Source organism: Sphaeramia orbicularis, chromosome 21 (genome assembly GCF_902148855.1).
Source record: "Sphaeramia orbicularis chromosome 21, fSphaOr1.1, whole genome shotgun sequence".
NCBI lineage: Eukaryota > Metazoa > Chordata > Actinopteri > Kurtiformes > Apogonidae > Sphaeramia > Sphaeramia orbicularis.
Window position 1 is genome coordinate 31,196,968 of NC_043977.1, and position 72,089 is coordinate 31,269,056.

A 72,089-nucleotide genomic window follows, 5' to 3' on the forward strand; every position below is an offset into this window, starting at 1 on the left:
CACTGCACAAAGCATCCTGCATTCAGCAACACCAAAGAACCATCCAAAAACCCACATTTATCTCTTTCAGAACATTAGTGGAGGGTACCAGACCCATCTCCAGGTCTGACTATACAGGATTAGAATAACAGTAACAGATAGACTGATGGTGTGGCGTGCAGAGAAACAAGTTCTGAGACGGTTTGTTTGTCTCTTCACAGATTTAATCACCTGCCTGGACAAAGGAGCTGATTTCCCCGAGGCAGAGTACAGGTAAATAACATTCACTTTGTGCTGGCATTTGTGTAGTGAGGCTACAGTTTTAAAGTCATGTTGTGTCTCTCTTATCTTAGTAAATACTGCCCAGCAGGCTGTTTGGCATCTACTGAGGAGGTTTCTGGAACTATACCTAATGGATACAGAGAAGTGAGTACCAATAGTAAACATCCAGGTGATGTTTTTTTGTTTTCTTGCATGTTACTGTAATTGTCCTCTGAGTTATGCTTCCCAGTAGTCAATTGTGATTGGTTTTGAATTCCACTGTAACTGCACAGACCATTGACATTTACTTGATCATATTTTCATAGCCTTGCACTGTTATGTTTTTCCTTTTTTTTTTTGTCCCTGTCCATTAATGTCTGCACGTCTTTCATTTCGTTTTGTAAGGGCCCCTTTCTCTGTCTTGTGTAAACTCGGGCCCCTGCTCTGTGGTATGCAAGCCCCGGACTGATGACCTCACAACGCCCCCGCTGTGCGTTAGGTCATGTGTGCCGAGTCTCTGGCTGATGACCTCATGCTCGGGACTCAGTGTTGTGGAAGTGAGGGAGGGGTGGCTGATGGGAGGACAGGGAGGGGCGGAGGGGTGTGCTTCGGGGAGTGATCCGCCCCACAGGAACAGAGGAGGGGCAAGGTCAGGGGGTGAGAGGGAGGTGAGATAATAATTTGGCTGAAAATAATAGCCCCTTAATCCAGTCCAGCTGCAAGATGGTGCTGAGCAGAGCTGTGAGTTAACTGTGTGTTTTGGAGACACAAAAAGCTAGAGCGTGAGTCAGTGTGAGGGAGAAGCTGGAGAAAACTGTGGTGATTTGCTGAGTCGTTTGTGTACGTGTGCATATGATGGATTCATCCAAGGGGGGTCAGTGCACTGTAATACATAATTGTAATATGTGATTGGTCTTGCAGATGTCCACAATCTATCATTTTGTTGAATCAAAGACCATTTAATAGCGTGGGTCCACTCTACATTAACAATCAAACAGAGCTGTATGGGTTAATATACAGTTGTGCTTACTAGGCAAGTAGCTTAATGAGTATGTTTCTTCCCTAATGTGATGTACTGGAGCTGCAACTTGAGAAGGAGCATGAACAGCAGCAGTATGAAGGACAAACACATGGTTATTTAGTTTTATTTCATAGGGATAAAATATAGACACTATTACAGTTAAAAAAGTATGTGTTCAATGCAATGTATATGGGACTTGTAGCCATTGTAGCCAATTTGCTGGTTAGACAAAGACTGAAAGTATTACAGAACATTAAAATCAACAAAGACTACACAAATCGAAACAGGCATTTGAGAAGGCAGCAAAGTTTGTCAAAGGTAGTAGACGGAGCACAGAGGTGACTGAAGCAGTCCCTTTTTTATTTGTGCAGAACTCCTAATACTGATGTGGACTGTAGATCATCATACTTGTGATTAAAGACAAGTGTGATGTGATATTTTGGCCAAATCGCCCACTCCTACTTCAGGCTGTGGCTCACAGGGAACGAGTCCCACCCTTGCTCTCCTTTAAAACTCCTGCCTCGCAACTTTGAATCATTGACTGGTTCATGTTTCTACATCTCATATATTGTGTGTGTGTGTGTGTCTGTGTGTGCACATTCTCATGTGTGTGTTAGTGTGGTTTCCACTGTTAGAGGCAGGGTGCGGTGGTTTGGAGCAGTAAGGAGTGTTTGTGTTAGTGGTTTGGGATGATGATTTTTAGGATGTGGTGTGTGTTTTTAGGAAGTTTAAGAGTCACAGGGCAAGTGTTAAATGCTGTGCATGTGTATAATAGTGTGTGTGAGTGTATGCATACGTGTACTCATGCTTGTCACTTTGTGGGTCACCAGAGTTTTCCCACAATTGTGTCAGCTGTGAATTCCAGTGTGGGCCTTTTCCAGTAATAAAATTCCACCTCACTCAACCAGCTGTTCAGGGGAAGGAGCTTCTGGCCAGAGTGGAATCAGGTCTTAGTCGTTTCTCAGTGATGTGGCAGCAGGTTTGGATTGGAATGCAGCTGGTAGTGAATCATTATCGGTACCTCTCATTATTCTCTCTACAGAGAAGTGACTTCACACTGACTCATCTGCTTTTATCAGCCACAGTCTGAAGGTTAAGAGCTTGTTCTGTGATCACACTGAACACTGAAACTGCACAAACTTGTTGAGTGGGTACATGCAGTACAATTAAGCATGTAACATTATACATTATTAATACATAAAATATGCAGCATTCAAGTACATTGGTATTGCTGGAATCCTCTTCAGAATCACACCGTTATGTGTCATGTTCACTGTAATCCATGTTTATTTACGTCGCCTTAACGCTTATTTGCTTTCTGTGGAAGAATGTAAAGACCCATTCAAATGATGGAAAATATTGCCATAAAGAGTGTGGTTTGCAGTACAACTACGTACAGCCTTTTCCTTTGTGCAATCTCTTTTTTACAATTTGCAATTATTATAGAGTATGTGGACCTCAACAAGGTGCAAGGCATTTTGTAAATACTGTTCATATATTGCTCTTTTACACACATTTTTCTGGACTTTTTATCTTTACACTTTTTATATTTCTTAGACTACTAAAGGATTATCTTATACACCACATGATATAGACTCAGTGGCCACTTTTTATTAGGTACACCTGTTCAACTATATTTTAACCCAAATATCTAATAAATCAGTCACATAGCAGCAACTCAAAAGCATTAAGGTGTATAGACATGGTCGAGAGAATTTGCCGAAGTCCAAACTGAGCATCAGTGTGGGGAGTAGATGTTTAACAGAGCCTGGTTTCTGGTGCCAGACAGGCTGATGTATTTCAGAAACAGCTGATCTGTGGTGATTTTTAGTATCTCTAGGGGTTCTAAAGAATACTCTGAAAAAGCAAAAATATTCAGTGAGTGGCAGCTGTCAAAATGGACAGAACTGCCTTGTTGATGCCAGAGGTCAGATAAGAATAACCAGACTGGTTTGAGCTGATAGAAAGGCAACAATAACTGGAATCACCACTGGCAGCAATGTAGTGGAGGTGTGCAGAATAGCATCTCTGAACACACAACATTTGAAAATTTTATCTGATTACAACAGTGACATTTACACTCACTGGCCACTATATTAGGTCCACCTGATACAAGAAAGGTGTACCTAATAAAGTGGCCAGTGAGGGTACATTGCTCTATTGCACAGCCCTATTTTTCAGCAGTTCCACTTCGCTGCACTTTTTAGCTTTTGCATATTTTTTGCAGTAATATTCTACAGCAGAAAAGGAATGAAATTATCCCTCTGTATTTTAACGATGGGAAAGTTAGCTAGTTCAAGTTTTATCGACTAATTACTCTTTCCCGTAAAGTCCATGCTTCTGTTATTTTTCAACTCCTGTGACCTGCCCTATCAGTCAGGGTGGGAGGTGGTTGACTGTGTATAAAACCCTAACTCTGTCATGTTTTTGTTTATTTTTCTTGTGCTCGGCAGTCGTCTCCCCTGTGCATGGCAGCCATCCATGCAGGCGTGGCGTCCAACGCTGTAGGAGGGAGGATCAGTGTGGTCACCAGCAAGGGCATCCACCGTTATGAGGGCACACTGGCAAATAATGTCACTTCTACTGGGTAAGAACCTCCAGCACAACAGGACACAAACATCCCTGTTCTTCTGCATTATTGGATTGAATGTCATTTACCTCAGATCACTGTAGTTTCTGTATTAAATCTGAATATAGGGTTGGGTATTCATTTACAGCAAGAGATCTGAATGGTTTTTGCGAAGTCTTATCCTTTACTTATTTCATATTCTCTTCTCAGAGGAATTGGATCAAATAGCCTCTTCACTTTTAGGACCAATGGTGAGTTGTGATGGACACATAGAAATGTAAACTTTTTCTGGCCGTTTTTTAGGCTACATAAGTGCACATACTGTTATGTGGTCTCGGTTGCTGCTAACTCTGACCTGAAATCTGTACAGGTTGCTATGGAACGCTAGGTCTGGAGTCTGGTGGCGTTGCAGATACTCAGCTCTCTGCATCGTCTGTGTGGGAGTGGAACAGTATCTGGGGAACATCAGGAGCACGGCTCAAGAAGGTGGGACTACCCTGGGCACCTTCACGCAATGACCAGCAACAGTTTCTGCAGGTCGACCTCAAGAGGGAGAAGAGAATCACAGGTACGCAACAACACTCGCATGTAGGACGAGGCAATTTTTTATTAAAGAATTTTTTTTTTGTGTGTGTGTATGTTCTTAGCTAGACATTGCATGGTTTTGTTGTTTTACTTACTTTTACACCTGTATATTTTGTATATTATCAGCAGAATTGCTTTGAATGGTCTACCTGTATATTTCTTAAATGTTTAGAGTAATCTAAACCCACAAATTAACTCATCTTATTTTTTTGACATTGTTCAATAAGACATCAAGTTGTGCTCATTTTCTTTATTCTGATTTAGCATAATGTAAGTTTGTAAATCACTAAATCTGGGAATACTGTTTTTGCTTTGACATGTTATGTTCTTTTATGTTTTTTAATGCCATTTTCATCTTCTCATTTTGTGTCGCTTTTAAATAATTTAAAACCATCTGGTTTCTTCAACTTCCACTCAGCACCAAAAAAATCTGCCTTTAACCGGGAAAGAAATAATGAGAAAATAAGAAGAGCTACAAATAAGAGCTAGAATAAGGCTTTCAGACAAAATGTGATTTATTTATTCAGGGACAGTGCACATCACTGATTTACTACAACACTGATGGTGTCTGCCAAATGCTAATTTCAACTGTCCCTTGGCCAGATGTTGAATTAACTAGTAAACAAAACAAACAATAATAAAACAAAAAGCACTTAAAGTTGGCTCATAGTAAGTAACACAGGCAGCATGCAAAGCAAGACAATGTAAAAAAAAAAAAAAAATTATATATAATATATATGAAAAAGACAGTATTATCCAAACAAAGAAATAATGCAAGCATCTACAAAAAATGTGATGCAACAAATTCGTATAACAGTTTTATAAAGTTTAAAAGAATCAGATAAGCACCATGCAAAGTAAGACCATGCAGACAACTGATAAGATACTACAAAGTGGTTAAAAGAGAGCATAGAAATGACGGAGGGCAACACAACTCTATGATAGAAAACACATGAAACACAGGGATAACAAAGTTTGATGACATGTCTGGTTGCTTTTTACCCAACTTTTGCGATTATGTGCAGCGACTGATAAATCGGTGTATTCCAGAATTGGGAAGCTCTAATTATGAAGGACGTTTGGCCAAAGGATGTTTTCCTCAAGGGGCAACAATATGTTAAGCAGCCCCAAATGTTGTTCTGAAATGTAAAAGTGGCATATGAGCAGGAGAATGTTTCTGTACTAGACACACATTCTGGTGTCAGCAAATGCCTCCATAAGTAGACAGTGTGTTACAGTGATGGTAGGTGTGATTTATTTTCCAAAACCCTTTAAAACTTGTTGATTGCACAGGCTTTGTTATCTAACCAGTGATGAGAGACCAAGTTGTTAACCATATTTGTGGACCTTTAGTGAATTTACACTCAATCTGATCCACTGTCTTCATTTTGTTTCCGTTGTCCATTAATCCAGCCATAATCACCACTGGTTCTACCTTGAGAGAACACCAGTACTACGTTTCAGCATACAGAGTCCAGTACAGTAATGATGGCCAGCTTTGGTACAGCTACAGGGAAGCAAATACTACACAAGACAAGGTAATCCAAGCAACAAATCAATGAACCCTGCTTGCTTATGTGTTACGTCATTGGCTTTCATGTTTTTTTTTTTTTTTTTTTCTGTCAAATTAGTGCAAATGGACAAAAATGTCATTTTAGAGGACAGCACGGAGACATACTTGGAGCGTTTCCATAGCAACTGGTATTGACTAAAGGATGTTTATGGCAGGAAATGAGAGCATTCAGTGGTTTGAGTTAAGTGCTGTGGTAGACAATTCAGGACACTTGGGCATTAATAATGAATGGATATGGATTTAGTGGCTCAGCTGTCTGTTACTGTCTACAAACTGCTCTGCACTGTCATTCATACAGGCTCATATTATGTTGAGGAAAGCACTGATTCAGTTGCCAAGTTAGGGAGTAATCATCTTATGGATTATAGTTCTCTTGGTCACAGGATAAAACAAGACATTTCAGCTTTTTTGTTTTAATTCACTATGACTGGGTTCAAGTTCAGGTGTAGTTTGGCATCAGAAGTTCAGAATGCATATCATTAATAATTATCAACTTCACTGTCATTTTCTTTGGTTTCTATTGCTAGCGTGCTCACCTCTAACAGGCTAAACTCACAATTTACAGCAGTGAACTTTAAATTGGCTTCCATTGTTGAGTATCCACACTTTCCTCTAACCAGAGAGAGAGTTGAGCACATAAAACAGGCCACTGGCCACTTACGGAAGATGCTTTAACTATTGTAGCATATTGACCGGGCTGACTCAGCACTATTGAAACAGATTGGACACTCAGGGAGCTTCTCAAACAGCAGATAAATGTTTCCCTCCCCTGGTGAATGTCATCAAGAATCCGATTGCAGTCAAAAAGGCCAAAATCAAAAGATAATGTAAAGTTATTTTACTCAATTTGGCAGCCCTTTATAGATTACTTTAATACTAAGTAAATAGGGGCACACCCCCCCCTTTTTGTGTTTGTGTGTATCTATATATACATGTGGGTGCAGGTGTAGTGTTCTTGTTCTGACATCACATATATTGTATATGACTTTTTTATATTGCCATCATTGTTCTAATTTCAATAAAGAGTTTTTAAAACAAATTCCAAAATGTGCTGATACTAATGCCAGGACGATAGATTGGTGTGTCCTTAAACAATATATCTCCAGAACTGAGTATAAAACTGTTATGCTGCACATAGTTTCATCATTCCACCTTGCACAAATGCAGGAAATACAGTAAAATAAAGAAAACAATGTGCAGCTTCAATGGTCAGAGCTCATCTTTGTTTTCAGCCAGAGTTTGGTTTAATTTGTAGGTCAGTGTTGACAGGGCAGTGTTTTTATGGAGTGTATACAGTGTGCTTTTACCGCTGCCATTCACCATGCTTCTGGTTTTTGCCGTGGATATATCTGATCTATCCGTTCTTGTTTTATGGTAGATTTTCCAAGGCAACATCAACTATGACCATGAGGTGAGGAACAACTTCATTCCTCCTATCGAGGCCAGATTTCTGAGGATAAATCCTGCAGCATGGCACCAGAGAATTGCGCTGAAGTTGGAGCTGCTTGGCTGCCAGATTCCCTCAGGTAACCAGAGTCTATAAAGTTTATAAAAAAAAAATTGTCAGCAACAAAAACGGTTCAAGTCTGACAGTTTGATGAGAATTAATATTGAGTGTTTTCTCAGCGAGGAGGCAGGATCCAAGGGCAGGACCGAGGATGTTGCCCCCCTTTCGTCCTACCCCTCCCGCTGGGGGCACAAAGCGCCCGCCTCAGCTCGACCAAACCACACACACACCAGACATCAGAAATACCACAATGCCCCCACACACTGGCAAAGGTTTGTCACATTGTTCCAAAAATGCTTGCTTTGTTTGTCCTTGAAATGTTTCTGAACAGTGTGTGTTGCTTTCTCTTTGCATTTTAGATGTGGCCCTGGCTGCAGTCCTGGTCCCTGTGTTGGTCATGGTTCTGACGGCTCTCATTGTGATTGTAGTTTGTGCTTGGCAATGGAGGAACAGGTACATTTTCCTGTAGTTACATCACTTAATAAAATCACTCAAATTGTGATAAATACCATCAGTCCTTATATTTCCTTCACTTTCCACAGAAAAAAGAGCACTGAAGGAACATACGATCTTCCTCACTGGGATCGCACAGGTACGCATCACTCTACATGAAGGCTTATGGCATCTGTGTGTTGTCGGTTCTGTTAGTAGTGATCGTATATTTCATTGTGCATTTGCTACAGACTGGTGGAAAAGTATGAAGCAGCTGCTGCCATCCAAGATGGTGGAGACTGAGGATTCAGTTCGGTACAGCAGCAGCGAGGTGGGCCGGATAACAGGGAGAGGTGCTGTACCCAGACTACATGCTGAACCTGCAGGTACTGTTCACAACTGCTGCTTTACACAGTGACAGATACTAGGAGTAGCTGTTATCATGCAGTCATGGCAATATATTTGACTAGTATAGTAGATGTTGCAGATCAGCAAATAGCATTTTTCTTTTGGTTTTGTTTGAGTTACAGGTTTACAAACTCAAATGTTAAATCAGGGTTTCTGAAATTCCATAGAAAAAGCGTAAAAATCAATTATCTAAATTTAAGCCTCTGTATGTATGATTATGACTGGCCTTAAAAACTGATTGGATTATGAGGTTGTCATTAACTTCGGTCTAATTTTTTTCTATTTCTGTGGAAAATTCGTATTGATCACGCGGTAACAAAACTACAAATTGTAAGAAACATGGACCACTTATGAAAACTGCAGAATTTTTTGCAGTGCATCATGGTTTTGTGTGAGAGCTAAAGCGATCTTTCTTCATTACAACAATAACCTCTAGGGGTAATGAAAATTGTACACAAGTCATTAAAGGTATCCATGATGATCTTAAAGTTGTAAAGTTAATAGGAAAAATATACTTCATTCAAAACCTCCATCTGTTTTAATATATATGTATTTATTCGAATATAAAAGTTCCGTAATCTTAAAACTTCTTTGTCACTCTCTTCCAATCTAAGAAATGCAGAACTCAGAACTGGTAAAACATGTTAGTACAGTCCACAAGAAATTTGCTATTTTATATTTTGGATGAATAACACTGTTATGTTAAGTTTCCACTGCCAGTATATTGTTTTTAATTGTTTAGCTTTAATTAAAGGGGGTTTTAGTGACTTATTCAGTATTAATTTTGTGTTCTTTTCAGAATATGCCCAGCCGTTGGTCAGCGGTGTAACAACACTGGGTCCACGTTCAACCTTTAAACCAGATGAGGGACCGGATCCAGGATATACAGATCCAGACCTGTATGACGCCCCCATCTCACCAGACTTGTACCACGCCTATGCAGAACCTCTACCAGCTTCAGGAGCTGAATACGCCACGCCTATTGTGGTTGACATGGGTTGCCACCCATCAGGGGGCTCCTCTATGAGTCAGTCCTTCAAAGGTGCTGGTCCCGCCTCCATGCTCACAAAGACAGACACCGGCCAGTCAGGGAGGTCGGCATACGATACACCGAAAAATGCCACTGGACAGGTCACGCCTACAGAGGATCTGACCTATCAGGTACCTCAGAGAAGCACTCAGAAGCCGACAGCACAGAGCTGAAGAGCAGCGAGTCTGGATGCACATAGCCTTAATCTGCCCCTCACTGCCAACACAACCCGATGGACAAAGACGAAGGGTTGGAAAAAGAGGATGAGCAGGTGCGAGCCCTGAGCCGGGGCTCGAGTCTTGAATGAACTACCTTAGCTTTAGATTCATCTGGAGATGTCTGTATTGTGTAATTGTATATGTGCATGGCCACAGTCTGCTTGTGTAGTGCCATTACAGTCCTATCACTGAAACCACAAAGATGAATGTGCTTGTGCCAGCTTGGAGAATAGGAGATGGGAGAGAGGATGAAAAGGAGAGAGCTGACTACTAGTCCTTAAAGACATTGTCCCTGTTCTGTGATTCTTAGTTTTTACATTCTGTGAAACTGTGATTTCCAATATTCTGTTACATACTGAACCAGGTTCACCTGAATGGTCTACGATTTCCATTCAGAACAGATGGCATGTTGTGTAAGTAGCCCACATCCACAGTCCAACTCCCTAGTTTTCCATGGTACGTTCTGTCTTACTTTTGTTTTGAAAGCATGACTTGAAATTGTGTATAGTTCTAGTAAATAATTCCATTACTGCAAACCTTTTAAAAAATTCCACATAATTTACAGATATTTATTTTTATTTCACATCCTGCTGATAAGAAGAATCTTAAAACACCCTCCATCGCCCGCAGTGACTACAGATCAAAGAATTGCACTGTTGTAAATGGGAGCACTGTTGTGTCACAGTGAAAACCTGTTGGTGACTGAGATGTTTGTGTGTTAACTTGAAGAGGCTGATGGGGAGGGTCAGTCCCATGAGCTCCCTGTGTGAGGAAATAACCTTTTTTTTTTTTTTTAAATAATGTCAAAGACCAAATGCTGCCTTTTCTTTGTTTATGCAATGTTGATTCCCAAGATTCAACTTTGACATTTAGTGCCAACAGTACAACCAAATACAAATAAAGATCAAATCAGTCTTAATGTGAGGAAAAAAACCTGATTTTAACTGTTTAGGTGTTTGTCCCGTAACAAGGTACAAAGAAAGGGATAAAGCTGTTTCAGCCAATAGATTCATACTAATGCCTTGTGGTGTCTTGAATTTCCAGTGTTTGTCCTGAACATTTTTGATTTTGAGAGTTGTGGTGATTTTCTGTAGATGAAAAGGTGCTTGATCTGTTCAGATGTATATGGGTGTGACCTGTTCCTTCTTTGTATCTTTGTGCATTAACATCTGTATGTGTGGTGAGCTGTTTGAATCCAAACAGCTCACCATTCAGTCTTGTCTGTTTTGTGGACTTGTTACTGGGAGACTTTAATTGTCTGTAGTGCCAGTGGTTGTTAAATACTGGCAGTTCACAGTAGATTGCATTCCTCTCCTGTCCATCTGTGGTACTGTGTAGACCAAACACTCAGCAGCCGAACGCAGACTGAAGAGAAACACGGAACAAGCTGCTCGATACCTTCACACAGCTGTGCCACAAATCATGCTTGGATTCTGCTCAGTAACCAAAGCAGTCTAGATAGGTGACTTAGTGCTCCCTGGTTACCACGGGGTTGTGCTTGTGATGCTTTCACTGACTGTATATAGAGAAAAAATAATAAAGAGTTTTTAAAAGAATGTTTTATTACAATCCTTAAGCTGTCGCAAAAATGACAAATACACCATGTACATGACATTTACACTGAAAATACAGTAGTAGCACAGTGGTATTGCAAAGAAACGCATCTCAGTCATTGTTTTTGTAAGAAAACATCATCCAACTGCACCATTTTCTTAGTTTTAGTTCTTACCAGGGCTGCACGATATTGGAAAAAACTGACTGCAATTTTTTTTTTTTTTAACCCTGCAATATAAAAAAATACTCAAGAGGACATAATAGCTGTGCACAGACGTAAATGGTCAAACAAATTAGTTGTGTTTCCTCTCGTGGCAACAGGTGCAAGGCACTGTCAACACAGAACACGTGTTTCAGTATCAGCCTTGTAGCCAAAATAATTTCAGATAACTTAAATTAGCAATTCTTTGTGACAAAATTAGTAAGAGTGAGTGTTTTACCTTGCTGACATGTTTCACTAATATTGCCGCAAAGAAGAATTGCTAATTTAATAGAAGAAAACAACAAAAATGAACATAATTAATTCCAGATAACTGACATTGCTTTTCTTTTTGGTACCAAGTCTTCGTTTTTGGTGATTTTCTCTTGTTCGTTGCTCATTTTTCAATGTTGTTACCAGTGACTCACTCCATGTGCAGGGGCGTGGTCTGTTTCGACAAACTGATTAAGAACAGTTGTGATTGGTGGATGACTGCGTGCAGTGTGTGTCAGGTACCCTTGAAAATGGATGAGAACACCACGAGTTCATTTGCCCCCTACATCACAGGACCTGCAATGTGACTATTGTGCACACGTACATCACAATGATAATGCTCAAACAAAATATTGTGCAGCTCTAGTTCTTTTGGTAGCGTGTTTTTCCAAAACTGGTCAGATTACAGCTACAAGAATTACAGACACATTAACAGTCTTGTTTTCAAAGTTACAGCTGTGGGAAAAAGTTTTCAGACACCTAAAAATTGGACACAATCTCAAATATTATGACATATTTGTTGTGTTTCTAAATGTGTGGCTGCATGAGATACAAACAAATGCAAAGTTGTTTTTTTTTTGTATAAAAAACCAAAACAAAAAAGCCATTGTTGACAATTTCAAGGTGCATTATTCTGCTTAAGCATCTAGTTGTGACCTCAACAGAACACGTGTAGATGGGAGCATGTGGGTTTGGAGAGTGGAACAATATATTACAAATGCATGATTATTTATTTTTTAACGCCTGTGGCCATATGGCAATTAACTTGTGTACTGCCCAATTGGACCTGTTTTTTTTTTTTTTTACTTGTGTTGGGAAGGGGAGTGGCTCCATTGTGTGTTGCCCTGTTTTATGTAATTTTATTGGGGTGGCATATGGGGGTGCTGTTTATGAGTATGTGTTTCTGTGTATGTGCTTATGTGTTTCTGACCCCTGCTGCACACCGAATTTCCTTTTCTAAGGATAAATAAAGTTGAAAGTTAAGTTAAGTAAAGCATGGGGTGTCCAAAAACATTTTCCCACCACTACCCTGTCACTTTTAAGCAGTCATTGAAAATGAGTGAAATACATCCTAAACACCAGGATCACTGGGTTCATGTTACTATAATAATTGAATGCATGTGTAAAATGACAAACACCAGAATGTAAAGTAAAGCTGTGACATACTTTACACATACTTTATTTAGATCAGGGGTGTCAAACTCATTTTCTTTCAGGGGTCACATACAGACCAATTTGATCTGAAGTGGGCTGAACCAGTAAAATAATAGTATAATAAACTATAAATAATGATGACTCCATATTTTTCTACTTTATTTTAGTGTGGAAAAAATAACTGAATTCTGGAAATATTTACATATTCAAACTAACCTGGGAAAACTGAAAAAGGGCAATTTTAACAATATTATGCCTCAACTACTTATTTATACATGTGCATTATGGATCAGATCTACAAAGGTAAAAAAAAAACAACAAAAAACATTTAATAATGGGCATTATTTTGGTAAAATTGCATTAATTTTCTTTAGACATTTCAGGTTTTTCATATGTGTTCAGGTGATACACATTTGTTAAAGCACAGTTCGCAAATGTAAATATTTTCATACTTAAATGTTATTTTTTGCACTAAAACAAAGAGAAAAATTTGGAGTTGTCATTACAAATAGCCATAATCTAATGTTATTTTTTCACATTAAACTAAGAAGATAATTTGGACCCATTATTTCTTGGTTATTATGATATTATTTTACTTGAACTAAAATGAGTTCAACATCCTTGACTGTTCATATCTTCAGTGTCATTTCTGTACTTTGCAAATTCATCTCGTGGACTAGACTGGACCCTTTGGTGAGCTGGTTTTGCCCCGCGGTCCACATGTTTGCCACTCCTGATTTAGATGATTTCAAGAGCAATTTTCCGCATGGAAAACTGTAAAACAGTGCCTACTATAATGGTATTGTACAAAATTTAAAACAACTATATTTAAATAATGCTCCTTTAATATCAGCAGTACTTGTGATTTTCTTCAGCCCAGTGTTTCGCTGCTCATTATTTTTTCATTCTCACCTCATTGTTGAGCATCTCTTCATTCATTCTTCCATGTTTTTTCCATTCTTCCCAAACTTCCACCAAACCACAGTGAGTACGATCGCTACAAGTAGGATGAGGCTGCTGGTTACTAGGTACGCTATAGGCAGGAAATGGTTCTGCCCTCCAAACCAGGTCAGCGTGGTCAGCACTACTTCCTTTCTGCCCCTGAAATACTGCACAGGGAAGTCTGGAGAAGCACAGGTCAAGGCTGAAAATAGGGGTTGACAGAGAATGGTCTTTAAATAGTGCCGGTTCTTGTGGTGATGTTTAGTCGATAAGACAAAGAAAACAATCACACACAATAGGACACAAGTGTTGTCTACTTAACGGCGCGCTTCCATGGAAAAAACATTAGTGACAGTGGAAGGATACTGTAGGAGATCTCGATGCTGTAATTCCCCGCCGGCAGCCCCGTAGTGAAGGGCTCCTTGGCTCGGTTCAGGACACCGTACAGCTTCTTGAAGTTGGGGAAGGCCGCCTCCCTCATCCAAATGATTAAATCATCGTTAATGAAGCCGTTGTTGGTGGGGTCGAGGGGGTCCAGCTCATACACAGGCTTCTGCCAATACAGGGGCTTCGCTGTTCCTGTGGAATGATCACACGTCAGAAAGGATGAGGGATTTCTGCTGGAAAGAAACTGGAAAGGTGAAATACTGACCGATCCAGGATTATTATGGGTAAAGAACTGAATTTTGTTACGGGAAATAAACTACGATGAACAATGTAATATGAGCCAAAGAATTAAACAGCCTTATTTTGGTTCATTGTAAAAATCAAATCAAATCGAATGGTTTTGGACAAAACAGAACCTTTAATGAACGATGGGTTTATAAATCATGTATTCTGTCACTGGGTGCTTCTATGAAACTGGGTTCATTTTGCTACCCGACACTTTGCCAGTTTTTTTAGTCCCAATAATAAAAGAGAAATGTAGACATATTTCCCCCCAGGATGTACCTAATGATGACCTCAGATAAATGCAAAAAAAACATATACCGTAATTTCCGGTCTATAAGCCGCTACTTTTTTCCACACACTGTGAACTCTAAAATGATGTGGCTAATTTATGTTTTCTGGGCTAACGATCGATCCGGCTGACGAAGAAGGAAATAGAGCTGCTGCACGTAAGCTTGGCAAAAATGAAGCGATGGTGAGACGTTGGAGACGGGGTGAGTGCGGCTTATAGTTAGGTGCGGCTTATAGTCCGGAAAGTATGGTACTCTTGCTCTGAGCCATCCCAAAATTAACGAATTTTTAATAAAATATTGGGGCCAAAAATAGGACCAAAAATGGGACATGAAAAGCTACCTAGGTATCAGTGCATTTGATCTGGAAAACACGGCTGTAAATGGTCTTATATACTGCTATAAATAAAGACACTGTGTTAAATTTGACAATCCTAGTGGTTTTTCATGAATCAGCAGTCTCATTCCAGGTTTTGTATGTAACCCATCGTGTCCACTCACGTTACATGCAGAACCTGCCCATTTAAACATGCATAAATCGTGAGTGATTTTGCAACAACGGTCATTTTTGTCAAACTCTCTCCCTTGTTTAATTAGTTTGATTCCCAAAATGTACCTGTGAGAGACTAAAGAAATATTCAAAAAATAGTAGCGTGTGATTTTCATGTCCTTTTTACTATTACATACGGATTTTTGTATAAAAATATTAGAAAAATGTATTTTATCTGAAAAATAGTTTCTCTTTTATCTCAATAAATATTTATTTTTAAAATAGACCCAAAGTGCTTCCAAACTTGCTTCATAACATTAGTCTACATCTGGTTTAAATTTTTAGCCCCTCTGTCCTTTTTTTACGGACCAGGTTCATAGGAGTACCCACTTCACAGCTTCTAAAAGTCCAAATGTTTCTTGTAATGTATGTTGGAACGACACTGAAACTTAAACTTACTCCTACACTGGAAAACAAAAACCAAATCAAAATAAAAAAAAATGAAACACAAAAATTAAATGCCCATAAATATCAATGAAGATTTCAAAACTTTAATAAGCGATTCAAAAGATAAATTTACCTTTAAAAACTTCAGGCAGTGTCAAGTTTTCTGTCTTCGGGTTCCGGAACTTGATGTTTTTGTCCGTGTACCATGTGATGCCCTGCCGCAGAAGAGGAACCTTTTCCGGTCTACCACCTGGCATATGGTAGGTCAGAACAAAGGAGTCTGGGAAGAAAAATCAGTTTGTCAACAGGAAAGGTGATGATGAATGTAAAAATTGATTTCACTGGTTAAAAATGTTGCTATTGGGAGAAAAATATCTGATTTTACCTAAACTTTTACCCAAATCAGGTACGGTAATTCCAAATCTGAAATCAGAATTCTCCAATACGTCAGGATTTTGTCAATAAACAGCCATTAGCAGCAGATCATGCTAATGTTTTAGTGGTATAAATTCTATGTGATCAAAACTCAGATGGATTTTAATTTAAAAAAGGTGACATTTCCTGAAATTTGGGACCACAGACTGGAGAACTAGAATTAATAGCTAGGGATTCATTTGTGCATGTGCTGCTAAAGTGACAAATTAGGACACGATAAAAGCATATTAAGCAGGGTTCCAACAGGTTTCTACAAGTTCAATTTAAGACTTTTTAGGACTACTTAGAATACAACTTAATGCCCATTTCACAGCCATACTGTCACAAATTCATGACTCCTAAAATTTAGGAAAATGTATTTATTCACTCCAACGCCTTGATTCCCACCGTTCCGAGTCATTCTTCACTGGGGGCTACAAAGTTAGCGATAATTCCTAATTTCAATATAAGCTGTCGGGTTGGAACGGGTGAAAATGAGTCAACTAATGTTACTGTCTTTGCAGCTTGGACATTTAACAGACACATTTAAACACAACACAGCAATCAAGTTTATGACCACTAAGATTTTTTTATGGTATTAAATGCAGATTTGTAAATTCGAGACTTTTTAAGACGCTGCGGGAACCCTGATTAATGGATGGGTTGCAGAATGTCTCAAAATGAATTTCCTCCACTAACATCTTCATTTTTTCCACTCAGTTTGTGTGATGCAAGTAATGAAAACTGGTTAGAATTTCATTAAAGGGGCCATATTTTGCTAAACTCACTTGTATTAGTCTTTGGTATATTCATTTGTGTATTTGGACTCTAATAGTTAAAAAAGTTTGAATTTGAACCCTTCAGGTGCTGCAACGCTATCTTTATATTCATTTTGGCAAAAACTGTGTGGATTTCAACAACCTGTTTTAATACCTGCTTAGTTTGTTACATCGATAACTAGTTATATCACCACATTTGCACATATAAGGTCAAGACTTCTACCGGACATTTCCACCATAATTGTTTGTCAGCAGCAGTGGTTGTAGTCCATACTGAAAATATGTCCAAATTTCAAGCAGATTATCTAAAATGTTCAGTTGTTGGTTGAACGGGACAGAGCAGCACAGCCAACAACCTGGAGGGGGTGTGGCCTGAAGTGGCTCATTTGCATTTAAAGGGCCAGCGCTCAAAACGACCTTTCTGGCGTCATTACTCAGAAATAGGCTTGAAGATGGACCTGTGGAGTTGAATTAATGAAGAATTCAGACCCATGCAGAGCATTTACAGTTTACGTAGACCAGAAGGAAATGTTTTAAAATGCATAATTCCATTTAAAAAAAGCAAAATATCACTCCTTTAAGATATTTCTGAAAAGGAAACCAGGTCGGTTCAACCCACACATGATGGTGATTACCGTTGGTCTTACAGTGGGAAACTGTCACAACCCACAAGCACAAGACACAGTTTAGACCCAAGTTGATGGGTTTGGCCATTTAGGTTTATTCGTTATTGGTTTTGATGTTCATATCTGTAAGTAAATTTGACCACTTTAGTACATATTATCCTCACACAGGAAATACATGATAAGATGTGTCAACGCAAGATTGGAAATTTTGAGCTTTTATACATGACTGTAAAGCTCAAAATCTACAAATTCTTCTTTCAGATTTGGACTGGGCATGCCTGATTTAGTAAACATCAGATGTTTTTCCTCCCATAGCAGACACAGTTCTGTTTTTCTTGTTCAGTGTTTTTGCTTTTTGGGTTATTACCATTGAACATGCTGTTGGCTACAGCGCCACAGGGAGCAATGGGTTGTCCGTTTTGGTCTGTTGTGAATGGGAAGCAATATGTACTGGGGGTCTAGTGATGGAACAAGGTTAGTGGATACACACAGAGATATTACAGGATTATTTAACAACGTATAGTAAGCACTGAGGTAAACTAGTGCTGCAGAACTGGTTCACTTCAGACAGAACAACCATAAGGATAAAGGGGATTTTTTTCCCCATTTAATGTTAATAAATGTCACATTATCCCAGTGTTATTCTGTTGAAATCATACAAAATACCATAGATGTACCTGTAAGTTTTTCTTTCTGCCAACCATCTGTGCATCATCCCTGGAGTCCATGTATCTGCGGAGGTTCTGATGGAAGTTTCGGAGTCCATAGTAGAAAAAAACATCACCCTGAGACGACAGCAGGACACACATTATCATCAGCTCTAATATGAGGAAAATTCCTCTGATTCAAGGTTAAGAGCTTTCAGCTGTACTCCATCCATAGGACTTGATGATACAGACCACGGCAAGCTGTTGAAAGCTGCAAATTTCTGCTATATTTCAACATATTGTGAGGTTTATACAATAGCACATTGCATTGTTATGGTGTTTAATTAACTGGGTTGCTAGTGAAAACTTGAGGTCATTACCTTGAATTTCTTGCCAATGGAAAACACCACTGTACAGCTGCAAGGCTGTGCTGCATTGCTCACATTTTTACGCTTTTCAAAGCATCTATCACATGTCCCGGCCTCTGTGTAGTCCAGCTGAGAAGACAGGGTTGTGTTAAAAAAAAAAAAACAAATAAGAAAAAGAACTGAACAAATGAACAGATAATTGCTGCTGTATAGTCAGTTCAAAACATGATGATCTTAGACCTTTCTTCTTTGTCACTCCTTGTTTTATTGCACTCAGGGACATAAGGGTTTCATTATCTGCCTCTCTATCTCACACCTTTTGTATATGGTGCTTTATGGGACAATGATATGTATTCAGAAACAGACGCAGTTCTCAGAAACAAACACACTTACCTTCATTTCCTTTGTGCTCTGTACTGTAAGCAGCAACCACACTCCCAGAAACATGCATATCAAAGCCATGAAGTAGAAGAAGGGCAACACAGTGTTAGCCGTTAGCATTGGAGACCAGGCAGGCAGCCTCTGCTGTTTAAAGGCAGAGTTATCCGGCCTCCGAGCCAGAGGCCCAGTCTTGGTCTTCACTTTACCCATGAACAGGTCCTTTCAGTGGGCGACAAGAGAACGTAGAGATCCAAAACAAAAAGAGAGAAAAAAAAAGGTACAAGGCAGCGCTCGTCTATCTTGTCTTCCTGTTCTCGCTTTAGCAATATCTCTGTGCACACACACAACTGCCTGCCAAGAGATTTTCCCAGCAGGCCTTGCAGGGTGGAGAGACAGTTGGGGCCTGTTACTTATTAACCACAATCCTTACCCAACTACCGCTTTGAGTGTTCCTATATGATTTTGTTCTTTACCATTTCCTTCTGAAAAACCAAACAGCAGTTTCTGTCTGGTTAAAACAGAGATGCTTAAAAAAAAACAAAAATAAAACGCACACAGAACAGTATTTTATGTGAATTCTAGTATGTAGTTAAGGCTAATGTGTGGGTTGCAGGTCTTCTTCGTGCTGTTTTAAAGTGCTTTATCAAAGGATGTTTTGATAAGTGCAACTTCCTGATGGGCAAGTAAACGGATGATCTCACACACTCAGCAGGAGAGACTTCCCAATGTCAGAGTAAACAGAAGGATGCTGGTTTCTTTCAGAGTCCGTTTATTCAATCCATCACACTGGGACATCGTGTCAGACTACAAGAGCGAACAAACAACATCACACATTTGACTTTGTCTCTGAAAACAGTAAAAGAACAACAACAGGTTTCACACTGACACAAAGGGAAAACAAACAGGATGGTGAGGCCTGTGAGTATGTAAGAGGAACATCGGCATCAAGCTGTAGCACAGTTAAGTTGACAAAGTGGGGTTAAAATAGTCCAATCTTGACTTTGTCTTCTTTACAACCATTTAGGATAACACCCTCCAGCAGCTTCATAATATCCACTTTTATCTGTAAGAACAGACCCAGAAAAAAAAAACAAAAAACAAAAAAAAAACATTCAATGTCATGAAATGTGGAAAATACCAAACTGAAAGCAAACATGGTTTTCCAAAAGTCAGAGCCACTTTCTAACCCAGTGTAAGGGACAGTAACTCACCTCTGGAATGTCCACCATCCGTCTGAGCTTCTGATCCCTCCAGTTCCAGTCCAGAATCAGGTAACGCAAGGCTCGCAAGCTTAGACCCTCTAAGGACACACACAAAAAAAAAAAAAGCAAATAGTATTAAAGGCTGCTATGACCATTTTAAACAGAGACATCTTAAAATAGTCACACAGTCTATGACTTTTATTGCTTCTTTGATGATGTTAATGATACTTTTACAGGGTTCATACACATTTTTCAAGGTCAAAGTCAAGCACTTTTAAGGGTCATTTTCAAATTTTTCCAGCACAGCACCTTATTGCTGGGGTAAAATACATATCCACAGGAATACACGTACTCATGATTATTTTTTCCCTTTTTATGACAATGATGTATATTGTATTATATTATAAACACCTTACATTGTTTCATAATAGCAAAAACTTTCGAAATTAAAGGAGAACGCAAAGTTTTATGCAAAAAAAGGGAAGCCACTTGGCATTCTCTTCAGGCACACTCACACAGAGACAAAGATTAAGATAAAAATGTACCTGGAGTCGACCTGAGAGCACCCGATAATTTTCTTTTTTGACATAAAGTTTTATTTTTCAAAATCACCACTCTGCATTTAGCTTTGGCTTGCCATCTAACCTGGTAGAGATACTATTAAAAATAAATAAATCATATCACAGAGTCATAATTGCTAGCACTTTCAAGCACTTAAACTGAAATTCAAACACTTTTCAGACCTTGAAAACATAACATTGAAATTCAAGCATTTTCAAGGATTTCAAGCACCTGTACAAACCCTGCTTTTAGGATATACTATGCACTTTATTAGTTTATATTGTTTATTGTGTATTTATGTATACGCCAAAGAAAAAACACTACTACATAAAAATGTAATAGACCATAAAGTTTTCTATATAAAGCTCCAAAAGTTTTAAAGGCACAAGGGAGCCTGTTATGTCAACACCTACCCAGGCTTGATACAGGTAATTAAAAATAAGACTAAAATTAGAAGTGAAAACTTATTAACTGGTTTGGTGAAATCACCATTGTTTTTGTATCTTGATTTGTCCTGGAAATGTGGATTTATGGATTGTTTACTGACTTTTTCAAGATTTTTGATATGATGCTTTTTCAGTCCAAGAATATGTTTGATACTGTCTTTGATCATTAAAAAAACTAAATGTTCTACGGTGTATTTATCTACATTTTAAAGTGTTTTTTCCCCTTGCAATTTCCATAGCTAGGGTTAGGTTCACTTCTCATTCACCAAACTCTGACACCTACCTTTCTCAATGAGAGCTGAGATCCTGCCGGGTGTCCCCACTCCGATGTGTGTGATGCCTTTCTGCAGCATCTTCACCTGTTCCTCCACCTGTGCAGACAAAACAGACACAAAAACAACTTTTCCCCTTGTTCTTTTAAAGCTACTCCTCTGAAATCCACCACAAATAAACACTACAACGACTCCACTACCTTGATATGTTTTGCAAAAAGTTTAACTGCTTTGGCTTCACCCTTGAATGTTGTCATCTGCCTGTGTGGAAAGAAATAATTAAACATTAATCACTCATGTTGATATAAATGAAACACTGCAAAAATCAAAATCTTACCAAGTGTATTTTTCTCATTTCTAGTCAAAATATCTCATTACACTTAAAATAAGACATAATCACTTCAAGAGTAACTTTTCAGTGAGATATAAGGACTTATTTTTAGACAATAGATCTTGAAAATCTTATTTCAAGAAATCCTACCAAGATAATTTTCACTTGTTCCATTGGCAGATTTTTCAGATCTTGAATTAAGCAAAAAAAAAAAATCTTGAATTAAGCAAAAAAATCTGCCAGTGGAACAAGTGAAAATTATCTTGGTAAGTCTTCATATCTCACTGAAAAGTTACTCTTTAGATGATTATATCTTATTTTAAGTGTGATGAGATATTTTGACAAGAAATGAGAAAAATACACTTGGTAAGATTTAGATTTTTGCAGTGAATGTTATCATGTAGGAAATTAAACAAACATCACTTACTTAAGGAGCTCAATAGCTCTGAGAGCGGAGCTGCACACGATCAGCAGAACCACAGAGCTTTTCTCGTCATGATGCTTTTGAATTTTTGCCCATTTGGGACAAACTAAGAAAACAAAAGAAATATACCATATGCAATATCAAAGAAGAAATTGAAAGAATTGTAAAAAGAGAAGTCCCTTAAAATGTTTTGTTCTGTTTACTTGGAGTCATACCGATCAATGATTTTAATGCAGAGCAGAGATATATTTACATATTTTACTATTGATTGCTGAAAAAATAGTAACAGTAAATTGGAAGAGTGTCAAATCACCAACGGTAATAGAATGGAAACAAAGACTGAAACAAGTGTACACTATGGAAAGAATGACTGCATCATTACAAATGAAAATGGATCTTTTTAAGCAGAGATGGCACATGGTTGAAGACTATTTGTATAATTAAACTTTTTGGGTTGTTAACAAGAATTGCTCTTATAAGCCCTGACATGAGGTGTTTTGTATTTATATACGAGTGTGCAAATGTATACAAATATATGAATGTTTTGATATTTGGCAATGTATCTATAGATGTAGTGTAGTGTCTGCAACAATAATACTACTATGTGGTGTAATTTTTTATTTATTTTATTTTTTTTTATATTATTATTATTATTATTATTATTATTATTATTTTTTTTATGTGTGTCTTATCCCAGATGTTTTGTTCTGGCTTGTGCAAAAATCTAAATAAAAAGTTCAAATAAAAAAAAAAAAAAAAAAAAAAAAGAAATATGCCATTTTTTTTCTTCATAAATAAATGTAAAAACTGTCGCGAAGCTTTAGTTAAAACAGTGGAATGTACTCACTCTGTTTCAGATATGAGGAAAGGCTGTGAGTCAGGTCATTACTGGACAGGAAGCAGGAATCTGGAAGAGGCCGGAGGTCAGACGGTGACCTTGGTGAATCAACAGATCAGATATCGACTGAACTTCCATGTTGAAAGGGGACTCGCCCCGACTCACCCTCTAGTTTCAGCTCTTCCTGCTCAATCACTGAGCGCTTGTCTGTGAAGTACTGTGTGACCAGATTCTGCAGGTCTGCTGGACAGCCCGCTTTGGGCTCAGAGGTGGACAGCACATCTGTAATTGTTTTCTTCTTCTGTAAAACACATATTTATTTAGCCTCCACAAAGCCCGGGCGCTGTCTGCATACGACTGTGAATCAATCTGTTATGCCTTTTTCCAACAGCAGGTGTCACTGCAGCGCTCTTACACTTACCTTTCTCTTCTTTTTGGGTTTGTCTGACTTCTCATTGTCAGTCTCTTTCTTTTCAGGAGTTATATTTGTCTTCTGTTGAAAAAAATACACACAGTCAATTCAGGTGAAATACCAGTGAATTTGTTTTACAATGTGAACACAGTGAATAATGTTTAGTTTAACCAAAGTCAGCAAACAATGAAAAACACCCACTGCAATCCGCTTGAAAAGAATTTTTTTTTCAAACAGGCAGAAAACAATCTGAAACATTACAAGCAATTATAAATTATATAAAACCGACAACGGTGATATTTCCTCTTAAAAAAACATCAAACCCCTTAATTGTTCATGTATCCACTTGTGAAACATGAAGTATTGTAGGTAGATGTTTGCTTTGTGGTGAAACGATTCTACAAGATTGATGACATACCTGTACATTTGTTTTCTTCTTCTTTGCTTTTACTTCTTTTTCTGTCAATCTCTTCCTCTTCTCTGCTTTTATGGGTGCGTTTGGCTTTTCTTTTTGCTCTTTGACTTGCTCTTTTTCTTCCTCTGCCCCAGAGGCTTCTGAAAAAGACAGAAATTTACCGTTTACAACTGTGTACACACCGGTTGCAAGATGAATAAACGGTTAGGAAGAGGACTAGAAAAAAAACCACATTTCAGGGGGACTTCATCTTGAAATTTCTACAGCAGATAACAGAGAAGCGAATGTTCACTGCTGATTTGATTAGGTCTGACACTATAATATAACATCCTACCTCAGTGCATTAACAGTACAGATAAATAAATAAATACTTCTGCGGTGCATTACAAGTAGATGGATGACTATTCACTGGCCTCATGATTTGATTATGATCTTCACACTTCTCTGCATCAAGAAATTTCCACACCTCTAAGCCATCTGAGAAATGGATGAACTCTTCATGGACAACAGTGCTTTCACAGCCAAAATGTATTTTCACAGTTCTTCCTAGTCATTGTAATGCCCAGAGGCCACTCCTCACGTGTTCTCCACTACACATTATAGTCACTCTGAAAAATGCACAAATGTTAGACAGCAACAATACAGCGATCAAACCGAGCAGCTGTTTATTTTTAACCTCCCTGTTGCTACTGCGTCTTCCAGAAAACTCATCTTATGCTTTAAGGTCATACTTAGAAAACTATGAATATTGTATATTGATGCTTCTTCAAAATGCTCGAGCTCTGCCGGAGTGAATGCAGCAGTAAGTCTGTGGGATTCATTACAGTGTCCTTCACAAACAGGCACTTTGGAAAAATAAACAAACCCTGCGTTTTCTCCCCATGGACAACAAATATCAAAGAGCAGAAACGCCACATGGTCTCTTTGTCTTATTCAGTGGACAAGGCTGGAATCTGTAACTCAGAAGGGGCTTTAGTGCTCCATTTAGTTGAAGAGGAAAAATGAGAAATGTTTTCACCTATTTTGAGCTGCAGGTATAAACAAGCTGCATTTATAGCCAACTCTTCAGTGAACCCCGCCAAAAACAACATTAAATTATTAAAAACTAATGCAAACAATGCAGTGTCTGCAATGTGGCTGACCTGATTTATTGTTTGAGCCAGAACAGAAGAGTCTAGCAGCAGTTAATACCCCAAGGTTCTCAGTCTTGAACAAGTGGCGCTAGGCACAACAAACCCCGCCCCTTGCACGTATTGTAGCTTATTTTGGTACTGATCCAGCTGATGTCATCATGTCTATGTGTGTGGTGATGTCAGCATATTTGAAATTGAAACAAAATTGATGTTTTTATACACATTTGAAATTTCACCCGATATAAGTAAAAGGGAGGGAAAAAACGATTTAAAAAAATTCATAAAAAATCTGAACTTTGACCTACTTTCCCCAAAATGTAATGACATCTATTCTGGGTCACTAGCAATCTATAAACCCAATTTGGTATGAATACAACCTATAGTTTTGCTGCAACAGACATTTGAAATTTTGCTCATTATAAGTGAATGGGGAAAAAAAAAAAGATTTTAAAAACTCATAAAAAATCTGAACTTTGACCTACTGTTCCCAAAATGTAATCAGATCTATTCTGGGTCACTGGAAATCTATAAACCCAATTTGGTATGAATTCAGCTAATAGTTTTGCTACTAAAGTGTTAACAAACAAAGAAACAAACAAATCGAACCCAAAACAATACCCCTTGCCCCCTCTTTTTTTTTTTTTTGGGGGGGGGGGGGGGGGTGTAATTATCCTTTTAAGTTTAGAAACGGCTGCACGTTTTGAAATCTATGACTGAAAAAGATTTAAGATTTACTTTAAGCCACATTGTAGGAAAATCTGGCTCAGACTTCCACCCATTCTGCATCTGTAAACTACAATTACCAGCTCGCTGTTTTACGCCTAAGACCCCAGACTCATACTACAAAATGACTGGCCAAGAAAATTAGTCACACACTGGATTTAATCAAGAAAAAAGGTAAATACATCAATATATTTCAGCTGATAACAAGTTAGTCGTTTAAACCTAAATAATGCAGTGAGTAAGTAGTTGTTTCTTAAGCATCAGTTTGATAGATAACATAAAGATCAGACTGAGTTTTAATGGAAAAAAAAAGTCATGTGGTCTGATGAGACCAGACTGACCCTGTTCCAGAGTGAATGGTGCATCAGGGTGAGAAGAGAGGCAGATGAAGGGATTACCCATCATGCCTAGTGTCTATAGTACAAGCCTGTGGGAGTAGTGTTATGATCTGGGGTTGATTCAGTCAGGTCTAGGTTCAGCAACGCTATGTGTCCAAAACAATGAGGTCAGCTGACCCTGAATATACTGAATGAGCAGGTCTGAACATCAGTGGGCTTGTCTTCTCTGATGACACACATATTCAGAGATGACAGCAGCAAGATTCATCAGGCTCAGATAGTTAAAGATTCAGGGGAGCGTGAGAACTTTACACAAAGATCTGACTCTCCATTATCGTCAACACAAAATCTTCATGAAAAATTAATGGAACTCAGAATGTTAATGACTGTTGTGACATTTATTGTGACACTGCAGAAGAATCGTTTATGCAGTGATAAATACATTGTCAAATCACAGCTAAAAGTGATTAAACAAACAATGGTGTGACTTTTTCTTGGCCAGGCTGTGTACACTGTGTGTATGTATGACTTTGAAAGAATGAAATAAAAGGTTTGAATTCAAGAAAAAAGGATAAAACTTGTGCATGTCTGAAAATTGAACACTATGTCAAGTAATAAATACCTATATTAATCTGAAAGACCTTACTCAATAAATGTGGAAAAACCAACCATTAAAAATTGAAATTCAATTTTTTTCTTTTACTTGTGAGCTATTATTATTCCTCAAGGCTAGTTATTGCAGGTTAGACACCTAATATTAACTACTGGCATCAACATGTGCACACTCAACTAACATACTAACTGGTCTGTTTCTGTTTGAATGTGAAATTTGATAAAATTACACAAAACGTGAATTAGACAGCTGTTTCGTGGATAAAAGGACATATAATGGGACTACTGGACTATAGTGGTGTAGAGAAACAAAAGCATCAGCATCTGCCCCGTTCATGGAGATCCGTGCCCAGCGTGAACCTCCTCCTGAAATCTCGCTCCATCATGTCAAGTAGTGATGCAAAGTCAGAAATGCCCATTTCTTCTAAACTGCCCCTCTTCAAATCCATTTATTTTATTGTGTTTCTCTGCAGAATTTATTTAGTTATACTACATAAATGTCCTTGCTTGTACTGTATCCAATGGTGCAATAAATCAGCCATTAAGGAATATGACATGCTTTTTTCATAAAGTATATAAACAATATTTAGCTTTTATTCTTATAGACCCAATTGAAAGAGAAATTCAGGTTCTCTGGAAAATCACCACTTATCAGTTAATCGTTAATCCATCAACAAGATCAACCAACTAATGATTAATGAATTAATCTATAATTTGCATCCCTAGCCTTGACTGAACAGTATTGGCACCTTTACCTTAAAGCAGATTACCACAGCCTCCTCTCCTCATGGTTTCTCCTCCACTACTCCTCCCTGGGGGCAATATCTCATGGTTCACCATAAAAGGACAAGACAATTCGAAGCATAAATGGATAAAGCATATTTTTCATTTTGATGGCATGCCCTCTGACCTTTATCATTTTATTGCCACACCCCTTATACATATATTGCCCCTCTTTTCGTCACCCTTACTCCTTCACTTCCCTCTCTTCATTACAGACATCTGTCTTAGCTGAAAGCCCAACCCCAATATTGATGTGCCAAGCCAACCATTTCCCTTTCACTCCCTCTCTCTACTCACTACTGATCCCTTTGTCACTCTGGACTGTTGGATGGAAAAGTGAGAATACATACGTAGTAAACACCAAAGAAGAAGAGGAGGAGAGAGACGTGTTACAGATGCATGGAGGACATTAGGTAAATATACTGGACATAAGAAAAACCAGGCCTACATGTTCAGCGCTCCACCTGTCCTGCAGCAGGTATGTGTTTTCTCTTATGTTTTAGGTTACCAACTCATTAGACAGTTTATGGAAAGTACTTTTCTATGCTTTTATGTTTTTAAACAAGTAAAATTTCTACAATGTTTTCCCCACAGTAGGCAATGTGGATGAGCTAAAAACACAAAGTACAACCACACAGCCATGCTGCTCTGTGTTAAATTATCTGTGAAATACTCAATAATAGGCCTGTGGGGTCAGAACTTAGGGGTCTAAGATTCGTAGACGATGCTGATGAGGCAGACAGTAGATGAAGCCACAGCAGAGGCTATTAGCCGTAAAACACTACAGAAAGAGCAAGTGCCACCACTGTCTACGGAGGAGGATTAGGGCCACTGGAAAAATTTTAATTAAGGTCCATTACATATATAGTTTTTTTTATTATTACTCTGAGAAAAAAAAAAGTCAGAATTCAGAGATTAAAGTCAGAATTCTGAGAAAAAAGTTAGAATTCTGATATTACAGTCAGGATTCCGAGATTAAAGTCAGAATTCTGAGACTGAAGTCAGAATTCTGAGAAAAAAAGTTCGAATTCTGAAGAAAAAAATTGGAATTCTGAGAAAAAAGTTAGAGTTCTTCTGAGACAAAAGTCTGAATTCTGACTTTTTTCACAGAATTCAGTTTTTTTTTCTGACATTCAGGGAGAGTGTCACTTTAGCTTTATGACATGCCGGTGGAGTACAGCAGGCTGACATAATGATGGATTTAGGTGACTTTTTACGTATCCGAGTGGTTCCAGAGGAAGCCATTTTACTATTCGATGAGCAAAAGGAAGGGAAACAGATAAAAGTAACTTTTTTCTTCAAATTTACGTATACAAGTTTCAAAACATAACATTCACTCACCTTTAATCTCAGAATTCTGGCTTTAATCTTAGAATTCTGACTTTTTTCTCATAATAATAATAAAAAAAATATATAGTGGATCTTAATTTTTCATTTATTTTTCCCAGTGGCCCTATTCCTCTTCCATAACTGTCAGTACTGCAATCCTAAAACAAAACCTATTAAGATAAACTGGATCATAATAGGGTAAATGTAATATCATGGTTTAGCTTTGTATCAATTTTGCTCAATCCACTGTAAAATGAGGACTGGCTGATGAAGAATGGCCATTAAAAAGAGTAAAAAAAAGCTTGCACAATATGAGGCCAATCTGCGACGTGTGATAACATTGTTCAATACTGCAAAGTGACTTGTGGTGCATGAATATTTAAGTGCATATTAACTGTGCAGGTCCGGGGTCTTTTTACTCTTATAGGTAAAGTCATTACACAGAGCTGAGTAGCCTATGGGCCCTGAGTAAAATTATGTAAGCTTTCATTGAGCAAATTACCCAATTAGACAGAGCATTAATCCAAAACATTTCTGCTAAACTATAATCTCTTGAAATGGAAAAGAAAATATCTGGAAAACACCATTTCTTTAAAAATAATTATCATCAAGTTCTAATAGCCATAACAAGTAATGAGTTATGGCCCAAATTATTACTGAGTCATATTTGGATGTTGTATCTTAAAGAGTTACACTGACAAAACTCAGGGAATGACCCGTTCTTGCATGAAAACGAAATGATTTTCCTTATTAAATGCCATTTTGGACAGTCTTTAGCGATGTGTTTATCAGACATATTCAACATGATGATGATAACAAGACAATTTAGTCAATGCTGGAGTCCAAGGATAGAAAGGAAACCATGCTTACTCTAAAAGAACATATGTACACTGTAAAATTAGATGGTCAGTATCTTCAGGGCCTGCTAACCCTTCACCCCAATGATCTCAGAGCCAGATGACTCCAGCTGGCAGAGACAGGAGAAGGAAGGATGTATGCTCTCAGACATATCAGGCCAATGAGTTTACAGCTCAGATAACCATAGATCAATGCACGTCAGTCCAGAAGAAAAGGCTCAGATGGAGGAAATTAGGGCTGTCTGGTCATCTTTAATGGGCAATCAATAGAGGTGACTGGTTTTAATGGATGGTCAATGGCGCTGACTGGATGTAATGAGGATCAACTGCCTGCTTCCAAGAAATGGAAGTGTTTCAGTTCCAGACAAATAGCTCGCTGATTTGGCTTTAGTTTTTAGGAGTGATGTGACACTTGTAAACATTGGCACAGTGTCGACACGATTGTTTAAGACCACCGCTATAGTTTACTCTATTATAGTCTGCTAAAAGATACTGCTCTGACCTCTGTAGACAATAAGAAAAACCCATTGACTGCCGCTAAAACGCATCCCGATATGCATTTTCTATGTGCGTGGCCACCCCTCCCCATTTTGGTGCTTCTGTAAAAACAATACGATACTTCTCATGAAATCAATTCACTGGTTGTTTCAACAATCAATAACTCATCTCAAGACATGTAGCAAATGCCTGATGTCGGGAGGGGTGGTTTTTGCAGTTATTGGTTTTGGAGGCTTGCAGCTTCCTCCCTAAAGCCACAATTGAGCATGTGTTATTGTTAAATCAATGGCGACTTAAGGCTGCATGAACAAAACTAACAAGCAGGCTTTAGTGGAATGACTTTTTGTAAGTCAAGCAAGGTAGAATAACAGTCTGGTCACAAATTCAGCCGGCATCCAACACTCAATCCAACCCATTCAGCATTCATTTACTGCAGTAAAATTTCACTTTGACTTCATTTATTCCCTTCCTGGATTAGCCTTCCGACACCTAAAGGGTAACAAGCTATTTGTGGTGATGGATTCACATTGTTCTATCTGATTGACAAGTTTGTTACAATATAGTAGTTAATCTTCTTTGGAATGGAGGAATAGAGTGCAGGAATAGAGTTTCACCAGCAGGAGGAGCATTGGTTGCAAAATAAAGCCAAGCTAAAGCTCTCACTGGTGGATTGTACACCCATGTTTTGGATACACAAGGAAGAACACGCTGTACAAATCCTGCGACAGGCATGACGTACTTCACACACACATCTGGGAATGGTGCCTATCTATGCTTTTTTTTGATGAATGAACAGGAATGTAGTGCCATTTCTCTGGTTCTCCTTGACAGTAATGTTAAACCAAGCCTTTTCTTTATTAAATAATCCATGGGCTATTCAGTCTCATAAGATGGGATCATCATCGCCTGAATCACCTTCACAACTTCTCTCCTAGAGCTTTTATTGTTCAGCCTGCTGTATTCCTTTGCCCTGTATTTATCGTATCACATTGTCGTATGTGACGCAATCCTCGTACGTATATTGTGCTCCTCTGACAGTCACATGTTCAGCTCAGGTGAATCCTGGCTGGCACAGTGTTACTGGCAAATGTCACAAAGGAAGTGCTCATCAGAGACAAGTGTAAATAACTTTAAGCTTATAAGCCTTTACAAGAATCAAATGAGGAATCTAATTTCTCTCTACCCAAACAGCAGAATGTCCAAGTGATGTTTTACTCCATTTTTATTCCAAAACATTTGAAGTTACTTTTAACCCTTTCATGCATGAATTATTAGAACATTAATCAAGATTTTTTTCTTTATTCTTCTTTGGGCATTAAAAAAACAATGTGATTATTATTATTATTTTTTTTTTAAATGAAGCTGTTTTTCATGGAGTTGCAAAAAAGTCCACCAAGCTGGACACCATGTGTTCAATTTTTGAAGCAAAGAAACATGTATTTACTGATATACTGTGTGAAAACTATGAAATAAAAACATTAAATGCTGCTAATTGGCTGTTTTCTCACATTTTAACATACACTACAAACAAAATGTTATGGATATTTTTAATTTTTGGGCTTTTTTTTTTTTTTTCAGTTGGGATTCTTGCATGCTTTTTTACTTTTTTGTGTGTGAATTGAATTGAAACACATTTTTTTTAATGACCAGACATAGTTTTATTTATAAATGGCAAAAATGACAAAAAAAAAGAAATATTCTTAACTTTTTGTTTGTAGTGTACTCTAATACTAGTCATTACTCACTTCATGGATATAATATGCCAAAAAAAACAACAACAACAAACTTTTGTCGTTAATTACAGTCTAATAACAATAACAAGGAATTGATTTACACTTGAACATGTTAGATTGGGTTTATCAAGAACAGCAAAGTTACAGTAATGTTATCAATTGCAGTGTATGGGATGGTGCATAAGAGTACGTGTTGGCTGATATGAAACTAAAACAACAAAATCCATGAACATACAAGAGAACAGCTGTAGAATAGCTGTCCACTGTAGTGACCACTATTCATGAAAGGGTTAATATCAGAATATATTCAGTTTTTTTTTTATTTATTTAAAGGTATAATCAAGCTTTTTCCATCATTGATTTCTGTCTTTCCCTCTCCAATTTTTAATTACTAATGAAAAAAATGAATGTGGAACCTAATGTCCTATCTGAGGGGGACAAATGTGTTGACTGTGCAAAAGTACATACACGAATAGTAGTTCATATAAAATCAGTGACTTAATTACATGGCTGTGTTGGATTTAGATGCTTGAGTTAAACCATGCCTGGGAATCTCCAGCAAAATACCAATTAGAGGCAGACCCAATACCAATTAGAGGTAGGCCCGATATGCAGGCCCAATACATCGGGCCAATATATTGATTTTTTTTTCAATATCAGCCATCTGCCTTAATTTTTTTTTTTTTTTAAAGCCAATATTTGATCAATAGTAAAAATGTTAGAAGATATGTGATCAGGCACCCGTGTGGGCAGCACTTGAAGTTCAATAAGTGTTAAAAGAGTACTATGTGTATAGGGGTGTAAGAAAATATCAGTTCTGAAATATATATCATGATATTTCATTTCACAATACTGTATCGATATTAAAAAATACTATATCGATATTTTTAGGTATTTATTCAAATGCAGATATTGTGGAGGTTCATTTTTGTTTTTATTTTTTGTTTATATTTTATTTATTCTTATTTAACACTCTTTTATTAAGTAATGTTAGTTTCTTTGCTGGGATTGCAAAAAAATAATGTTATGATGTTAGTTTTAAACTAATAGAACATGAACATTTGAACAAGATCTTAAACTGAAATGTCTGTAAAACATAATTTAAGTTTTAACACAGGAAAATTTTGCAATATAGCATTAGGTCCTGTTCTGATCAAATAAAAATGTGTTTAGTATTTGTGCATATTTCTGGTGTAATTTAATTGTTTAAGGAAATAATCATTTTAAAAAAGAAACAAACAAAAAATTGCCTTTTTAACAGTATCGTGATATATCGTGATATACTGTATCATGATCCTAGTATTGTGATTTGTATCGTATCGCCAGACTCTTTCCAATACACAGCCCTATATGTGTATGTGCATTAATAATTTAATTTATATTGCTGCAAAAAAATCTTAATTATCTGAGTGTTTCAGTTGTATTTTACGGGCAATGTGCTTTAAAAATAAATAAATAAATAAATAAAATAGGCCTTAAATATCAGCCTCAAAAATCAGCTGTCAATATCGCCATCAGCTGACCAACTTTTTAAAAAAAGATTGGCATCGGCCTTAGAAAAACCCATATCACTCAACCTCTAATACCAATGTCCTGGAACAGATTGCTTACATGTGTTTTTCCTGTTATAACAAAGATTTCAGCAATAAAAACAGGCAACTAAGACCTAAAAAGTGAAAACAAAACCAAACATGCACATGGATTTAGGAGCATAAGTAGTAAAACTCATAATAGGTCTAATTTAACCTGCAGCACTAAGAAGACAGATACGTCGTAGCACTAAATGATGGCTTTTCATTCACAAAATCAAACAGCAAGGGGAAGCAGTCGTATTCATACCAAAGTAAAAGGTTCAGGCTATAAAGAAAGCCTTTCAAGGAATCTGTATCATAAAAAAAGATTTGTAACTCCACACACTAACGGCAAACCTAACATACACTGATGTTAATGATACTGAGCCCTTTAGAATAGCAGAGCACATCTGGCACCTCACACTTATCAAAGACAGTAAAAAGGGAAATGAGAGTCAAATATGTAGAACCCTGTTCCAAGCACGTCACGTAAAAACACAGCAAAACAATGTGGATTGGTGATGTTTAAAGAAAAATTAACATATCAAATAGTTCTTGATGAATGCAAAACATGCACCTAGATATATTTAGGTGTATTCTGTGTTAATTCAAGTGAAGTGTGAAAAGAAGTCTTGATTTCAAAATAAACTAAGATGAGATATGTGACATCAAATCAAGAATCACAAGATGCTTCATTATGAGACTGTTTCCTGTCAATAACGGTTTCAGTACTCCTAACTGTGGTAAATACCCTCCCTTTCAAAGGTCAACAGTCAAAGCCATGGATGTCAAACTCATTTTTGTTCAGGGTCCACATATACCCCAGTTTGATCTGAATCAGGCTGGACCACTAAAATAACAGTAAAATAACCTATAAATAATGAGAACTCCATTTTTTTCCTCTTTGTTTTAGAGCAGATAAAAGTAAAATTACATTATGGAAATGTACACATTTACAAACAAAAACTGTGAATAACCTGAACAAATGTGAATATCCACAAATTTCTTTTAAAAAAGTAAGTGAAGGCACAAAACATTTGGTAACAGGCATCTGGAATTTAATAAAATATTATATAACACATATTCTTCCATGTAAATTCTGCACTTCTCAAACTCTCAAATGGGCTGGACTTGACCCTTTGGTGGGCCTGTTTTGGCCCATATGTTTGACAACCCTCGTTTTAACAACAGGGTTCATAAACATTTTTCAAGGTCAAATTCAAGCACTTTTAAGGGTCATTTTCAAAGTTTTCCAGCACAGCGCCTTATCACTGGGGTAAAATACATATCTACAGGAATAGGATATAGTCATGTTTATGTTTTTCACTTTTTATCACAATGATGTACGTTGTATTATGCTATAAACATCTAAAATTATGTTTCATAATCACAAGAAGTTTAGAAATTAAAGGAAAACACAAAGGTTTTCTCCAAAAAAAAAGGGGAAGCCACTTGCTGTTCTTCAGGCACACCAAGTCAAAGACTAAGATAAAAATGCACCTTGAGTCTATCTGAGAGCACCTGGTAATTTTCTTTTTTGACGTTTTATTTTTCAAAATGTATCACCTCTCTGTACGTAGCTTTGGGTTTCATCTAACCTGGCAGAGTTATTATTAAAAATAAATAAACAAATCACAGTTATAGGCTAATTAGTTATTGGCTAATCACAAGCACTTTCAGGCACTTAAACTAAAATTCAAGCACTTTCCAGACCTTGAAAACACAACATTGAAATTCAAGCATTTTCAAGGATTTCAAGCACCCATATGAACCCTGAAATAAAAGCATAAATAGTCATTATGAGGAGTGACGGGTTACAACACTGACAGTGAAGGTACCTGCCCTACTACCAAGTCATCTTCAGTGGATCAAGGCTTCATCATTAAGAGTATTTTAACTACGTTCATAACCATAAAACAAACAGCAGCGTTGGTGGTGGCTAAATGTACGGGGTGTGGGTGATCTCTCTGTAGCTGGTGCACACACTGTAATTTCTCTTACTCACTACAGTAGAGTGCTCCTGCCAAGACATACATCAGCCATACAGAATGTGAATTACAGAGGACTGTGCCAGCTTGACTCTGGAAACTGGAGGCCAAACAGGACCTAGGGGCAGACACTAAGCAAGCCTCCCCCTGACAGGTGGGCATAAAGTGGATATGCTCGACTCATGGAAAAGGAAGAAGCTCCAGTTCTTTACCCGATGCCGACTGGCAAAAATGTATGTGCCAAGTGAGGAAGGACACATGCTTGAAAACTTAATTCTTACTTTAAAAGAAAAATACTGTATGAAATTGGAAACTGAGGGTGTTTCTTTCCTTCTGCTGACAGTTATAACTTCTAACTTACTATTTCTCTTGTTAAATAGAGACCATTTCTACAAAGGTGGCAGAAGAAGCAATCATATTACAGCCAACTCCACAAAGTAGGAACTGTCAACTTGTTTTATAACTCTGCCTTTTTTTGAGTTTACAAAGAGACATTTCTGAGTCAAGTGCAGCAAGGCAAAATTAGAGTTTTGGTTAATAGATTGTGCAGCTTTCTGGCTGTTAAAAGGTGTTGAAAACTTCTAACCATGGCCATTTTTTTCTAATATTAAATATGTATGCCTCGATAAGCTCTCACTAAAAGGAACACATCATTCAGAGTGGAATACTTAAAGCACAAAGACTCTACCTCAGAAGGAAGGTGTAGGTGTGGGTCAGATTTGACTGACAGTGTAAAAATCTCCAACCACAAACTGTCATCACATTGGGATTTTAATGTTGCTGAAGTTGAACAACTGGCATAAACTCAGCTAAAAGCGCAACCTCAGAAACCTCTCAAGTAGAGCTGCACAATATATTGTTTGAGCATCGTCATCGCAATGTACGTGTGCGCAATAGTCACATTGCAGGTCCTGCGATGTAGGAGGCCAATGAACTTCAACGTGTTCTCATCTAATTTCAGCCTGGGTACCTGACACACACTGAGCACAGCCATCCACCAATCACATGTGTTCTTCATCAGTTTGCCAAAACAGACCACGCCCCTGCACATGGAGTGACTCGCTGGTAACAACATTGAAAAATGACCAACGAACAAGAGAAAATCACCGAAAACTAAGACTTGGTGCCAAAAAGAAAAGCAACGTCACTTATCTTCTGGAATTATTTCGACTACACGAAGGATGATATTGAAACACGTGTTCTGTGTCGACAGTGTCTTGCACCTGTTGCCACTATGAGAGGTAACAACTAATTTGTTTGACCGTTTACGTTGGCCCCACACAGCTATTATATTCTCCTGGGTAGGGGTGTGTATTGGCAAGAATCTGGTGATACGATACAAATAACAATACTTGGATCACGATAAGATATATCACGATATCTCACGATACTGTTAAAACTGCAATTTTTTATTGGATTGTTTCTTTTCAAAAGATTATTTCCTGGAAGAATGGAATTACACCAGAAACATGCACAAATACTAAACACATTTTTATTTGATCAGAACAGGATCTAATGCTATATCACAAAATTTTCCTCTGTTAAAACTTAAATTATATTTTACAGACATTACAGTTTAAGATCCTGCTCAAATGATCATATTCTATTAGTTTATAACTAACATAACATTATTTTTGTGCAATCCCAGCAAAGGAATTAACATTATTTAATAAAATAGTGTTAAATAAGAGTAAATAAAATATAAACAAAAAAGAAAAACAAAAAAACTAAAATGAACCTCCATGATATCTGTACTTGAATACCTAAAAATATCGATACAGTACTTTTTAATATCGATACAGTATTGTGAAATGAAATATCACGATATATTGCAGAACCAATATTTTCTTACACCCCTACCCCTGAGTATTTTTTCATATCGCAATATATATCACAGGGTTAAAAAAAATCGCAATGTCAGTTTTTTCAATATCGTGCAGCCCTACTCTCACATAAAAACTAAAAGTTCTAACTCCGGATGACTAAGCAGCAATCCCCATTTCTTTGGGTCAAACTGTGCTATGCGTCTATTTGCAGCTAAAATGTTAATGATTATTGTTGAACAAAATGTTTCAAAACCTGCAGGTTGGTGAAGTTACCACTTGTGAGCATGTGTGGAGCAAATGTTTGATTAGCAGGGAGTGCAAACGGTGAGATTAATTTTTGGAAGTGTTAATGATTCATTCAGAGGGCAGTCGGTGCCCTTTTGAGCAGACAGGGCTAGACAAGAGGGATGCAGGCATTCAGTCCGAGGTGGTGTTCGAATAAATAAACGACGGCAGCCAGCCACATGTGGAGCTGCCAACCTGCCTGCCAGCGGACAGTCCTCAGAGGGGCGACCCTGGCAACCATTACTGAGGCTGGCTCCGAGCCAGGTTTAGAGGTATTTTCACATGTCTGGCATTGTGTGGGTGTGTGCTTAGACATCAGTATGTGTATGCTTGTCTAGACGGTGTGTACCAAAGTGGACTGAGGCTGACTCATGTCGTGCGTGCCTGTGTGGGAGACCTGAGGTGTTCAGACCCTCTTGACATTAGTCAATTGGAGGCCAGTGGCAAGGAAACAGCAGCACGTGTCTCAGACTGATTGTTCACAGCATTGTCGGACAGGGAGAGAAAAGAAATGTTTATACACGCTGCAGCCCAAATGAAAACAGACCCTAGGCCGCCACAAAAAATATGTGCCCCGAATGACTGAATTATACTAACTGTACTATGTCTTTGCCTTGATCCATACCTACCCTGTGCTAACTTACTGCAACAAACTGATGAAGACACTCTGCAGTCCAAAACCTCAACTACTTCCTTTTGACTGTGGCCTATGGACGACAAGCATCTAATAAACCAAAAATCTGATCATCTTGACAAAGCGCAGTGTATTTCATTGCGTGCAGTGGGGAGTGGCCATGTAATGTGGCAGGGATTCAAGTTTTTGAATGTGAATCATGCTTTGCGAGTTAAAAAGGGACCTAATAAAAACTCCTCTGTAATTGTTAAGCGCCTCCATCATCCTTTCTTGTCGCTGCTAACAAGAGAAGCAAAGAATCACCCTGAAAGCCAAGACAGCTTCATCTCTCTTCCTGATTGATGCTGAGAGGGTATCGGGAGGATAAAAACGAGGATGTTAAGAACGTCACACTTTCTTTCCTCACACAGGCTGAGAGAGAAACACTGTGATGCAGACTCCATTATTAAGTAAGATGAAACTCACAAGAGCACATGATCTAAAGGACATTACTGGCCAGAGTCCAGAACAAACTAAAGAGCTTGTTTCTTGTTTGGTCTTTCTTTTTCTTCCTTTTTACACAATTTTTGTGACTCATGTATCTGTGTTCATCTTGTTTCAAGACTCAAGGTTACCCCAAGGTTTATGAAACAACAAGCATATGCCACCTGACTGAAGGTTTGTGGGAAAAAAGGAAAGTCCAAATAAGAAAAGACAGCAGCGGGGCAGGGAGAGACTCACTGCTCCTCAGTTCAGGAACAGACTTTATAATAAGGACCCGTTAAAAGGTTTGAAGAGCCTGCATTGAAAATATTCTACCTTTTCACATTTGGATGGAAAACTAAAGGGCTTGTAGTAGTAGTAGTAGTACATCTAAAGAAAATCAACTAAAAACTGGGGACTAAAAAGGTGTTCCCTGCCACTATGAAAGCTTGGACTGAAACGGCAGTGTTGAAATGCAAAGAGATGACATCATTTTTTCACTAATATGAACCGTCTTGCTTTCTCCCCAGAAACCAAGTATAACCAGAGAATACTAGCTTAAAAACAGAGCTTAGCTGATGTTTCTGTGTCTCTGTAACAAACATGTAGGGGCCTGGTCAAGGGGAGGTATACATGTTTATGTTTATGTTTATGCATTTGGCAGACGCTTTTTTCCAAAGCGACTTACAGGGGAAAACCAATTAAATCACTCAGTCAATCAAATTTTATTTATATAGCGCCAGATCACAAGAAAGTTATCTCTTGACATTTTATATATAGAGTTGGTCAAAACCAGACTCTAAGTCAATTTACAGAAACCCAACAGAATCCATACAACAGAATCCATACATCGCATACATGTGCGATAAAATTGTCCCCCAATGCCCTATTACAGCTCATTTTAGCTAATTTTATCTAGTTTTTTGTTTTTGTTTTTTTTTTTAAATCTGTTTTTGGTTTGGAAAAATTCCTGTTGACAAAGTTAGAGCCATTTGAAGACGGGCTTATCTGCTCAGTGAAAGCACATCTCAGAATTGCAATTTTCTCTTTTTTTGGAATAATTGTAAAGATTTCAAAAATTTAATACATGAAGTAATTTTTTTCCATATTTTACTTTCTCTTATGTGTATCCAACATACTTTGGTGACATTTTTATACTACCTTTGCCAAAAAGTAATTTTTATTGCATGTAAAGTTTGGGGCCTGGAGATTTAAGGCAATGTTTTTTTTTTTTATGTTTTATTCTTTTTATGGTTTTACTTGGAATTGGATAATGAAAATTACAGAAAGTAAAGAAATTTATACCAATTTTAAGGTTCCTTATACAAAATGTTTACAAATTATAGATAACTGTGAACTTTGCATGTTTTTTTCTTTGATCCGTTGCAGACGACTATCTTACTTGCACTAAATATTGTAACAAGCCATCCTGAGCACATGGTTACATAACATTTAAGTTTAACAAGTGTACACAAATATGAATTAACATCAACTTATGTATTAATGAAGAACAGGGTGTGCCAGAATTAGTCAGATTCATTCCCTTTTCAGAATTTATTAGGTATATGTAACACAAACATTGGGCACATGTCCAACAGAATTTTTGGGTCAAGTGATTTACATAGAATTTTTTATCCAGTTTTTTTTTTTTTAACACAAATATATCATTGAAGTAAATCATCATTCTTGCCATATCAAAGTACTTATAAATACCTACCCAAACATGTTTTATAAGTTACTTTAGGTTATTTAGTTGAAACAGCATACCCATTTGAACAGCAAATTTTTCGATCCGTTACTGCTTGTCCAGGCCTGTAGACCCATGTTCATACAAAGTTCTTACTCTCACATGGTAAATAATCATGGTCCTTCATTCTGGAATCCTTTCCTACTTTTTCCCCATGCCAGGCTGACAGAGATTGCTGTAAATGTGCAAAGAAACACTACAAGATGACATGAGTGTAACGCAAAGTAATGCCAAGCATGGGCCTAGCTCTTTCAGCAACACTAATTATAATGAGACGAGGCTTTCGGACACCAGAAGGTTTATGTAACCTGAAAGATCTGGTTGCTCAGACCCTCACAATAACCTCATTAGCTGTAAAGTCACAACACATGATGCTGTTTCAGTCTTTGATCAGGAGCCCACATGTCATTTTGTCCTCATGTTCAGCTGCCACCTGATGCAATTTCTCATCCTTCTGTTCCTCTCAGGAATGCATTCCATTAATAAAACCGGCAAAAAAACTTTGTGGAATCATTCCGAGTCAACCTGACCACTGCCCTACAACTAGTATACAGAGGGACAGCATGAAAGGCAGAAGAGAGAGCCGACACAGAAGGCAACACCTGTCTCGTGATGACCTTTTGTTTCTGCTCAGCATTCTGGAGGGAGAACTACAGGTACCATTAATTATTTAGATCCCACTAATTCTGTCTAATGTTGAATCTTGCTCATCTAACTTGCAAGCAGGTCTTCTGTTGTTAAATTTAATATACTCATGATTTTTTTAACGCCATTATGAATGCATTTTTCAACCAATTTCCCATCCTGTTGCGCTGAGGTAGTTTGGTGATAACCTGATATGAACACAGAACGATACTGGGTGAAGGCAACGATTTTCTGGTACCTTTTAAATATGGTTTTGTTTTTCCAACCTTCCCATGTGACATTGTCTTTGGATGCACTGGCCTTCACATTTACCATTTTCAACCATGAAATGAATCCAAACATTTTTGGAGACCAGTCAAAATTCTTTTCGACACTTTATATTTTCAGATGATTAAATTTTAGACTCTCCGTAGATCTGCAGAAACCCTATACATACTACACACACAGTGTAAAACTAACTGCATCTCCATCTACTTCCAAGGATGTTAAAGTATTCTATTGAAATGTTTGTCACATCAGGCTCGAGATGAGGTAATCACAGTGCTGAAATCAGAGAAGACGGATTGCGCTCTACTGGGGGCCCACTATGGTTTCAGCCGACCAGAGAAGGTGCTCCGTGCCCTGCAGAGAGACTCCCTCCGGGCTCAGCAGGACCACCTGCAAGACGTGTTTGGAAACCCAATTTCTGAGGTACCGTCAGCCAATAATAAGAAACCTGATACCATATGGAGCAGATAATCAAATTTAATGAGGTGAATGCATTACTATCTAACAAATTACACCTGCATCATTGCACAAATGTGTTATTATTGGACTACACGATGTTATTAAAACTACTGGAAATGTTTATGTATCTTTACACAAAAGGAAAGACTGGATCACAGACTCCACTCTCCAGTTTTTAAAAGAACCACTTGCTCAGGAAAATAAATGTCCACCGACAAAATATTAATTGCAAGGTCTGTAGATTATCATGAGACCAGATGCAACGTATGCATTTAGGGTGAGATCCTTGTGTGCTTCTTTTAAGAGTTTGGTGTGAAGTGAGTGTATATTATGTCCTTATTTTCAATAAAATGTGACTGACTAAATGCATGATTTAAAAAAATCCAAATGGGAAAGCAAGATGCCTTTAAGTACTTTTTTCCAGTGCTCTTGTGTCTGACAAGTTCTACAGTTTGCACTTCAGACAATGGTTGACAACCTGAGTGTGGGGATTCAGTGAATCATGATACGATGTTTTGGTAATATGCCATAGAACTGCACTGTCACATCATCACCTTCCTAAAATATCTGCCTAAGTCAGTTTTTGACAAAAGTTATTTTTTTGCCTAAATCATTAAATACTTTCTTAAATCATTTCTTTTTAAGTTTTGTGTGTTTCCTGAAAAATCAGAAAAAAAGACCTGGCCAATTATTTTAGAAAGCTAAATGATATGTTTAAACACATATAGGGAAGGTGCATGGACTGTGAAACAGAAAAAAAGGTGCATCTCACCTTTATCTGTGGGAGCAGAGGCTTTGAAAAAAAGAAAAAATAAACAACATCTGGTCTGGAAGGTTACATACGCCTATGGGAAAATGTGCATTAGGGTAATTTGAGTGAAATGATCCCATAAAGTTACAACTAGTGTCCAGCAGCAGCCTTCACTTTATAGACGCATTAGCTTTGCATTCAGCTGTTTCAGTAATAGGAGCTTCAATTGCCATCATTTACATATATTCTGCATTCACCCTCGGAAAACCTTCCACAAGTCAATGATTGTGACTTCTTCATAACACCCTGCTTTGTTTTCCCTTCACTCCTCAGCTGAATCATCTGGTAGAGGCTCAGAAGCGAGCCTCTAAAAGGATGCTGCAGCAGCTTCTGGAAGTGGCCCACACTCACAGTGGCATCCTAAGCAGACTGGAGGAGCAAGAGAAGAGCCACAGGGCCCTAATCCACAAGAGTAATTATCTCACCTACCTACTGGAGCAGGACAGACAGAGGTTGGTGCACCAACCCTTAGAGATCCATATGGATTCTCAAGCAAAGACAGCATTGATTTTTCTTATAGCTCCTGCTAAACTGGCTGCCCTGCGTTCAAGTGAGAGTAGTAGGAATACCCGTGCCTCTAACAATCCCTCTTGATGTAAAAGAGATGAGGATTTATAGCTAGCGTAGAAGAGGCTAAGGGATTAAAGTATTTCAGCACACTGGAGCAAGCCAGATCTGAGCTTTGTGATGTACACTTGTGCAAGCTTAGATTCTTTTAGTCTATGTTGGTCTGTAATGCTCTTCATGGCTGAGTGAGAGAGCAAAGGCACTGTTGGCTGCTGCGCTTCTACCAGACAGTGTATGTGACCTCAAGACTGTACTTAAGAGTTACTCCACTCAGACACAGTCCATTACATCCTGGACTTGGTGAGGCCTTGTGGGCAGCCTGGCTCTGTTCACTCTCCCTTGTAAACACATAAACATGCACTCACATGCAATTATATGTATAGCCTAAATTGCACCCTACTGTCCAATTCAACAATACCGCACAGCACAGCATGAAGCCTTCATCTAAACTAAGTAAATGGGCTGAGGGTTTGTTGGTGGGGAGACAAATTCCTTTCCAAAAATGAGAGCCCATTTAGATGTGGCCTATGTGTATAGCTAGGTCTAACATGAAGGTGGTCACTGGTTCTCCAATGCTATTTGAGGCCCACAACAGCACTGTTGTACTGACTGCCCTAGATGTCTCGGCTCATGTACCACCAGAGTCCGCTCTGTAATCTAGCTGTGTAGAGACTGGACCCACACTGGGCTCGCAGCCTTGGGAGGAGACTAGTTGTCTGCATTGGTGTGCCAAAGCATGAACGTTTTACTGATCCACCGAAGGCACACACACAATTAAAGACCAAAAATAGTCAATGCCGGTAATGTGATGAAGTTTACTAGAATCTTGTCTATTCTAATACAATGTGGAGAACCTAAACAGGCTCATATGAAGTCTTTGAGGTTAATCTTGAGCTAATGATGATTAATACATAAGTAGACAGCATGTCTGTGGTGCGGTGTAAACCCTGTGTGGCTCACACATTCCTGAATGCTTGAACACACAAGATTTCACCCCCCTTCCCCACTCTAAAATCACTCTGTGTCTAAAATCTCATACTTGCACCTATTAGAGAAATTAAACCATCCACTGAAGCCACAAGGGTCTGATAACAATGCTGCGAAGGTAGGGTCAGATTTGCTGGGTATCAACAGGTGTCTACTTGTTGCATAAAGACCAAAATATGTGCAGGCTGTACTTCCCTTTGAGCGTCACTGAGGCTTAAAGAAGAGAAAGTAGCTCTAGAGCCTAGGAACATTCTGTGGGTGAATGTGAGCATGCTTAAAAAATAATATACTGAGAATGCTACATACTATGGGTATTTATTTATGTATATATTTACCATTTCAGAACAAAAAAAATCTAATGTTAAAGACAGTTAACAGTTAAGTTTACTTACTCTTAATTTGTAGGTTAAAATTTCACAGCTCACACTAATAGCTGTCACAATTCCAAAATTTTAATTGATGTTTAGGGACTGTCAAACAATAAATGACTAAATTCATTTCTTTAGTTCCACCTGTAAATCCATGATGTGAATGACTACTGAATCCTGAAACACATTTGATTATTAGAGCACCTCCAGATTGATTGTTTAGCATTAAACAATGGCACAAGAGGTGGGTGCCATAAAAATGATGACTGTGTTAAACCTCGAATGAAGGAAAACAATGTGAAAATGATAGAAATATGACATTTTATCCAGCTGTTTTAGCAATGATCAGATAATTTTGCAAAATTTGTGACAAGCCTATAAATAACGCCCCTAAGTTTAGATCCTGCAAATATATTGAGTCAATTTTAATCTTTTTTTAGAATTTTAGTTTATGTGTAAAACATTCATTATTTAGCTATGGTAGATAGGTTTTTTTTTGTGCTGAGTATAATTGAGACATGGCCCACTTACAACAGGAACCCATTTACTTTTTAAAATTCAGAACTAATCAACTTTGCAGATGCACAATCAAACAACAACTTTTACAGGATCTTTTAAGGAGACTTAAAGCATCTTGACAAGACTATGTATTCACTTTCATTGCTTTCCCAAATGCACTCTAGCTTCTTTCAGCTTGGCACAAACACATTTGAGCTGAGTCAATGCTCACATTTATCCACAGGGTAAACAACACAAGGCACATGGCGATATGCCTGTCCCTTTCATCTCCTTCTCCATCCTGTCCTTCTTACATCTTGCTCTGCAGTAGCCTAAATATTTAACTGGAAAAAAAAAAAAAAAAAAACACTCTTGCTCCAAACCTTCTTGAAACTATCTCTCAGCTTCCCTCCCCAGTTTTTTTTTCAACAAGTAAATTCTGAGCCAAGAAGGCCACTCGACATGGTTTAAAATCAGCACCCCTTCCTCATTCTATCTCCACAAGGTGCCATGTGCATAGCAGATGACCTGTTTTAGTTGTGAACTATACGGTAAATTCCAGTCACGGCATATAATCACTTGCCATACTATGATTCCCATTGCGTGTCAAAGGCTGATTACATCTGCACATCACAATGCAGCAATCTGGTTGTTCCAACCTCAGCTATCGGGACATGCTCTAAGTCTGTGTGTGTTTCCTATGACCTATCACTGAGCTGACAGCATCTCAGCTTTAACCGCACACACATGTTCAACACAAAAAAGGCATCCATGCTCTCATCCGTCTACTTGAGTTTTGAATCACAAACACTTCACAGGCTCCATCTTCCACCCACAAACCACTTTTAAACTCTGTCATGTTTTCACTCCTCAACTGATGTGGCCTTCTCATCAATACATCATCAATACATGCTTCAGATGCAGAAAAGAGGAATGCCGATCTAAAAGAAAAAAAAAAAACAGTCAATGAGGAAAAAGCTCCTTTGGTTGGTTAAACATTGTGGAGAAACATTTTGTAGTCTCTGCTCAAAAGGAAAAGGACAAAGTAAACTTGGCTTTACCATAGCGGAAACCCACAGCTGTTCTGTCCGTCCCTCACACTCAAACACATCCACCATCTGCCCGCTCAGCCAATAATGTGTCAGGAGAAGATGTGCATAAATTACCATAGGAGTCTGGAAGTGCTTCACTTCAGAGCAGAACTGCTGTTACGATCGCAAGCTGTTGGGCCCATTTATTAAGTACACTGAGAGTATGAGGTCAGTTTAGTCACTCATAAGTTTTATTAAACATGTTGATAAATGAAGAGGAGCAGGACAGACTGTCTGAGCAGCTGCTTTCCTTTTTGCATAATCTGTATGCATTTCCAATGACCCCACAGATCAGGAGGATTTGTGCAAGACAGCAGCTTAAAAAACTCAATACTTTCAAATTATACCCCTCAATGAAAATAGGACCTATGACAGCCGAGGAGAGAGTGCTCCTCTCACATACGGGCCATATTACATATCGGCAATGTTTGAGGGTTTTCCTGGAAAAGCCTCTGAGGGTCGGATCATGCTTGTAATTGAGAACAAGCAATGCAGATGCCAGCCTCTCCTCCAAGGGAAACAGGACCTTATGAACTTGGGTTAGAGAGTTGGTTTGTGGATAGAAATTGTGAGAAAAAAATAAAACAGGATTGCTCTCTCACATTCCTCAAAAAGAGATCGAACAAACACTGCGACGAACCCATTCCTTACAAAAGAAGGCTCAGGCAGTAGTATCAAGCAGTCATTATATCCCTGCTCTGATACGATCCTCATTTATTTTGGGACCTACAGATGGTAATCAATGAACAGGCACTAAGGGTTAACCACATGATCAATTTCCCACTGTTTACCGTGTGCTACTAAGAAAACAGTCTTCATCATGATTTGTGAGTTAATCTCTCAGCATAGGAATTTCCACAGCCAGTAATATATTCTACTCTGTACACTAATGTAAGTTGTCCACCTCTACTGGACAAACTTAATGCATCTCATTAAATACTTTTTAAAGATATGGATCATTTGCAGTGGAGAGAATAGCAATGAAGTCAAAACAATTAAGTTTTCAGTGAAGCTGTTGTCCTGTTTTTCACACAAAGCGTTACATGACGAATGGTTCTTGTTTAAATGTGAAGTACTTGGAGGGGAAAAAAAAGAATCACCACAGGTATACTTCCCAGTAAAAGCCAGACTTGGAGCCAAAATGCAAGTCACTACTCCCACAGGAAACATGCATCAGACAGACCTATACGTTTGTTTTTCTCCTGTACCACTGACAGTAATGGGATCTACCAAGCTAAAATGCTAAATCTTATTTCTTTTTTCCATTATCATTTCTGTCAGATGTCATCTTCTCAGACAGATAAGACGGGCAGCGAAAGGATGAGACGATGATCTCTTGCCATCTCTGCGTCACTGAGCACATAGATTTAACTTTAGTAACTCCACAAAGAACCGTACGAAGAAAGGTAAAAACTGCAGTCGCAATTAAAATAAATGCAAATCCCAATTAAAAGCTAGAATGTAGAGCGAGAAACAAAATGACAGAGAAAGACAGAGATAGAAAAAGGGTGTGGGGAAGAAAGAGAGAAAGAACAAGAGAGACATATGGATGTAATTGAAGGCCGATGAACTGATGATGTCATCTCAGTCAGGTTATCAGGCCCCAGGCGCAGCCGCTGCAGCACACAAAACATTTCTGTCCTCTTAAAACAACTGAGAGCAACACATACACAGCACATAACGCAACTCCTATGCTTCAAGATGAGATATGGTTTCTGTAACATGCCAGGTAAGGCCTCATACTTATGGTTAACATGTCTGCTTGGAGGTAATCCGGCGAACTGACAGCGTAAGAATGAATTGTGATTAAAGGGTTAGTTCAAGCTCTACACACACACACACACACACACACACACACACACACACACACACACACTCTTTCTGTCCTTCCCATTAGCCTCTTTGGCATGGCTACACAATGACCTCATCTGGAATGGGCTGAACTCCAGTAAAAAAAAAAAAAAACAAAAAAAAAAAACACAATCACACACTCGGGCGCGTGCAAACACACACACACAGCTTAAGAGCCTGTACAGTTCCATATAAGGACTTACTGATGATGTAATGGGCGCCACTGACTGCGAGTGAGACTCAGTGCGCAGAGTACTTCTCATAACGTTTAGTTTTCCACATGGAATGTCCACATCACTGGGATCACCGGGAAGGGAGAGGTGAAAAACTAGAGACAATTTACTCTCTGAGGATTTTAAAGTACAGAGGCCAACAGCACGGCACAGGTAAGAACAATCAAAAGACCCGTGAAAAGCTGAAAGATACAATATGCATGAAAAACATGTTCACTAAAAAGTGCTTTGCAAATGTAAGAAGGGCTGTTGGGACAAACGGGGCAATGCCACATGGGTTAGATGTATAGGCTATTTCATAAAACCAAAATGGTGACAAATAAAGTGCATTCAAAAAGAAGTTCTCTCATTAAAACTTAATCTCTAACTTTTATGTGCAAAGCTTGATGAATGTTCAGATCATCCCTATATGCAGTTTTGCTTCTTAAAAGAACATTACCAACAAACAAGTGAAACTACAGATGCATTAGATGAGAGGGCTGTGTTTTAGTGTCAAACTGCTAACAAATGAAATCAGCTTCAAAAAGACATTTTGTGTTCATTATAGCCAAAGTTTTTATGCACAAAAGTTAAGACATTTTAAAGTATCCCTATATGCAATTCGTTGCTTTTTAAAAGAACATTACTGCCAAAGCACTGAAGAGATAGATTAGATGACAGTGCTGCAAATAAAGTGCATTTTAAAAGGATGCTGTGTAATCTTTAAAGTGTAATCTTTAATGTTTGGATGCAAAATGTTGGGCAATTTAGAATTAAATCTATTCGCATGTCTTTGCATTTTAAAAAATTGTTAACAAGACACTGCAGATCATCATAAAACTTTTCAATTCAATAATATAGCCTATTAATATGCCACTTTCCAAGCAGTTTAACAAACCATTACCAACTAATTTGCACTCCCACGACTACTGTAGGTGTTCTTAAAGTATGCTTGACAGCACGCAGGCACAGAATGCTCTGAATGCATAGGCCGTGGAAGATAAATGACAATGTAATTACATTTCGAAACATCTGTTCACTTAAAAACATTTCTAAGAATTTTAGGTCTCATGATACAACCTACTGAAGATGGCAAAAAGCTTCAAGAATATTGCAAACAAGCACATAAAAAACTGAGTATGCATCCATGTACTGTGGCCAAAAGAACAAATACCAAACTATCAGCACTCTTGATAGTTAAAAAAAAATCCAATAGTATTACAGTTTGCATGCAATTACACATGATGCAAAATGAACAATCTGTATTAAATACCTACACATCTTTGGTATGTATCTAGGGAAAGGTGAGGAGTGACAGCACTTAGTAAATCTAGTCGTCTGTAATTACTTATGAAACAGGGGGAATTCCTGCCTCTCAAAGCTGGAAATGGGGTGGCGCTGAAGGTGCACAGGAGGAGGGTGATCGGGTACAGTGTTGAGGGTACTCAAGGGTAGAGGAACTTCTTAATTAACAAACACTCCCTGCCAAGGGACCATATGCTGTGCTAGTCATAACATCCTACAGAAAGCATGCTGCCTAGAGAGAAGTTAGGGAGAACAAGGAAATGCACTAACATATCTGCAAGACATGTCGTATGGTTTACAGGTAGGTGGGCACACAAATGAGACATTTAAATACTCATGCAGATTCAGAAACTAACAATGTTCACAGTTCCTACACAGCATGCAGACAGGAGGAAGCTGTGATTTAAAATGTCCTCGTATTGAGATGTTTCATGACCGAAAATAATTGCTAGAAACAACAATTGTTGGATAACAAAAACAGCTGGAAATGAACAACTCAGGATATAGTTTGTGTTTAAAATCTGTTTCATCATTTGCTTTTCTTTACAGACTTAAACTCCTGATTGTTAAGGAGAAAGAATACCATGAATTAAAGGAGGAGAAAAGTGAAAGAGAAGCATCTGCTCTAAAAGAGGAGCTAGCCAAGCTGAAGGCGTTCGCACTGCTGGTTGTAAGGGAACAACAATGCTTGAGTGAGCTGCTGGAGGAACAGAGGGATCGTGTCACAGAACTAACTGCCTTCACTGACCACATCAAGCTGGAGGTCAGCGCTGCTTACCTCAGAGCAAAAGAGGAGGAGCACAAATCCTTACAGGCAGAGGTGGAGCACCCCAACCAAATTTCCATCTTCCACAAAAGCCACAAAACCATGACAGCTAAACTAAATGTTGAGGGTACTCAGAATCAAAAGCTCAGAGAGCAGCTAATGTTTCTCAGGCATCAGTCAGATGATCTGGGGGGAAAAGGGCCAGTTTTGAGGAAGACTACTGGCTGCAGGGAGCTGAATGACAAAGAGCAAGGAATAGGAGGCCCTAGCTTGCTGTCAGAAGTGGAAGTATTGAGGAGGAGGGTGGTTGAAATGGAGGGCAAGGATGAGGAGCTGATACGTATGGGTGACCAGTGTCGAGATCTGGACCGCAGATTAACAAAGGAGGCTCTCCACTGCAGTAGCCTGAAAGCTGAGGTGGACAAGTTAAATGGAAGAATCAATGAATTGGATAGGATAGAGGAGGCTTTAAGAAGGAGCAAACAGGAATGTAGTTCTCTGAGAGGCAGCTTAGAGCGAGAGAGAGAGGTTAGCAAGACACTATCTGGTGAGTTAGACAATCTGAGGATGCGGCTGAGAGAGCTGGAGGCTTCGGAAGGCCGACTGGAGAAGAGTGAAGCTGTGATTAAACATGACCTTGCCCAACTCAGGTCACTGACTGTAGCACTGGTGGAGGACAGAAAGACTATGGCTGATAGACTCAGACAGGCTGAGGAAAAACTCAGCAGGAAGGATGGCAAAAAAAATGAGCAAAGCAATTTGGCAACTATGACAGAAAGACTTAAAGAGGAGAGGCAACAGGCAGCAAAGGCTAAGGCAGATTTAGAGGAAAGGATTAAAGGCATAGCTAAGGAGAAGGATGAGCTCCAAGCGAGACTAAAGACAGAAGAGGAGAGGAATAGTGACTTAGAGGGTAAAATAACCATACTGAAGAGAAGGTTACAAGTCTTCGAAAACAGGAAAGAAAAAGAAGAGAAAAGAGAAAGTGTTAGGTACAGTTCTATTCCAATCAACACTAAATATCACCGTCAAACAGAGGATAACAAAGTTAATGAACTGAGCCAGGAAGTAGATAGGTTACGAAAGATACTCCGGGACAAGGAAGCTTTAGAGGGAGAACTTATGAAAGTAGAAGAGGACTTTGAGTCTCTTGAAAGGCAGTTTAAGGAAGAACAGAGCAGGTCTGAGGCTCTTACTGAGGAGCTGGAAGTGGCAAAAAGGGAGCTTTCCAGGTACCAGCAGGCAGAGAAACAGGAGGTCAACCAGGAACACCTCCTGCTCTGCCGCCTCCAACGGGAGCAGGTTAAGTCCAGACTCTTGAGCAGAGAAGTGGAAACCCTGAAAGAAAAACTGCAGAAGCTGCTTGGGACAGAGGAATCCATCTGCAAAGTTCAGACAGATCACTCCACACTTCAGAGAAAACTGTCACAGCAAGAGGCCAGGAACAGAGAACTGGCAAGAGAGATGAATGAACTGACCAGTGAGCTAGACAGGCATAAGAAAATTAAAAAACTGACAACCGTCACAAACAGAGCAGAGCTCGATCAGACCAGCAAAGAGGTGCAAACAGAGCCAGCGGATAGTCTGCAGAATGACTTCAACTGCAAAGCGACTTTAATACATACCCAGAACCTGGATAATGATGAGGATGACCCAAACCAAAATGCCGAGGTTGACAGTTCGACTATCATCCACAACCTCAACAGCTTGAACAGTGCAAATAACAACATTAGTGTCTACAGCAGCCACGGAGCCAATGGCATAGATGCACAACCGGGTAATAGAGAGGTGATGATGTTAACACACACACCAGGACAGCCGCTGCACATCAAAGTAACGCCACATCATATACTCAACACCGCTACACTAGAGATCAGCAGCCCCACTGCAGATTCAGCGACATCTTACACCAGCACAGCAGTCATCCCAACGAGTGGAGCACCACCAAAGCAGAGAATTACCATCATTCAGAACTCAGCCCTGTCTGCAATCAATACCAGGAGCCCCCCTTCAAGCCCGGACCGCAGTGTCTCTTCTCTTAATGGATCACCCATCGCTCGGGTGCTAAGCCCAGCTTCGTCACGCTGTGTGACTCCAGATCACAACAGCTCTCCCATACAGATTGTAACAGTCAGGACCTGTTCACCAGAGCCATCAGAGGTCACAAATCAGACTGGATTCTCCAAAACTCTCGAGCGACAGAGCAGCTGGAAACATGAGAGGTCCAACAGCATCGATAAAAGTCCAAGCATAACCACCACCGCAGAGGATAATAAGATACATATCCATCTGGGGAGCCCGTATATCCAGTCTCTGAACGGTGTAAGCCACAGCATCCCTCATCCTGTTGGGCCATACTATGTCCGACATGAACAAAGGACTCAAGTACTTGCCAATGGTTGTCATGTAAAAGGTGTTGGTAAGATTACCAGCAGCATCACTATTTCCCCTGCTACCTCTCCAGCAACACATTCCTCAAATATTACAGTAAGTGGACTGTGCGACTAGGGGAAAATAAATCTTCTGTATCTTGTTCAAAGTCACATTTCCTAATTAGTTGAGGAAAGCAATGTACTTCATCTAACAAGAAAACAATGTTTTGTATTTGGTAACAATGCTTTGTAGTGTCTGTTCTACAAGACCCCTTTGTACAGTATTTTTGATCTTTTCAGTGTGATTATAGACGTACTGACTTAACCTCATATCACCTGTATGTTGTGTGCCTGTAAAAGCTAAATAAGAGCTCATGACTATTACACTTGTACTTTTTGATCATTTCTGTTTCATCATTATTTTTCTTTTCATTAAAAACTGGTTATGTTACTGTTTTATTCATTAAATCTTTTTTTTATTTATTCATGCTGAAAAGATTTGACATTGATAAAGATACAGGTTCTAGCAAAATACAATGATCTTAAAATTTATCATGCCCAGCTCTTTGATGAATACCTACAACAGCACTTGGACATTTTTTTTGGCAAATCCCATATTTGAACACAAACTGAAGAAAGGTAATTACTGAAGAGACCAAAGTTTTTTTTGGAGCTGGGGTAAACTCTAAATTTCTACCATCTACCATCCCAACAAAATTAATGTGTGAAAGTATTAAGGCTTGAATTAATATGCACCGGAGAACTCCTCGTTTAATTTTCATTTGGGGGTATTTTTACCGTTATTAAAAACAGACAGATTTAGTGTAGAGACAAGGGGCCAAGAGATGCAGAGTATTATGCATCAAATGTCACACACACTGGGAGATGAAGAAGAGAAGTTGCATAATCAGTATGTGGTGCTATGGGCTGCAGTTTGAATGCAACTTTTAAAAGTAGCTTGGGATTTTCAGTCTTGCATATGAATAAGTAATGATATAAAATGTGTTAAATTACTCCTAAAAATTCATTGATTAGCTGATAGTTGCTTTACAAGATTTATGACTGACACAAGTACTGGTGTCCTAGTTGGTATGTCAGTAGAGTCCAACATAAACAAAATTAATTCAGTTTTTAGTCGCACTAGCTGGAAGACTAAAAAGGTTGCACTAAAAATTTACTTCAAAGAACTTTGTCTTTTGAGGTTTAAAACTACCCAGAAACTTGGGAGAAAACTGTCATCTGAGGCAATGTAACACATCTGAAAAAAACAAAAAACAAAAAATGAGAGTTGTCTGTCAAAATAAGTAAGTATGAAATGTCAAGCACAGAATGTACTGTTAAGTGGCATGGAAAATATAAAAAGCACACAATACATTAGGCTCTTAAATAGCTTTTTTTGTTGTTGTGACCTGTGAGGAGATAAATCTACATCTACGAGCTCCTGCGTTGGAAGAGCCTGGAAAGAAGAGCAGACATAACAGGTGACTATATGTTGACAACCACAAAGAAACATTTAGCACACATCACTGGTTTGAAAGGTGCAAACCACATTAGACATCTGTTGACAGTTTGAGGGAGAGTTTAGCACGCTCTCATGAAAATCTTGTCATTAGTGTGAGCCTTTAGCAAAAAGACAGATCACTATACAAGTCACACTCCTTTCATGAATCTCCTCTTCATTCTTAATACTTCAAAGTCAATCCCATGCTCAATCTTACAGACTTCAGCTCGGCTTTGTTGTCTCGTCAGTTTTCAGTCAGCCTCACAGCCTTTTCTGTCAGCTGTTTATGTGATACAGGCGTGAACAAGGATGAGGTAACTGAAAAGAGTCCAATGCGGTACAGGAAACCGCTGAAAAATGTCTATGAATACAAATATGTACATAATTCTATATGACTAAACTCATAAAAGGTTAAAATCTTAAAATGGTATCAATAAATGCATGGTGATAGAACTGAACCACCCATGCCTACCAGTGCAGTAAATAGCCATCACCTGCTAAGTACAGAACTAAAGCACAAAACCTCACCAAGCATTGACAGTAAATATGTATGTGATCATCGCCAAATCATCCATTCAAAAGGACCAACAAGTTTCTTTCTTGTAATTAGATTCCTTTAGGATTTCTGCAGAGGTCTCATCTCTCAAGGATTTCAATGCACAAAGGACACAACAAAAACAGAAGCAGCAACCAATGTCTCAGTGCAGGACAGAGAAAAGGACATCACTGATCTAAGGGTGCCAACAGGCCCAACATGCACTGCAGCCTGACATAAAATTCAACAATCAAATGAAAATGATTTGCATGTCATGTAAAATTATTGACTTTCTTTGTGCAGATGTCTTCTTATTTTCAAGAACACACTGCAAACAATAAAACGGAAACATTTATTACTTGCAACTTCTACTGATCTACTCTAAGAGGCCAAATATTAATCCCGTAATCTGAAAATTTGGTGCATGGGGGAACTGGAACACACATATGGTGCAATTATGTGATCCAGAATGTTAAACGATGCAAAAGCTAAAACTAACAGATGCTGGAATAGATGCCAAACCAAACATTATTTAAATTTTTTCCCCATTTCATGCCAAAGAGTTTCTTAAAATCACATGAAAAAAAACCAACTGAGTTCACAGGGCTTTGCAGAACACTGAAGTGCTACTCCAAAATACGTTTTTATGAGTCATTTAAATTTGCTTCCTTCACTAATTTTCATCATTAGTATACACATTCTACGCCTGAACAGTTGCCATTTTTCACTGGACTGAGTTAAAATTTGTGCTGAAGTATAATTTGAACCATGTATTCATGCAAATAGTTGCTAAAATCTAATTACTAAACCATGTTTGACTGAACAAAGAATCTTCAATGTTCAAAATTTAATATCGCCACTATCTTTAACCCCTCCTTGACAGTTCCTTATGACTAACTTAGATGGGTTTTACAAACTTCATAAATCTTAACTAAAAAGTACTTGAAGTTTTAAGATTCTATAGGGTATTATGAACATGTTTCCAGTTCAGTTTGAGAATATCCAAGGGAGGTCCTTGGTGAGTTGGTACATGATTAAAATCTTTGACTAGTAGGCACAAGGGGTAATGTTTAGGCAGGAGAATATGGCTACACTTTATTCACTGTTGCTGCTGCTCATACTGCTGCTATATCCACAACCACTTTAACTGTACTGTTGCTGCATACTGTGAAATTTGTACATATTAAGAATTTATTTTTTTTCTTTTTCAATTTTTTTCCCTTGCATATTTTTTTTTATTGTAGTTTTATTCTACCCTACCTACCGTTTATTTAGAATCAGAATTCAGAATCAGAATTTCCTTTATTGTCATTTGACAGCACAGTAGTACATCAAACGAAATTATGATCAATGATTAGGGACATCGATTTATTCTATTTTAGATTGTATTCTTTATTTTCTAATGCTAAAACCAAGACCTGGGTAACTACATTTCATTCTATCATGTACCATAGATTTAATGACAATAAAACTGAGTCCGAGTCTAAGGAATGATAACGTTTTACTTTCACCCCATACTCATACTAGTAATAATAATAATAATGATAATAACAATAATAAATTTTATTTATAAGCCCCTTTCAGGACACTGTACAGCAGAGGATAAAACAGACAATACATAAAACACAAAGAGGTAAACAAATAGATAAAAGAGTGACTAAAATACATAGAAATGAAAATGTGAAATGGAGAGTAAAACTTAGCACTGCATCAATTGACATCTTATTAATTACAGTTTGTTCACGCTGAAGAACGACAGGGAGGGCAAAGAAGAAAATACATGAATTTTTAACACTTTGCATCTGAATGCAACTAGATGTCAACCCACACCATCCTTTAACAGTCCTTAAAGTACATCACTGCCCTCTATTGATACGCATAATGCGTATAAATTGACGCAGCTAGCCTCCACTAATCAACTACTTCTATATGTAGCGTAGTGTTGTTACTTCAGACAGTCATGAGATGAGAAAGTTTAAGTCTTATATAACATATAAAACACAGATACTGCTACAGAAAGGCAACGTTACAGTTACTGTTTACATTTTCACAGACACATCAAACCCACGTGTTAATGTAACTTGTTAGTTACTGAAGCTAACGATAGCTTCCCCATTCACAGTGATTATTTGTAATTCACTCTTGGCCATACATCACCGGACTTCGATAAGTTAAAGAATTTTATACAGTCACTACACCATTTCGCACGTATTTTAGCCGTCTACCTATAGTATGTTCTTTAAAGCTAACAGAAACTTACAGGATGACTAGCTAACAGTTAGCAACACTTAGGAACAACAGGCAATTCTCGCGATAGTTACACGCTAACGTTTAGAACTCGTGCATCTGAAAACACAAGACTCTCTGAAACCACGAGGCTCAAAGCACTCTAAAATTAAAGTCTAGCAGAACAGTAAGATACCTGAATTGTCCTCATGATTCCACCAGTCGTCACCCAAGTCGTCTCCCATTTTCCGCAGCCGGTCTGTCCAATCCAAATCTACCGCTGGAACAACGTGGGAGGGGTGCGTTCACGAGCACCACGTTTACAACGTACTGAGCATGTTTATAATAGCCTGTACTACAGTCATGCCGGACAGTACATGCTGTATAACAGACACTTAATGATGGCAACATGAGCCCAGATGAAAAAGATAGGATGCAGCAACACCTAACTGGCACTTGTCTAGTAACTGTGGGACATGTCAGGTTTAGTTTAGTTTAATTTAGTTTAGTTTAGTTGTCTCAAACTTTGAAGTAAAAAAATAACTTAAAAAAAACCAAAACAATAAAAGCAACAAATCAGTTACATATGCGCCCATCAATGGTCATTAATTACAGAAAAAGTAATATGGAACAACTTTATATAGATTATTAAGAAAACCACATACAATTCTGAAGATTACCCCAACTGTTACTTCTAGAGTCCGTTATGGGTCACAGCTATATTTCTATAAAGGAAATACTTAAAATACTTGAACTCTTGGTTCTTGGCTTGACATACTCGGATAAAATGGAACAAAGCAGATTTACAAGTTAGTCTGCTTAATGACAGTCAGATGTTTGTGGATTGTGGTGTTCCATGTTGTGTGGCATTTATTTATTCATTCATGTGCAGAGTTACAAAATGATCAAACTCAATTGTAAAAGCCCTGGTATGTCCCAAGATTAGTTATGTAAGGGTTACATCTCAAATGTGGTCTCACTGGCAATCGAGCCTTTTTGTATAAGCGACATATGAATTTATACTATTTAATTTATTTAATTTTATTTTTTATTATTTTTTGTTTTATCTTATCCTATGGACCTAGTTTTGTGTCCTTAATAAAGCTTGAATGAATTATTCCCAGTCACAGGAATGACATACTTACTTATTGACAATGTTAAAATGTGAACACTTTCAAAATCACAGAAAGTATTTGGTCACTGTTTTACTTGTGTCACATTTTCATTGAAATAACAGCAAAGCACGAACCCTCCAAAAGACCCACCTTTCTGAAATACCTCTACCTGAGGTCAAACAAAGAACAATCACATTTTTTCCCCAGATGCTTGACAATAATGAAAATACATACCCTTTAATGTACAATGAATACAGACACAAACTGAATAAATAATTAAAACAGAAATACACCAATCAGCTATAACAATGTGACTACTGAGAGGAGAAGTAGAAATAATATTGATTATTTCATTATGGTATCGTCTTGATCCAGATATCACAGCATACCTTCAGAGGTCTGATGGAGTCTAGTTCTCAGGTCAGAGCTGGTTTTATGGAAAACAGGGAATCTGTGCAATATTAGACAGGTGGTGTTAATGTTCTGTTCCCATAGACGCTTGATTGGTTCAGATTTGATTATTTTTTAGACCATTTTTGGTTGGTACTAACCACTTTACATTGGTTAAGAACAACAAGACTTAGAGATGCTCTGACCTTATTGTAATCAAGGTTCATACGGGTGCTTGAAATCCTTGAAAATGCTTGAATTCCAATGTTGTGTTTCCAGTGCTTGAATTTGAGTTTAAGTGCTTGTAATTCTAACTCTGTGATGTGATGTGATTTATTTATTAATTTATTTTTAATATGAGCTTTGCCAGGTTACATGGCCAACCACAGCTACTCACAGAGAGGTGATACATTTGAAGAATAAAAGTTTAGGTCAAAAAACAAAATGAGTAGGTCTTCACAGGTAAAATCCTGGTACATTTTTATCTAAAGCTTTGTTTCAGTGTGGTTGTGTCTGAAGAACGCCAAGTGGCTTCCTTTCTTTGGAGAAAACTTTGTGTTCTTCTTTAATTTCTCAACTTTTTGCTATTATGAAACAGACATTTATAGCATAATACAATGTACATCATTGTTATAAAAATAATCCTGAGTACACAGTCACAAAAAAACATTATTGGACCATCCCTTGTTTTCTTCAATTTCTTGGTCATTTTAATGCCTGGTACAAGTAAAGGTACATTTGTTTGGACAAATATAATGATAATAACAAAAATAGCTGATAATAGTTTAATTTCTGAGCTGATATCTAGCCATTTTCCATGTTTTCTTGATAATAACCAAAATAATAAAGTTGTTACATCAATAGCTATGGCATTGTACTGCCAAAAACAGAGCTTTTAGGCATTCCATGTTTTCTTTTCTGTCTGCTTTAGTCACATGATACACACAGGAGTTAGTGCTTGATTGCATAACCATGGTTTTTGATGACTTTTGATGGTCTAATAATTTTTTCCGCGACTGTATGTATTCCTGTAGATATGTATTTTACCCCAACAATAAGGTGCTGTGCTGGAAAAATTTGAAAATGACCCTTAAAAGTGCTTGAATTTGACCTTCAAAAATGTGTATAAACCCTGTGTAATGAGATAATCAAAATTAATACCGCTTTGCCTGTCATTGGTCATAATATAATGCCTCATTGGTTTATCAGTATGAATCAAGAATCATTTCAGATGTAATTACAGGCACGAGAAGCTAGAAAGTGTTATCTTCTCAGAAAAGCAAGTGACATTATTTTTCAGGATAAGTTTCAGGTTAGCTTTTAAGGCACAAATAACTAAATAATAAAACAACCGGTCACAAAACAGCAAAACATGACCAGATAGAGTACCTACAAAAACACATACTTATAGAAAGTGAGTCCAGTTCAGCCTCTGAGTGAATACAATCAATAACCTTTTATCCTGCACATGCATTTATACAGATTTGTCCTCTGTTCTGTTTGCGCTTTTCTATTATGCGCAGCTAAGAGCCTCTAATTAATACAACACTTTTTCCTTCAATGGAGCTTTTCATCTTATTTGTGGCGTTACTGTCTGGATCAGTCTTAAGCCTAACTGTGTTTCCCTACTCTCTTTGATGTGGAAATAATGAGGACATGTTTTAGGGGAGAACTATTTATATTTGAGATCATTTTCATCTGTACTCATCTGTGCCATCAAGTAAGCAAAAGTCATAATTTGCTTTTGTGGCACAGTTATTTTGAGATTGCCCGTCACGTTATTGTTACTGTACAGTTGATCTATCAAACCTGTAGTCTCAAAATAGCGATCACTTGGTTCACATCCTAATTTGTGTCATCTACACACACACAACCCTCCTTCCTCTGCTCACAGTATTGGTTATTACACATTACTTTATAAGAGATAAAAAGTGGATAAAGGCATGTCACATTGCTTCCTTTATTTGTTCTCTGTGACATGCAATTAAATGCCAGAAAAGGCCTTTATAAGTTATATTTATGCGACCCAGTCCACAAATGACATTTTCAATTATAGAAAAAAGTCCCAGTAATTATATCAGGTGATGTTTCAATAGAGGATGAGACCCACAGCCTAATGCTCTCCTGAATGGTTCTACACTTAAAAAAAAACAAAACACTTCTTTAACACAACAACTGTCATTATAGTCTGCAGACAGGGTGATCTTGTTTTCTGACACACAGAAGAAAGGAAAGAGAGGAAAAAGGAGGAGGGCTGGTTTTGGAATAGTGCCCTCTTTTCTGCAGCTGTAGCGGAGAGGAGGGACAGGTCCTCTGGGAGTAATTGCATGTTTTTTTGTATTTCTGTCGAAATAACACGTTTCTGGCTGGTCGATGCTATGAGATGTTTGATTAGAGCTTTGCTACAAAAAAAGAACAGACTGATTACTAGAGAAATTATAAAGGATTCGGAATGGTTCTGCTGTGTAACCCTCAAAATGGGAGAAGAAAAACAAATCAAGAAAGAAAAAGGAAGGATGCAGTCAACACATTGCGCTGAGGTCTGCCAACATTCGGCAGGACAATGGACTCTAAATGGCAGCTTTGTATGTAATTAAGCTTCATTCCTGTAAAACACAGGCCTCTTCCACATTTGTCATTCTCTCTATTCATCGTTGGCTGTATTTTCACAAGGACCAATATGCTGCACAAAAGCAAAATCCTTTTTTCTGCCCCCCAGGGAACTTGTGAAAGTTTAAAATGTTTTTACTGTATAATCAGCCAACCATGTGCGTAAAAGAGAATGAATATTTTTGAAAAAGGTGAAGTGCTCGATGCTGTACACATTTAAGTTGATGTAAGCAGTGTATTAGGTGAAAAGGATGGGCAAAAAATAAGCTTTTGCTTCTAGCCTATTCCTTTTTTGGTTTTTATGTTTTTTACGATTAATGTAGAAAGTACAATGATTGATATATAATTAAAAATAAATTTGTTCGTTCATTCATTCATTCAAAAAAGGTGAAGTGCATTAGGATGATTTTAAGTCTCAGGGTCAGAGCAGCAACGGGTTTATGAGCATGAAAGAGATGTTAAGAAATAGGATGGAGATTGCTTTCAAGGGCACTTTTGAAAAAGAATTCACAGCAGATGATTATGGTGGTTTGCATTTACATTTTAATACATTAAGGTCACATTTATGTTTTATGGATTATGAGAGGAAAACTTCCTGTTTTGTGGTTTGATTGGATGATTTATTTTGGATTTATTTCATATTAGGTTTTATCCATCTATCATATTCTTGTGTCTGGTAAACACTTCGAGGGAATTTCTTCAAATTTTCAAGAGTTTGAAAATTTTTGTCGAGAGTTTGTCGAGTTTGACAAGTCAAAACAAAAAAATGTTATTGGCCATAATTCAAGAAGCACTATATTAATTATGACATGATTTCACATAAAATTAACCCATAAGGACCCGGTGTGACTTTTGTGGCAGTTACTAAATGAATTTTTCTCTCTATTTAAACTTTCTCAAGGGATTTATCACCATCTATCATAATATTATCCTCTGTATTTTGCATTTTTTTCCAGTGGAAATCGTGTATTTTCCCATGTTTAACTGACTGTTATGTAAATGTTCATTAAAGCTCGGAGTAAAGTCAAAGGTTATTATATCAAAACAGAAAAAAAATGAAGAAATGGTGACTTTTTCAGTCCAGTCTCTCACTAACTGAACTTAAACCTAATATGTCCATCCACTGTCACTGATCCAACTCCATGGGTTTTACTGGTCAGTCAGTGTTGTAGAAGAAGATGGTGTTTCCACGGTAACTACAGAGCCTCTGAACGTCCAAATGGGTCATATCTGATGACCATGAAAAAATTAATAACTGTATTTACACCAATTATTTACATGTATTGATAGGATTAGTGGATCAGCAGTTTAGATCAGTAGATGCTTTTGGTCGACAGTGGAGGTTTGGGTCTTTATGGGTTAAATAGGATAAGATTATGTGATGGTATTTCATATCCAAAAGGTCATACATCACCTATACTGTGACATGATAACACACTGCAAAATAATGTTTCTCTCCATTATTCAATACCTTACCCACCTGTAAAAATAATATTCACTGGAATCATACAAGTCTATACAAGAACCTTCATTTTGCCTAAAGTTACACGCTACTTTAGTGTCAGTTCCCAAATTAATTTGTCATCACTATTTAACCTTTCCTAAGTGATTTATTGCCATTTATTATAATACTGACATCTGTATTTTGTGTTTTTCCAGTTAAAATCAGGTATTTTCCTATATTCAATTTACTGAATATGTAGATGTTCACAAAAGCTCACATTAAAGTTGAATTTTATTATATCAGAAACAGACAAAACTGAAGACAAAGTGACTTTTACAGTAAACTGAATACAAAATAAACACCTCCATCCACTGTCATTGATCCAACTTCATGGGTTTTACTGGTGGATCAATGTTGTAGAAGATGACAGTGTTTCCACAGTAACTATGGAGCCTCTGAACGTCCAAATGGGTCATATCTGATGACCATGAAAAGACGACAAACTGTATTTTATACTGATTATTTACATGTATTGATAGAATTAATGGAACAACAGGTATTAAACAGTTTACACCAATAGCTGTTTGGGTCTTTGTGGATTAAGGTCTTTCATTAAATCTAAATTAAATCTTGTATATAATACAAGTCTAGACAGACATGTTTGGATGGATTTAAATCAACAACTTAACTGCTTTGTAACCCTGTGTCGAACTGCTGACACATCCAGGTCGTACCCTGCCTTTGCCTGTTCGTAGCTGGGATAGGTTGTGACACCCCTGATCCTCTTGAGGAAAATGGAATAATGGATGACTAGTTGATGCAGACATTCAACTAATTTCTAAAAACTATATTTACCATAGCTTTAACCATACAAATAAGAGCATCACATTCATACATGCAAGTTAAAATAACATAGAAAAAGAATTTAAGATACACATAGATGCAAATAAAGACAATAAAAGTCTTCAAAGTTGTAAGAATTGCTCAAAAAGAGTGGAAAAGCAGATGAACGTCATTGTAATTAAAGGCAGACAGCTGTCTCTTTGGGCCTCTGTGATTGCACGCTGCAGAGCACTGATGTTAATGTGTTTATTTTGTTGTAAGCAGCTGTTCTTCCACTTTCTCATTTTAATGATCACAAGAAGATGTGTTATTTTTGGATGTAATCCCCCTCTTCTTTATTGAGTGTTGTTTTTACTGTTGAACACTGAAGGAGGAAAAGTGAGAATGGACACAGACTAATTATGGTTTTTGGAAAAAACACTGAAAAATTTAAGAGCTAATTACTACAATTTAGTTCATATTATTTTTTTGTACACAAGGCATTTATTTCCTGTACATCCTTTTCTCTTTGCATAAAACATACATGCTACATTTCCTAAATTCTGTTCTGAACATACTTGATCATTTGTTTTTGTTTGTACTGATTATTTTTCCACTTCTAAAAGATCGCACTTGTTTGACAGTCATAATCACTTCAGATATCACAGCTTTAAATCATTTTGTCTGTAAGCGTTAGAGGTAATATGTTTAAAATTTACCTGTCATGCTTCAACCTTTTCCAATGAATGTGAAAAACAACAACAAAGCTTTTAAATTAACTTTCATCACCACCTGCAAAGGCCGAAAAATAAAATGATGATTCAAATGAATATAAAACATAATACCATACAGTAACTGTCACGCTTGTACACCATAGCTAAAACAGCAGAGAGGTCAACGAGGCATTCACTGACTTGACAGCAAATATGTGCAAATAAACAAGATGTGACCTTGAGCTTTCCAAAACTTCATCACACATAACTTCACAGGTCTCCAAGTTACAACTGTATTCATGAGCATCTGGCTAATTCTGACCTGTGTGGAAGTGTGCTGCATTCTAAGTACTTGGCAAATATTAATTTGTTTTTATTTCGTTCTGTCATTTTGTGTGTGTGTTTGTGTGTGTGTGTGTGTGTGTGTGCGTGTGTGTGTGTGTATGTAAGTGTTCATGGGTGCACATGTCACGTATGTTCCTTACACATGATGCTGTAGTTTATATACCACCGTGTCAGTGCTATATATGTGATAAGATAGATATGATAACCTCTGCTAGCATCAGTGTCACATGTACAAAACAAGTCCGTGTCCACAGATGGGATTAACAAGTGGATGTCTTCCTGTAGATGTGTCAGGGCGTTAGAGGTAAGACAGGAGGCCTCCCAGAGCAGGCGTTATGGCATAGGTCCCAGTTCCTGTCAACCTCACCAACTGTCTCACCACATGGGTCAGGGTTGCACCTGATGGAAGTTTTAAGGCCACACTCGTTGAACTGGATGAGAGACAGTTTTGCAGTGTGACATGTTGTCCAAATGAATCTTTACATTATCTGACATCTAAAACACAATGTTGTCATTGGTCAAACAGATTTCTGCTCATGTTGTCACACTGCATCTCACATGTCTATGTTTCTGATAGGATTAAACACATAGCTGCATATGGTTACTCCTCTATTGATGCAACTGCCACTGTACATTTACAAGCAATATAGAGTTAATGCAGGCTCTTATTAGCCCTGCATGATGTAAGGGAAATCTGCAATCTGTTCCAACACCGTACAGTATCACAATGACAACAATTACTTGTGATGAACTAGTCTTGCAGTTACCAGTAAACTGACACAAATTAATTTTGCTTCATTGATTTTTCTTTAAAGTAGAATGAACAGACTTAACTTAAAATTGTCCGTGTAAGATTTAGAGAGGATTTAGAGGAGGATATATCTGCAGAAATTGAATAGAATATTTACGATTGCATAATCAACGAGAATAATGCTTTCTTGAACTTATGACAGGCTGTATACGGAGGGAGTGGATCATTTTCATAAGCCGTTTTTACACAGCTCTTCTGTTATAGGAATGTTTCGCCTTTATTCCGGAACAATGTCTGAACACCTCTTGCCTGGGGCGCCGTAAAGGAGGTGGAGGTGGGGGGTAAACATAACAAATTCATGGGGCCCAGCATTTCCAGGGGGCCCAGTGGATATAGGTTAGAAGTTGCAAAAATTTCACATAAACTCCAGAGTAAAAGAGAGGCGTAGAAGCTGGGAGTCAGATATCTAAAGTTTAGTTTCGCTTTCGGTTTCAGGCCAGTTGAACGCACCCCTAAACCCCCCCCCCCCCCCCCCCCAGCTCCAACAACAACTTTATAGATAATTTATTTTCTGAAGGGCCCACAGCGTTTACCTTCCATGGGGTCCACAGTTGATAGTGGCACCCCAGCCTCTTGTTCTGCGGCCAAGGTGTGATGTTTTGATGACATATTGCATGTGCGAACCCCGCGCCGAGGGGATTTAAAAATGAGCACAGGCCCTGCACATTAAACAAACATATCAATGATCAGAAAGATGTCGAGCTGGGGAGACGCCGAGAGCAGTGAGCTATTTTCACTTCAGGTGGAGGACTCTATCCATGGTAACATTTGTGAAACGGTGAAAGATGGGCCAAATCTGGAGAGGTTAGCAACACCGCTATGCTCGGGGTATATCTGACGCACAAGTCCTATGTCACACTACACGCTGCGCTGGGTCACCAGCCCTTTGCTTCCGGAATGCAGGTCTGCTATGTAAAAGTCCAGCCTGTCTCTCCTCTGTTACTCCTTTGACTTGGCTGTGGAAATCAGTCAATGGTAGGAAAAAGGTGGGATCATGGCTTTTTTCCAGGATCACTGCTTCCTCTCTTTTCTTCTCTTCGGTCTATCAAATCCACACCATGAGATAATAGAGTTAATATCCCTTTGAATAAAAAGCCCAGATTAGAAAAAAAAACAAACACCAATTGTTTTTTTTGTTTTTTGTTTTTTTTTTTAACAATTTTTTTTTTTAACTGATATTTTGACAGACAGTACAACATATGCCATCGTCACAAAATAGAAGACATGAACATCATCCACTGTCTGGTTTTCAAATATGCACTTAAGACAAACACTAACAAACAACGGCAAACAAAAAAAAAAACAAAAAACACCACTGTAAGGCAACACCAATTCTAATGAGACACTTTCACATTTTTGTGGCCACCATAGATGAGGAAGGAGGGTAGGCATTTAGTTGTAATTGGCAAATTCACCATTAGTCACTAAATGTCCCTCACTGAACCTTTAAACAACCCTGTCACGTATACATTATTGTAGATAAAACTGCATTGCAAATGTAATTACGGTTTGTCTATTTAATATTAGGCAGTCTTTTGTTATATGTTTACTGTTTGGATATTCATATTCAGTAATTAAGTCAAATCAGTGTGCATTTACATCCTGTCAAAACAGAAAATAATGCGCTGTCAGTGTCTTCAAAAGCCTAGCATAGGGGTGTCATATTCATATTTGGGGTCAAATACAAACCAATAGGATCTCAAGTGGGCCGAACCAGTAAAATAATAACAATAAAAAAAGTGAAATTACATTTTGAAAATATTTACATCTACAAAGTACCCTTCTAATAATTTGAATAAAATGAACAACCACAAACAACCTGAAATTTATTTAGAAAAACAAGTGCAATTTTATGACTATAATGCCTCAGCTTATCATTTGCACATGTACATTACAACTTACAGATCACAGCAGATCTATAAAGGCACAAAACATTTAATAACAGGCATAATATTTCTAAGGCAAGGCAAGGCAGGTTTATTTCTATAGCACATTTCATGTACAAGACAATTCAAAGTGCTTTACAAAAAACATTAAAAGCATTACAGCAGAAGCAATAAAAAGTATAGGCATGAGAGAAACAAACAAACAAAACAAAACAAAATCAGATAAAACAGATAAACAGATAAAACAGATAAAAACTTAAAAGAATAAAAACTCTATTCAAATGCAGCTGAGAACAGGTGGGTCTTTAACCTGGATTTAAATAAACTGAGTGTTTCAGCTGATCTGAGGCTTTCTGGGAGTTTGTTCCAGACATGTGGAGCATAGAAGCTGAACGCAGCTTCTCCATGTTTGGTTCTGACTCTGGGAACTGACAACAGACCGGATCCAGATGACCTTTGAAACTGTTGAAATTGCACTTACTTCTCTGAAGACATTTCAGGTTGTTCATATTTATTCAAGTTATTTGCATTTTTTGTGAATGGACAATATGTAAATATAAACATTTTAATACAATTTTACTTTTTTACACTAAAACAAACTTTGGAGTTGAAATTTGGAGTTGTCATTATTTATAAATTATTATCAGTGTTTAATTGGTGCAACCTACTTTAGATTGAATTGTACTGTTTGTGAGCCCTGAGCTACACTTATTTTGACACCCATAATTGTTAATATATGTAATTTTTGCAGTTCACAAATTCATCCCATGGGCCAGATTAGACTCTCTGGTGAGCCGGTTTCAGCCCATGGGCCGTATGTTCGACACCCCTGGTCTCGTAGAGGTATTGTTACAAACATTTGTGGACAGGAAGTACCTTTTAATGCGCAGCTTTTCTTTCTGGCAGATAAGAATGACAATATGAGCTTCCATGTGTCAGACTGAATCGATGGTCACAGGTTATTGATGCTGCAGATGACAGAACCAGTGTGAGATGACATTTTGTTGACTCTAATTATGATACGTTGTGACAGCGGTTGTTGTCAGCCGCACAAGTGACAGCGTTTCGGGTGGAGGGCCATCCAAACAGCTGGGAACTCAGCGACACAAGCACATTTTTGCTCTACATCACCAGAGGGACACAGGGGTACAAAACAAGGTGAGCAGGGACTTCTGGGTAACACACCTGTCAAATAGGACCTTACTGCTCTTGTGCGTCATATGACCCAGTAGAGAAAGGCCAGGACAGCTGCAAACTGAACAAACACCTGTGATGTTTTCTAATGAGATGAAAGTGATGGGACGCCTACATTAATAGGAGATTAGTTTTGGAGTGGAAACTTCAGGAAAAAATGTTAACAAAATATCTTATTTGTTTTTTATTGTTATTTCTGGACATCTAAAACCTGTCTTTTATATTCTTACTACAGTACAACATTTTTAAACCATATAAATCCATCTTCTTACTTTTTTAACCTCCACTCAGTAGCCAAAATTATAATCACTGTTAATCATTTGGAAAAATTCATTAATTACTGTACATGTTATATCACCTGGGGATATGCAATACTATGACATTTAGAGTTCTTTCAGATATTGCAAGTAATTATTCAACATGATCTTAACATTGCTTCGACTTAATTACATTTTAATCAACCACTTCCAAGGTGATAATTAGGTGATGAGAGATGTTGAGAGACTTTATGTAATAATGAATTAATATTGAGAGAAGTATCACATTTTCAGTAACAATACAGAACCACAATAATGATGATATTAAATTATAAAAATATAAACTAACATGTATTTCACAAGCAACAAATCTGAACACCTGTCTGTGTCAGTTCAGTGTAGGACTATCAGTACCCATCAGAAGAAACTGTTCAGGAACTCATTGAATATTATTGACGTAAACTTGTGAAAAGGCCAAATGTCTGCGTTTATCGACTGTGGTCAGGATTACAGATTTGACATTTAACGTGTCTGATTCACTGCTTCATGTTACAAACCTCTGAATTTATGTTCTCTGTTGTGGAATTATTCAAGTGTGAATTTTAGCAGGTGAAATGAGACACAATATACTGTTTTGACGATGTTCTGAAGCTATTTTATTCTATATAAAACAAGTGAATGGAAAATTGGATGATGACAAAAATACACTTTAAACACTCAGTTGTAGTGTTGAATACAGGGTGTGTTACTGAACTGGAAAACCTTAATGCCCTGAGCAAACAGAATATCTTACAATATTCACTCTATAACAATTTATGTTCAGTGTTTCCTTGTCGGTGGAAAAATAGCAAAAGGATATTCTATCCCCTCATGAAAATCCATCTGTATTATGATGTGCTGTGCCATAGCTGTTGTGATTTTAGAAAATATTTTCCCATTTGCACTTTCACTGCTGAAAACCCTCTTCCACATAATAGTCTGAAGTGAAAACAGCCTCATGACTCTGAACTCACAACATCACCAAAATAAAACAACTCAACACAAAGGTGTCTCTTCTATTTCAAATAAACCAGTCAGGTACTTCACCTTTTTTTTTTTACTGTCAGCATTTCATGCAAAGCAAATGGCTCACACATAGAGAACTGATTTAACATCAAATATATGAAAACCTTTTTTTTTTTTTCTTTTTTTTAGGTCATCAGTTTGCAGAATAACTTTACGAAGGAAGCTTTAAATGTCTCATAATTTTCTGACTGGGGCTGCCTCTTTACCTTAACCTCAGCGCTGCACTATACTTTATGTAAATAAATAATTATTCACGAATGCACAAGCTTACTGAGATATCACACACAGCGGATGATAAGTCAGGAAATGAAAGAATGAGGAGAACACAGGAGGGAGGAGAGGAGGGAGAAAGATCGAGTTTGACTTGGAGCAAAGCAGTAAGAGGGTAAGTCAGGATGTCCCAGAGGTCATAAATAAAAGAAGAAAAGAATCATTTGGGCGTTTCTCTGCCTGGTACAGAACGTCACAGTCTAGATATCAAAGTGGTAAGTAGCACTGAATCAAGAATCTGCATTTCTTTGCACGCAGTCTGTGTTTTCATGTCCCTGAGAGAGTCACTATTCTATTTTTTTCCAAGACCACAGACTATACATTAATATTGTTGTCTTGTAGGTGCAGCCACCAAGGGGGATTTGCATTGAGCAAATTAGTTTGTATCTTGTCCTTAGAGAGGCTATTAGCCCCTCACTACTGCCCTCTCTGTAACTGTGTATTTGTGTGTACCTTTAGCAGTGTGTGTGTGTAATCCCAGTACATGATGTTATTAAGGAATCTCTGCCTCCATTTTGTTCTGGTCATCAGAAAATATGGACTCTATATTCTCCATGGAACCAGACCCATCTCTCAGTCCAGTGGTTAAGAATGCAGAGCATGAACTACAACATACAAAATGTGGAGCAGGTTACGTCAAAAATGTGTACAGTCTACAGAATACATGCATAAAATCTAACACATTTCATTATGATTATTCAAAGTGAGTAACATATGTAAAAAACATTGAATAACTTTATTATTGTCTTTCATTATTACTGCACATAACAGTGTGAATAAATGTAGCATATACACAATACCGCTGCCTAAAGTGGACTGAACATAAAAACAATTTTTATACAGTTGCAACCTATACATGCGATAGCCATGTGATGAAGAGAACATTTTTCCTTGACCTTTTTGATTTCCGCAGCATAAATTTAGAATGAAAAGCAGCAGACAACTTGTAGATGAATTCACATTTTTATTGAAAAACAGCTTGTTTTCACTCAATCTCCGAAGTGCGTTTTATTGCCTGATAGTGAAAAAAGGCTGTTTAACTGATACAAAGACAAAAAAATATATATATATTTTGTCTTTTTTTTTTATTTAGCAGTTGATGGCTCCTTGTAGCTCTCATCATGTGTAGACAGACATGTTAAAACTGTATGCATTGCCTGCTGCATTTAGTTTTAAATCAGGAACTCATGGGAAATTAATGATGCTTTTAAAGTAAGTTCTCCACACCTACTGGTTTCAAGGATTTATTTCAGGTTACCACATATTTAAACTGCAACTCTATCTAAATACAGTTACTCATATTATGCATTCTGAATACATATTTAAAGGTTCCCTGCATGCAGTGACATGTTATGAAGTTGCATTTTGCACCACTCTGCCCTCTGCTAAAAATACAAAAGTTTCTTGTTAGAGCCAGTCTAGAGTCTTTTCTGGGCTATTTATTTGAGGGGTATTAACTCTGGTTCAAACAAACATAGTAGAAGCCAGAAGTGCACCTTGATGCTGAATAAAACTTTCTATAAAATGTAAAAAAAGAAAAGAAAAAAAAAAAAGAGGAAGTGTTTTGTGAGCAGTTAAATGAAGCTGCCAGAGGATCCAGCACCTACTCACTTTGCAGATTTAAAGTGTTCATTCTGAGGAGACAAGAGCCAAACAATACAGATTTTCAGGTGATGATACACTAATGAAAACTTGCTATATATTATATTCAGAGGTGTCAAAAGTATTCACATTCGTGACTCAGGTAGAAGTATAGATACTAGGGTTTAAAATGACTTCTGTAGAAGCTGAAGTATCATGTCAACGTTTTTACTCAAGTAAAAGTGAAAAAGTACTGGTTTCAAAACTACTTGAAGTATAAAAGTAAGATAAGATAAGATAAGATAAGATAAGATAAGATAAGATAAGATAAGATAAGATAAGATAAGATAAGATAAGATATACCTTTGTTAGTCCCACAAGGGGAAATTCCAGGTTTACAGCAGCAAAGTACAAAAGCACACAAGAGCAAAAGAAAGTACAAAATCAAAATAAAGACAAATCAAAAATCAAAAAACCTATATACAATTTACAGCTGTGCACATGCTGATCATATGGAGGCTAAAAATGCCATCAGGACAAAAGCTTAGGCGGCACCACAGGGGCCTATAGTGCACTACCCCACCTCCCAAAAAGCATTTTTCTAAAGGCCATAATGACTGTAATTTTATATTTAAATGTTAATGTACAAAATGTTGGGAGGCACTAGGCCACCTGTTTCAGGCTCATATATGCACATTGAAAATGAAGGCATTTTAGTCCAATGCAAATGTATGAAAGAACCATATATGTGTACTACTGAGTATTAACATGTGTTTCATGGAGTGGAAGATATGATGACTAGTTAAATATGAGTATTGGAATGGCGCAAAAAGTCAGGTGTGATGAATTGAGTGATGGAATGGTATATGTTTATACTTCTCATCCAAC

General features: G+C 37.8%; 3 protein-coding genes across 3 annotated transcripts in view; 1 reads left to right on the forward strand and 2 right to left on the reverse strand.

The window, feature by feature from the left end:
* Positions 1–11,139, forward strand: part of dcbld2 (discoidin, CUB and LCCL domain containing 2) — a 19,864-nt gene extending 8,725 nt beyond the window's left edge. The window contains exons 4-15 of the mRNA XM_030124657.1: positions 201–252; positions 333–405; positions 3,715–3,848; positions 4,041–4,081; positions 4,201–4,398; positions 5,829–5,953; positions 7,367–7,514; positions 7,615–7,767; positions 7,855–7,948; positions 8,038–8,087; positions 8,179–8,313; positions 9,135–11,139. Coding sequence (XP_029980517.1) covers positions 201–252; positions 333–405; positions 3,715–3,848; positions 4,041–4,081; positions 4,201–4,398; positions 5,829–5,953; positions 7,367–7,514; positions 7,615–7,767; positions 7,855–7,948; positions 8,038–8,087; positions 8,179–8,313; positions 9,135–9,538 — 1,607 coding nt within the window. The 3' untranslated portion in view covers positions 9,539–11,139. The remainder of the gene's footprint in view (positions 1–200; positions 253–332; positions 406–3,714; positions 3,849–4,040; positions 4,082–4,200; positions 4,399–5,828; positions 5,954–7,366; positions 7,515–7,614; positions 7,768–7,854; positions 7,949–8,037; positions 8,088–8,178; positions 8,314–9,134) is intronic.
* A 2,223-nt stretch (positions 11,140–13,362) lies between these two features.
* On the reverse strand, positions 13,363–19,449 carry tmem30c (transmembrane protein 30C). The gene is made up of 7 exons (XM_030124658.1): positions 18,830–19,449; positions 18,449–18,565; positions 18,099–18,206; positions 17,789–17,879; positions 15,736–15,882; positions 14,073–14,285; positions 13,363–13,887 (listed from the first exon to the last, which is right to left on the reverse strand). Exons 1-7 carry the CDS (start codon positions 19,025–19,027, stop codon positions 13,700–13,702), a joined length of 1,062 nt encoding a protein of 353 aa, XP_029980518.1. The 5' UTR covers positions 19,028–19,449; the 3' UTR covers positions 13,363–13,699.
* A 117-nt stretch (positions 19,450–19,566) lies between these two features.
* cmss1 (cms1 ribosomal small subunit homolog) lies at positions 19,567–56,988 on the reverse strand. Its single transcript, XM_030124660.1, has 10 exons — positions 56,895–56,988; positions 23,722–23,858; positions 23,313–23,384; positions 23,057–23,192; positions 22,901–22,960; positions 22,057–22,159; positions 21,499–21,559; positions 21,310–21,397; positions 20,029–20,117; positions 19,567–19,880 (listed from the first exon to the last, which is right to left on the reverse strand). Exons 1-10 carry the CDS (start codon positions 56,941–56,943, stop codon positions 19,797–19,799), a joined length of 879 nt encoding a protein of 292 aa, XP_029980520.1. The 5' UTR covers positions 56,944–56,988; the 3' UTR covers positions 19,567–19,796.
* Positions 56,989–72,089: the final 15,101 nt, after the last annotated feature.

What these genes read in the sequence shown, in the direction of transcription:
- cmss1 (XM_030124660.1), bottom strand. Translation starts at nt 56,943, where the DNA reads ATGGGAGACGACTTGGGTGACGACTGGTGGAATCATGAGGACAATTCA. An exon ending in GGAAGAGCTGAAACTAGAGG is followed by an intron (nt 22,961 to 23,056) that starts GTGAGTCGGGGC and finishes GGCCTCTTCCAG; the next exon opens with ATTCCTGCTTCCTGTCCAGT. An exon ending in TTTTTGCAAAACATATCAAG is followed by an intron (nt 21,398 to 21,498) that starts GTAGTGGAGTCG and finishes TTGTCTGCACAG; the next exon opens with GTGGAGGAACAGGTGAAGAT.
- tmem30c (XM_030124658.1), bottom strand. Translation starts at nt 19,027, where the DNA reads ATGGGTAAAGTGAAGACCAAGACTGGGCCTCTGGCTCGGAGGCCGGAT. An exon ending in CCATTGGCAAGAAATTCAAG is followed by an intron (nt 18,207 to 18,448) that starts GTAATGACCTCA and finishes CTGTCGTCTCAG; the next exon opens with GGTGATGTTTTTTTCTACTA. An exon ending in CAGCATCGAGATCTCCTACA is followed by an intron (nt 13,888 to 14,072) that starts GTATCCTTCCAC and finishes GTGCTTCTCCAG; the next exon opens with ACTTCCCTGTGCAGTATTTC.